Source organism: Lycium ferocissimum, chromosome 4 (genome assembly GCF_029784015.1).
Source record: "Lycium ferocissimum isolate CSIRO_LF1 chromosome 4, AGI_CSIRO_Lferr_CH_V1, whole genome shotgun sequence".
Classification (NCBI taxonomy): domain Eukaryota; kingdom Viridiplantae; phylum Streptophyta; class Magnoliopsida; order Solanales; family Solanaceae; genus Lycium; species Lycium ferocissimum.
The window spans coordinates 24,364,218-24,435,484 of NC_081345.1; the positions used below are offsets into that span (position 1 = coordinate 24,364,218).

General features: G+C 35.6%; 5 protein-coding genes across 12 annotated transcripts in view; 3 read left to right on the top strand and 2 right to left on the bottom strand.

Moving 5' to 3' along the window:
• Positions 1-7,452: 7,452 nt before the first annotated feature.
• On the top strand, positions 7,453-38,302 carry LOC132051893 (sister chromatid cohesion protein PDS5 homolog B). Of its 6 annotated transcripts, none has more exons than XM_059443150.1 (30): positions 7,454-7,755; positions 10,393-10,590; positions 10,721-10,902; positions 17,237-17,408; positions 19,757-19,978; positions 20,191-20,407; positions 20,517-20,662; positions 20,788-20,945; positions 21,032-21,181; positions 21,267-21,315; positions 21,705-21,893; positions 23,243-23,422; positions 24,310-24,452; positions 25,622-25,748; positions 27,129-27,278; positions 27,448-27,516; positions 28,212-28,348; positions 29,553-29,670; positions 31,526-31,660; positions 31,743-31,936; positions 32,004-32,151; positions 32,242-32,379; positions 32,462-32,545; positions 32,640-33,095; positions 33,158-33,225; positions 33,299-33,347; positions 35,746-35,774; positions 36,471-36,601; positions 37,216-37,286; positions 37,787-38,302. In XM_059443150.1, the coding sequence occupies exons 1-30, from the start codon at positions 7,648-7,650 to the stop codon at positions 37,817-37,819; spliced, it is 4,251 nt and encodes a 1,416-aa protein (XP_059299133.1). In that variant the 5' UTR covers positions 7,454-7,647; the 3' UTR covers positions 37,820-38,302. The 6 variants fall into 6 exon arrangements, 4 of the variants coding, with proteins under 4 accessions (XP_059299132.1, XP_059299133.1, XP_059299134.1 ...); XM_059443152.1 differs by having other exon boundaries at positions 7,455-7,755; positions 36,501-36,601; XM_059443149.1 differs by lacking the exon at positions 37,216-37,286 and having other exon boundaries at positions 7,453-7,755.
• A 3,018-nt stretch (positions 38,303-41,320) lies between these two features.
• LOC132051895 (histone-lysine N-methyltransferase ASHR1) lies at positions 41,321-49,525 on the top strand. Its single transcript, XM_059443153.1, has 14 exons — positions 41,321-41,517; positions 41,645-41,781; positions 42,180-42,314; positions 44,084-44,138; positions 44,255-44,373; positions 44,666-44,754; positions 44,826-44,907; positions 45,664-45,768; positions 45,847-45,937; positions 46,023-46,142; positions 46,472-46,578; positions 46,755-46,824; positions 47,620-47,683; positions 48,908-49,525. Exons 1-14 carry the CDS (start codon positions 41,418-41,420, stop codon positions 49,077-49,079), a joined length of 1,446 nt encoding a protein of 481 aa, XP_059299136.1. The 5' UTR covers positions 41,321-41,417; the 3' UTR covers positions 49,080-49,525.
• Positions 49,526-55,714: 6,189 nt separating this feature from the next.
• LOC132051896 (large ribosomal subunit protein eL15-like) lies at positions 55,715-58,243 on the bottom strand. Its single transcript, XM_059443154.1, has 4 exons — positions 58,196-58,243; positions 57,343-57,509; positions 56,267-56,464; positions 55,715-56,146 (listed from the first exon to the last, which is right to left on the bottom strand). Exons 1-4 carry the CDS (start codon positions 58,197-58,199, stop codon positions 55,901-55,903), a joined length of 615 nt encoding a protein of 204 aa, XP_059299137.1. The 5' UTR covers positions 58,200-58,243; the 3' UTR covers positions 55,715-55,900.
• A 2,003-nt stretch (positions 58,244-60,246) lies between these two features.
• On the top strand, positions 60,247-63,087 carry LOC132051897 (uncharacterized). Its single transcript, XM_059443155.1, has 3 exons — positions 60,247-61,206; positions 62,094-62,322; positions 62,721-63,087. Exons 1-3 carry the CDS (start codon positions 60,437-60,439, stop codon positions 62,883-62,885), a joined length of 1,164 nt encoding a protein of 387 aa, XP_059299138.1. The 5' UTR covers positions 60,247-60,436; the 3' UTR covers positions 62,886-63,087.
• A 7,586-nt stretch (positions 63,088-70,673) lies between these two features.
• Positions 70,674-71,267, bottom strand: part of LOC132051898 (uncharacterized) — a 7,760-nt gene continuing 7,166 nt past the window's right edge. For all 3 annotated transcript variants that reach the window (XM_059443158.1, XM_059443156.1, XM_059443157.1), the window contains one exon: positions 70,674-71,150. In XM_059443158.1, the coding sequence (XP_059299141.1) occupies positions 71,079-71,150 (72 nt within the window). In that variant the 3' untranslated portion in view covers positions 70,674-71,078. The remainder of the gene's footprint in view (positions 71,151-71,267) is intronic.

Genomic DNA, 71,267 nt, shown 5'->3' on the forward strand with positions numbered 1-71,267 from the left:
AATAAGAAAATCGAGAAGAAGAGAAAGACAAACATTCAGCCCAGAGACCAAACCGACATAATGTTGGTCCATATTAATAAATTCTAGGCATGATATACCTTGGGTATAGAATATACTCACCTCCGTTCACTGTGAGGGTATAGCGATGAATATACTGTATACCTTGGTATATCGAAAGCGAGAAAATCGGCAGATTGAGAGAGTTTATATGACAACGTGCTGAGGTTCCTTGTTGTTCAAAACAAGACGAATCAGCAAAGTCCAAAAGGGGCTAGATATTTTCAAAATCAGTTAGATATTGTTTTAGGGTATTTCCTAATCAACCTCTCGGGTAGTACAATAACAGGACATTGGGTTCACTTTGGGACGACAAACAAAATCAAAACATGGTTTTCAATATAGAAACATATGACTTCCACTTTCATTTAACTGGAAAGAGATAAAAGAATCATGATCGATTTTAATAGAACATGTCGTCACGTAAAAACAGACTGTCTAACACACTTGAGGCATTCGCGGAGACTCCCGATTAGGCAGGGATGAAGAAAAGCAAAATAAATAAGGCTTGAGGCTACCGAACAAACAGTTTATGTTTAACAAAACTATCGTTACAACTTTGATTTTTAAGACTTAGTATCAGATTGCTAATCAATACTAGAAGCAAAAGAAACAACTACAGAAAGAACCTACCTAATCATGATTTGAGTTTAAGGAAAGACAACCACAAAACATCAACAAAACAAATAAAGTACATAAGGGCAGAATCTGAAAAAAAATGAACAGAAGGGGGGGAAATTACTCAACACCAAATACAAACAGCAACCTAAGTACAACACCAACCAAAACAAAAAAAAACTACGACCTATAAGCAGAACTAAGTACTAAAAGCCATAGCGATGGAGAGCGAAAATGCTACAAGCTATATCAACACAAGAGCGAAACTGAAAAAAAATGAACAGAAGGGGGGGAAATTACTCAACACCAAATACAAACAGCAACCTAAGTACAACACCAACCAAAACAAAAAAAAACTACGACCTATAAGCAGAACTAAGTACTAAAAGCCATAGCAGGGAAGCGAAAATGCTACAAGCTATATCAACACAAGAGCTTAGAAAAGAGAAAGGAGGGAGAATAGGTGAACATCACGTAACAAGATAAAACAGTCACTGATCGAAAAGAGGGGTCAACCACTGCACACTATCATAAATTTTCTTAATAGCATGTTAATGGTATAGAGTATAAGGTTCAGATTTCAACCCTAAGATATACTTTCAGTCCCAAAGAGAAGCAATTTAAAATATTCTAAAGGAAAAAAACATATTTGAAAGGTAGTCTTTCAATTAAACTTCAACAAAATCAGCTTATCAAAATGGCATGCCAAATACAAACCGATTCTCAACATGTGGATACAAACACACTTGTTGGTATTTTGTTTACTATGCTACAGATCACTATACCAAACTAATACTTCGATGGACATTTAAACACAACAGAAGGGGTTGAATTGAATTTTCAGTGGTTTAATACTATCTGTTTTAATCACATACACAACATACCTAAGATATACGTCGAATGTATATCTTCTTCTTACCTTGATAACCCACTGTATATCCTACGTATATTCAACTTTAAGTAGGTTCTAAGTCCAGAAAATTTAGTCTAAGCATCCAAACTACAGTATACGTTCCAAATTCATTCTAGCAATTATCAACCTATCCTAGCAGCCCCCAAACATCAAACGGATAATATGACGACAAAGAAACCTTATGGCTAAAAATGGCAGAATGAGCTAAAAGTTTAAACTAAGGCAGAAACTAAAGACTAAAGCAATAAATGCATCGAGGTTTACCTTGTTTGTGTGCAATGAACTGGGCGTCGAGGCCTCGGATCTACACTCGATTACGACGAATGATTCGAACCTCGGATTGAAACGAACCAGAAAGATTTCTTGGTCGGAAGTATTTAAGAGTAAGCTAAAGTGGCTTATCAAATCTTATGAATTTTTTGAGTGAGCTATCTACCCGAAAAAATCCCCAATCCGTCTCTTTCCCTCCAAATTCCCCCTTCGGCTGAGCACTTAGAGATGTATTTATAGGTGTCGAAAACTAGGGTTTCTCGGATTCGAAGTCCCCTTTTGTTTGGGCGGGATTCAATTTGAATCCTCTTCAAATCAGACCATTCGTGAATCGATCGAAAACAAAAGAAGAAAGAGACAAAGCCCGTTGAAAGCTTGTACTCGAAAAAGCCACGCATGGTGCGTAAGAACGAAAAGGACTTCTGTGATTTTCGTTTTTTCGATTGAAGGAGAGAGGGAGGAGAGAAGATGACAACGGGGCAGAGGGTATTGCACGAAAACGAGCCTGTTTGACTCTGCCATGGTTGAAAGTGGGCTCAGCTCTTTGCTGATAATGGAAGAGACGAGAGAGAGGAGCTGCGGCTGAGAGAGAAAATGAGGGATTAGGTTTTTTTTTTTTTTATTTTTTTTGTTCCAAAAGGTTTAGAAGATGAAAATGTATGGGCCGGGTCGGGTAAAAGGTGTGGGCTGGAGCGTTTGGGCCATTTATTTGGTCATGAAATTTCGGATAATGGGCTGGTTGTAGGGACTGGTCCGAAAATAATCAAATATGGACTGGTGGAATTGTGTTTGTGTTTTGGGCCATTAATTTGGCTGAAAAATATTGGTCCCTCTTCCTTTATTTTATTATTTTTTCGGGCTTCTGATTTAATGACTAGTACAATATATACTATGTAAAGGCGATTAATAATTAGTATGTAGAAAGTAAAGAATTTAATAAAGTAAAATTAATTTAACAAGTACACATCCTAAAATGAGATGCCGACGAACCATTTTTGAAAGTTATGATAAAGTAATGCTAATAATGTTAATAGTAGAATAGTAAAAAATTAATAATAGTGAAAATAAAGTGTTTAGCTCGTCAATAAATTTAGAAGCTCGAAGAGACAAATTGGAATAAAGAAGAGACGAAATTGAGTGTCAACAGTAGATAATTGAAATCGCGGGACGGACGGTGCCTGACGGGTCGCTGGCTTAGCCCCGTGCGTGCAGCTCGCCCCGGGAGCCGGTCCCAAGGGCCAGCGCCTAGAACTCGCCGCACGACACGAAGGCACCACCTTGTCCCGTCATTGGCCGACAGCCCCCCACGAACTGTACCTTTCCAACGGTATATTGTGGAGATCAAACGGACATCCGTACAAAGAGTTATAGCCATTTTACTGAAGGGTGGCAGAGCTGAATCTTCACTGGAAATTTCACTCAATGTACGCCCCGGGTATTGGACGTACTTTGAAGTACGGGCGTACATCCTAGGACGTACATTGCCCGTTTTTGGCAGAAAAATCATTTAGAATGGGTAGGGTCTTGTTTTGTTCCCATTTTTCATTCTCCCAAACCCTAAGGACGAAATTCTTCTCTCCCAAACTTAAAATACTCTAAGGTAAGCCATTCTAAGTCATTCCAAGTTAGTTCTAACATGTACCCATGATTACTAATCAAGAATTCATCATTCCTAACCTAGGGTTTTCAAGAAAACCCACATAAAGATCAAGATTCTAGCTTTTGGAGTTCTTCTTCAAAATTCAAGTATTTAATTCAAGTTTTGGAGCGATTAAGGTATGTAGAACTTCTATTCACGTGTGGGAATCTCTACGTTCTTCCCGACACTCCATTTCTTGATATCCATGAAGTTCAAATCCTAGGGCATTAAACCCAACATATTGGTAGCCCGTATTTATGTATTTATGAACATGAATTTTGTATCTATATTCGTTATTGTATTCTAATCTTCTTATTACGGTTATTAGGAACCCTATCTTAATCCATGAATCGTGAATTCTTCCTCATGTGTTCTCATTATGTTTATATGAAGCTTTATGATTTTATCTAGCAAGTTACAAGCATGTTTTCAAGTTAATTATATAAGTATTTATGATTATTATTATTATGATTATTATTTATGAATCAAGAACATGTTTGCAAGACTATGAGAAGTATCTCATGAAACCATGATCTCACAAGCTGTCATGATAATTCACATGTTTTGGGATTTGCTTAGTTAACCGAGAAGGCTCAGTAAAGCTTGAAACTACGTAGCCATCGTAGGATAAGGGTTGTCAGCAAGGAGGCAACACCTTCTTTATGCAGTTTGGATCCTTACATGCTTATTATTATTATTTAAATTTCATATTCCTGGCAAGGTGTGAGTATTCTGCAGGTAGGACGCAAGTACCAGATCATGTTGTCGGTTATACTATAGCATTCCCCACGTTACAAGCAGTCATATATACATGTATTTCCATTGGTTTGCTGTTTTCAAACTTTACTCATGCTCATGTTCAGGTTATATTTAGTTTCAGTTCATGTCCTATGCCTATATTGTGCCATGTTCTTCATTTTGAGGTTTTACATACTAGTACTATTCACCATGTACTAACGTCCCTTTTTGCTCGGGGCCTGCACTTCACGGTGCGAATACCGATTTTCGAGCATACGCGCAACGCGGATGGGATCACCTCGATTATCGAACGTGTGGTGAGCCCCGAACCTCTCGGGGTTGACATGGAGTCCGCGCTAGTATTCAGTTTATGGTAGTCCAGGGCCATGTCTTGGCAGTTAGTATTCAGACATGTTTTAGAGGTTTCATAAACAGATGTTAGTACACGGAGTCAATTGTGCTTTTATGTTTGCAACCTATTACGTTTTCATGATATGTCATCTTGTATGCAGATTCTTGAGAGACTTTATTCGCAATTATGTTTTCATGATTCATTAAATTGCATCATATAGATTATGTTGTTTTGATGCCCATGTTGACAAGCAAGCCATGAGGTTCGCTCGGACACATGCAAGCAAGGCCCGAGTGCCATGTTGCGCCCAGACCATAGTTCGGGGCGTGACAAACCACCTACCCCCACCCCCACCACTATCAGCACTTACCCCTACCCCAACCCCTACCTCTCACCTCCTTATCACCACCACACACCCCCTACCTTCCGATCTCTCAACTTTGCAAAACTAGGCACTATGTGAAAGTAGTCACTTTCAAAAATAGTAACTTTACAAAACTACCCTTTTTTAAAATAGCCTCTTTGTAAAAAGTATTAAAATAGCCACTTTTGCAATGGGACCTTTTATAAGATAGTAGCCATTTATGTAAACTAGCCATTTTTAAAAAGCGACACAAAAATGACTACTTTTGCAAATCTGCATTTTCGGCCATTTATATGTCACTTTTACGAATAGCCATTTTTATGTCACTTTAAAAAAATGACCAATTGACAAAACTAACTGTTTGTGTTACTTTAAAAAAATGGCTAGTTTACAAACATATAGTCACTTTTTTTGAGTTGTCTTTCAAAGTGCAAAGTAGTCACTTTTTTGGTTGTCTTAGAAAAGGCCACTTGCAAAGTTATGGGCATATTTGGTTATCTTCTAAAAATAGTCACTCTGTGAAAGTAGCGTATCTTTCAAAATGCGAGGTGGGGGTAGTAGGGAAGGCTGGATTGGGGGTAGGAGGTGAGGGCGATGAGTTGAGGGGTTGGAGGTGGGTGTGGTTAGGGGGGTGGATTTGTATTTCCGTCAAACCGAACACTAATTTTTATTTTTCCGGAAAATATTTTCCACATCCAATCAAACACAAGAAAATAAGGAGGAAAATCACATGTTTTTCAAGAAATCATTTTCCATCATACCAAACACACCCTAAGTGTTGTCGCTAATTTGGTTAACATTAATAATTCCTTTAACATAAAACTTTCGAAATTATTTATTTAGGCATAAATCAGTTATTTTTGGTGAAAATACAAGTACAATCTTAAAATATTAGGAAAAAATAAATTTTAAGTTGAATTGTAAATATATAGTATCAATATATTTTAAGGAAATTTAAGTTCAATATAGTAGAATCTGTACTAGCTCAACTAATATTCTTGTCTTGTCTTATCTAGGATATAACAGTCTGATGTAGTCAATCCTAACAAACGACATAATATTTGTTGAGTCAAAAGCTCCACTACAAGAAATAAATTCGGCGAACAAGTAATACTTCATTCTTTTATAGTGAATACTTTGAAAAATTAGAGTTTTTTCCTTTTCACGATTCTCTTCTATTATAACTATACATTACTTTTGATGCGATACAATATTTGTCTCACGAACAAATGCAAAGTAAAATGATTCCAATTACTTTTTATATGTTTATATAAATTACCCCAAATATAAATAAAATTGTGGTAAAATAGAGATTACAATATTGATGGATTTTATTTGAGCTTCAATGAGAGTATAGGTGGATATATTAGCTCACGATTTATGACACAGTGATTTGAACGAAATCATGATCAGTTTCTCATCTTTATAGCCATTAAAATGAAAACACATACAGCTTAATATTATTAATTTGATATTAAAATGTAACATCTCCAACAATTATGATATTTTAACCGCAATTTACTTTTGAAGAAATAAAAAAAATAGCATCATATCCGTGCACCCTCAGTGTCACATTCTTCTCATACATTTTCTTTTAATCTTTTCATAAATATCAATTCAATTTAATTATCTTTTTGCTTTTGGTTAACTGGATCCATCCTTAGCGGGCGTTTGACCATGATTTCATATTTTGATTTCAAATCAACATTTGTTTATGGAATTTGCACAAAATTTCAACTTCAACTTCATATCATGATTTCAATTATTTTTAAATGTAAAACTTGACCCATAAATTTATATTTTGTAAAAGAAGATCCATAAATTGATAGATATTTTTATCAACCAACCATTTATATCAAACGTTAAAAGATCTGCAAGTTGGTTGTATGTTAAGACATTGGCCATAACATATGGAAGGATTATATTAAAGAATAGTTACACTACAACTCATGTTAAATTTTCCTTTTTATTGAACTAAAGTTCGATTAATTGATGTTGTATTTTTTAAGAAAAACCTTCTAGTAACGTATTAATTTTGCTATGAACTATGATTTCTTTCATTTGGTAAGATAATATAAGAATTGAGAAAGTTTTGATGATTTTTACAACTTGTGGAGTTTTTATGTCTATGAGAAAAAATACAACTTAAGAAATTCAAATTGCATGTCCAAATAAAACTTCAACTTCATATCATCATGATTTCAAATCATGTCCAAACGGCTACTTAAATATGAACAAAACATGTTGTGTTTATAGGAAGTCTGCCCAAACATATTCAGAGGCAAACGTTGATGAATTATCAAAAATCTAAATTTTATCAAATAGTTTCAACTTTGGCCCCTCTTTAGTAAAAACTTGTCCGCAACTCTATTCTATACCCAATTGCTGTATTAACAACCTGCATTCAAAGATAATGTTATTTATAGGGCAAAGTGTCTATTAGTTAACATTTTAATAACCTGAGTGGAATCTCTTGCAATGTAAAAATGATAAAATAGAGGAAAACGGAAAACTTTTTCAAAAGTAATCCGTAACTGCTTTTGTCGTATAGCGCTGCTCAACAGAAAAGGGCATAAGGCGGGAAAAGTGAAAACTTGCACTGCAAACACTCACACTGTCAGTCTCTAACACACGCGCTTACACTCGCTTAAAAAATCTCTTCAGAAGGTTCTTAGGGTTTCTGATTCACTGCTGCAATGGCGGAGTCAGAGAAGGAAGCAGTAAAGGTGATATCCCGTATCGGAAAACAATTGGGCGGATACAAAACCTGTCCCAATAGAGATACTCTTGTCAACTTATTAAAAGTAAGACCTCAATATGTTCTCTCAATCTTCTTATTTGCCTGTTATTCCTAACACAACTGTATTTTCCTTTTTCTAAAAGTAATTTATCATTTGATGATATCACTTTTAGATATAGTTCACTCACTCCCCCCAAATAGGACATATTAATGAATTTTCTAACAGGACTTGCTACTGAAGATATTATAACTTTGGGTTCCATTTAGTAATTTTGAATGACTTTTTTCCCCCACTTATTTTGCTGCTTATTGTGTTGGCGATTCTTGCTCTTTTTCACTATGTCCTCTTCATTGTTGGAGCTTACTAAGTTTGTTAAGATTTTAATTGTTTTTTTTTTGACAGAAATCTATATTTAGTCAACTTGTTAAAAGTAAGACCTCACTCTCTACTACCTGAATATGTTTTCTGAATCGTCTTTGGCTGTTATTTGTAATACGCACGTCGTTTTTTTTTTTTTTTCAATTAAAAGGAATTTATCATATATCCCCAGGGGAGGATCTTGGAGCACCCTCACCCCCTCGGCAAAAAATTGTACTGTATATATAAGGTGATTTTTAATTGTTTATGTATATATATAGATTTTGAATACCCTGAACACAAGTGGCTAAGGGGTTCAAAATTTACCTTGAGGTTCCAAGCTCAAATCCTAGATACATTTTTATTTTCGAACTACCTTAGAGAAAATCCTGGATCTGCCACCGGTTATCACTTTTAGAAATAGTTCACTTAATGCTCCCCTAAATGGGATATATGAGTGTATAGGCTGGTGTTTCTCTGATTTTCTGACATGCCTTGAGACTGAAGATACTGTATGTTTGGGTTCCATTTGCTCCTTTGTTGTTTTTATCAATGACTCCCCAATTATGTTATTGCTTGTTGCGTTGGTGATTTTTGCTCATTTTTACTATGTCATCTTCATTGTTGGAGCTTAGTAGGCGTTTGGCCATAGAAACCAAATATTTTTCACTTTATTTGAAGTTGGAGTTGTGTTTCGTTATAGTTTTTGTAGAGAGTATTTGGTTGTTTGAATGTACTTAAAGTGAAAAAGTGAAAACAAGGTTTTAGGTGTTTTTCGAATTCCAAATACAACTTCAAGTTTTATTTGGAATTTTCATGGCCAAACGCTGATTTTCAAATAAAGTGAAAAAAAAAAGTGAATAATTCTCATGGCCAAACAGGTCCTTAAGTTTCTGATATGCCTTGCGACTGAAGATATTGTAAGTTTGGGTTCCATTTGCTCCGTTTTAGTATTTATCAATCACCTTTTTTTTTTGGTTTCAATTATCTTATTGCTTGTTGTGTTGGTGATTTTTGCTCTTTTTCACTATGTCATCTTCATTGTTGGAGCTAAGTACGTTTGTTAAGATTTTTTTTTATTTTTTTATTTTTTTTTACAGAAATCTATATCTAGTCAACTTGTTAAAAGTAAGACCTCACCCTCAATCACCTGAATATGTTTTCTTAATCGTCCTTGGCTGTTATTCGTATTACGAATGCCTTTTTTTTTTAATTAAAAGGAATTTATCATTTGAGGATATTACTTTTAGAAATAGTTCACTCAATACTCCCCTAAATGGGACATATCAGTGTATAGGCTGATGTTTTTCTAATTTACTGATTTGCCTTGCGACTGAAGATATTGTAAGTTTGGGTTCCATTTGCTTCTTTGTTGTTTTTATCAATGACTTTTTCCCCCCAGTTATGTTGTTGCTTGTTGCGTTGGCGATTTTCTGCTCTTTTTTACCATGTCATCTTCATTGTTGGAGCTTAGTAGGCGTTTGGCCATAGAAACCAAATATTTTTCACTTTATTTTGAATTTTTGAAGTTGGAGTTGTGTTTCGTTATAGTGTTTGTAAAGAATATTTAGTTGTTTGAATGCATTGAAAATGAAAAAAGTGAAAACAAGGTTTTAGGTGTTTTCCAAATTGTGTTTGGAATTTTCATGGCCAAACATTGATTTTCAAATAAAGTGAAAAATTTCTGGAAAAAAGAGAATAACTCTCATGGCCAAACGGGTCCTTAGTAAGTTTGTTAAGATTCTTTTTGGACAGAAATCTATCATCTGAATTAACTTCCAGTTGTTTCATCTTCTTGCTATTTAGTCCTTATCTAATTATTAAAAGACACTAAGTGGTATATAGTAACTAGTGAGCGTTCACATTCTTTTGTGAGATCAAGGTGATCTGTAAATGGACTGGAGAGACTGATGATTTTTTTGGGCTATTTTAGAAATGTACGTATATTTTTGGTGAAGAAAATGTAACACCTTCTTCATGCATTTGTATGTAAAATACTTTTTAAGGAAAAAAAAAGTATCAATACCCTCAGCTTTGTTTTTGTGGTAAGGGCGCAATGTGGAATGTATGGGTAAGGAACAAGTCACAAATTCGAGCCCAGCTGCTAACTGAATCCTTGTGATTTTTAAGTGGTACCAGGGTCGAGGGGCCATACTTCCCCAAGTTTCAAACCTGTTGGCAACTGGGTTGAACCCACAAGGGATTTCTCGGTTATAAAAAAAATTATGGTTATCAACATCTAGGGTGACGTTATCTTGATCTTTAAGAATCACTGTGCTTCGTGTTCTCAGATGCCATATTACTTTCTAGTTCTTTGCATGACAAGAGCTGTTTCTGCTGCAGCAAGCGACTCGTGCTTTTGAAGGGTTAAAGCAGTCAGAAACACTGAAGCCTGTCATTAAACCCTTGAGCAGTTCTCTTGTTAAGCATAGTTTGCTTGTTCACAAGGACAAAGATATCAGACTTCTGGTTGGCATCTGCTTCTGCGAAATTGTCCGTGTGCTGGCACCAAATCCGGGATTTACTGATGCAGTGTCTAGGGTAAAGTTTGACTTTATGCAGTTGTTTCTGTTATATGGTCCCCTCCGTGCTATCTCTTCTTTACCCTCTCCCTGCTGGTAATAGCCATAATAGTGTCAATGCAATTGCTGATATTCTAAATTTGTAACAGGATATATTTAAACTTCTTGTCAATATCTTCTCAGAGCTTGAAGATACCAAGAATCCATACTTCAGCATGAGGGTACAGCTGTTAGAAACTGTTGCAAAACTGAGGTTTTGTTTGCTAATGCTAGATATTGGCTGCGAAGATTTGGTTAAGAAAATGTTTAAAAACTTTTTCGCTGTTTTGAGGTGACATTCTCTATTCGTCATTCTTTTTCTTATTAGTCCTTTGTCCTGATTGACTATGAGGGATTTTATGAACACCCCCCTCTTTTTTCCCCTCTGAATTTGCGTCCTTTAAACTCCATTTCCAATCGTTGAAATGCATTGAGAAAAGCTGGATGAAGAAAACCGTTCATAATAAACACAGACAATAAGGGAAGGCTAGAGTAGGGGTAAACAAGGGGTACCTATGTGGTATTTCATATAGAAGAAAAGCCCGTATACTGCTGATATGTCTTACATTTGGCTTCTTGTGCTTAGGTTTATCTTTTGGAATTTGTTTGATTTTTTCTTGATAACCCACGAAGTTCTTGGGGAAAATGAAGGTGAAACGCGTTTCACTTTTTCAAGTTGGCACTTTTCAAGCTGGAAACTGAAAAATGGTATTATAGATAAATGTTTCACTTTTTCAAAAACTGAAAAATACCTGTTTCTCTCAAAGCTGGATATCTTTTTCAGGAAAAATTTAAACTTTTTTTGGAACAAGCTCCACATAAGTGTATGTTTGATCCACATGAGAAAACAAACCCTGGAAACCTGTTACCAAGCTTACTAATATTCTGCAAGAGAAGTGGTGATGATGCTTCTTGAATCACTAAAACATTGCTAAGCTTAGATGAAGGCTGATGTAGCAAAGGATTCTGTTGGACAAGACCTAGGTGGCTAGGTGAATGGAAAGGGCAAAGTCAGTAGTAAACGATAAGTATGTTAGGCTAGAGAAATCTAGTAGACCACGGTCTAACTTTAATTCGATCCCAGCCCATCTGCAACACTTCCAAAGGAGATTGTGAAGTCTTAGATGTGGATAAAGAGAAAGAAGTATTGTAACATGAGAATCTGGCTGTGCATGCTAAAAGTGGCCAATGGCAATCTAGCATCCTGTTGCACAATTTTGTTTCCGAGAGAACATTCTATTCGTTGTTTTGGTTGAAGTGGGAATTCTGATGCTCAACAATTGTGTAAATGAATGTAAGCATTTGTTAACCGCGCTAAAAGCTCAATATAAGGTCTTTCATTGCTAAAAAAAGAAAAAAATAGAGGAAAAAAGGAGTGGAAGTGAAAAGGGAGGGGGGGTGGGGTGAACTAACTAAACCCATTTTGATTTTCTTAATATTCAAATGAACATCTAACAACAGCATAACCAGTGTAGTCCTACAAGTGGGGTCTAGGGAGGGTAGAGTGTATGCAGATCTTACCCCTACTTTGGGAGGTAGAGATCGTTTTCGATAGACCCTCGGCTCAAGGAAAACAACAACAACAACAAAAACAACAACCCAGTGAAATCCCACATCGTAAGAATGCAGGAGGAGTAGAGTGTCGTGAGACGACTCTACTAAGGTAGGACGCCGTTTCCGAAAGACACGTCGGCTCGATAGAAAGCATAAAAGAGGTCGGATAAGGCCAAGAAAATTCAAAGCGATATGGAAATGAAAATAACGAAAGCGACTAAGCCATGATAATCAAAACACGTTGCAAAGGCGGATGGCTATCACAAATAAAATAAGATAATCAAAGTACAGAATAACAGATAGTAGCGGAAATCAAAGCATAAGAACTTATATCGCGATGATGTGAGTACTAATGTGAAAGGATAAACGATACTATCTACTAGCCTTCTACCCTAATCTAAGTCCTCCATACCCTCCTATCTAAGGTCATGTCCTCGGTAGTCAGAATCGCTGCGTCATCGTCTAATCACCTTCTCCCTCAATACTTCTTCGCCTACCCCTACCCTCTCTCTTCCGAAACCATCCATGGCCAACCTCTCACACCTCCGCACCGGGACATCCGTGTCTCTCTCTTCACATGTCTAAACCATCTCGCCCTCCTTCCCGCATCTTGTCTTCCACCGAGGCCACTCCCACCTTGTCCCGGATAGCCTCATTCCTAATCCTGTCACTCCTGGTGTGCCCACACATCCATCTCAACATTCTCATCTCGGCAACTTTCATCTTTTGAACGTGAGAGATCTTAATTGGCCAACATTCTGCCCCATACAACATAGTCGGTCTAACCACCACTTTGTAGAACTTTTCCTTAAGTTGTGGTGGCACCTTCTTATCACATAGCACTCCGGAAGCCTCCATTTCATCCACCCTGCCCCAATACGATGTGTGACATCATCGTCAATCTCCCCACTGCCTTGCATAATAGATCCAAGATACTTGAAATTACTTTTCTTTTGGATGACCTGGGTACCAAGCCTCACTTCCACGCCAGCCTCTTGAGGTGCTTCACTGAACTTGCACTCCAAGTACTCGCTTGGTCCTACTCGACCAACCCTTTGGACTCAGTACGTCGCCAATCCTCCGGCTTAGCGTTAACTCGCTACGAGTCTTGTCGATCGGACTATGTCATCCGCGAAAGCATACACCATGGCACCTCACCTCGAATATGCGCGTCGCTCATCCATCACCAAGACAAATAAAAACGGACTAAGAGCCGATCTTGACGCAACCCCATCAACCGGGAAGTGCTCAGTCTCCTCTCTTGTCCTTACCCCTGGTCTTGGCTCCCCATACATGTCCTCGATCACGCTAATGTACGCCACAGTACACCTTTAGCCTCCAAGCATCTCCATGATCTCCTCGGGACTTTGTCGTAAGCACTTTTCTTGGGGTCGATGAATGCCACGCGTAAGTCCCTCTTCCTCTCCCTATACCGGCCCACCGCCCCGCGCACGGACGTGCTTCGTAGCCGAGCGGCCCGGAATCCAAACCGGTTCTCTAAAATAGATACGCCCTCCTCACCCTCATCTCCACCACCCTTTCCCACACTTTCATAGTATGGCTTAGCGAACGATACCTCTATAGTTGTTCGCAACTCGATATCGCCCTTGTTCTTGTATAGTAGGATCATTACACTCGACCTCCATTCTTCGGCATCATTGCCGTCTTAAAGATGACATTAAACAACCTAGTCGCCCACTCCAAACCTCGCCGAGCCCGCAATCTTCCAAAAACTCTCCAGAATCTTGTCACGTCCGCCGCTCTTCCTTGCGCATCCTACGAACAGCACCCTTAACCTCCTCAACCTTAATACTCCTGCAATACCCAAAATTGCGACGCCTCCCTGTATGTTCTAAATCTCCCAACATAATGTCCCTGTCCCCTTCTTCATTCAAGAGTTTGTGGAAATATGACTGCCATCTCCGTCTAATGTAAGCCTCTTCCACCAATACTTTGCCATGCTCGTCCTTGATGCACTTCACTTGATCCACATCACGTGCCCTCATCTCCCTCGCCTTGGCTAGCCTGAAAAATTTCTTATCCCCGCCTTTTTCCTCTAGTTCAGCATAAAGGCGTTCAAAAGCTGCCGTTTTTGCCATCGAAACCGCCAACTTCGCCTCCTTCCTCGCCATCTTATAAAGTTCCCTATTCGTCCACTTCTCTACCTCATCCTCGCTTTCTATCAACTTCGCATACGCCACTTTCTTAGCTTCCACCTTCCTTTGCACTTCTCCATTCCACCACCAATTCCCTAGGCTCAAGGAAAAGCATATTATTATATCAAAGCAGATCAGAAAAAAAAATAACAACAGTGAAGCAATCATGGCAAAGAAGTATAGAAAACAAGACAAAACATTGAGGAAAAGGAACAGTAACTACAACAAATAATACGGTCATCGAAGAACAAGAAACAACTGATAGTAACTGCAACCAAAGGACAATAAGCTGCAGGGAAATACTACGACCCCTAGTATAGATAGACAAACTAAAGAACGCTCTAATACCTATTAACCTTCCACCCTAATCCGTGTCCTCTACAACCTCCTATCTAAGGTCATGTCTTCTCGGTCAGCTGCAACTGCGTCGTGTCCTGTCGAATCACCTCTTTCCAATACTTCTTCGGCCTATCTCTACCTTTTCTGAAACCATCCAAAGCTAACCTCTCACACCTCCGCACTGGTGCATCCGTGCATCTTCTCTTCAAATGCCCGAACCATCCTAACATCGCTTCCCTCATCTTGTCCTCCACCGAGGCCATCCCCACTTCGTCCCGGATCTCTTCATTTCTAATGCTATATCTCCTCGTATGCCCACACATCCATTGCCACATCCTCATCTCCGCAACTCTCATCTTCTGAACATGAAATTCTTGACTGCCCAGCACTCCGCCCCATATAACATAGTAGGTCTGACCACCTCTCTGTAGAACTTGCCTTTAAGTTTTGGTGGAACCTTCTTATCACACAAGACTCTGGATTCGAGCCTCAATTTCATCTACCCCGCACTAATATGATGTGTGACATCATCGTCAATCTCCTTACTCCCTTGGATAATAGACCCAAGATACTTGAAACTTTCTCTCTTTTGGATGACCTGCGCATCTAACCTCACTTCCACACAGTGTTTAGGAAGGCGTTCCCCTTACGCCTTTTGGCGTGAGACGTGGCAAGGCGAGCCTTCATTGCCAGGAACAGCCAAGGCTTGGCGTTTTCTAAAGGGCGAGATGATGGCGAGAATGGCAAGCTGTGGCGAAGCCTTTTAATCTAAAAAAAACGTGGCTGACTTAAAATAAAACAGAATAAAGGGAACAAAACAGAGCTGCATTTCACTTTCACTTTCACTTTCAGAAAACAGAGCTGCGTTTCCATCTTCCACTTTCAGGTAAGCTGCGTTTTTTTTTTTTTCCGGCATCTGGTGTAGCAGATTAGCCTTTTTCAGGCAAATTTGACTTTTCGCGCAGTTGGCCGGTGACCCAATTCCGACTATCTTTTTTTCCATTTCAATATTGTTATTTATTTAAGTTATATGAATTTTTGTTGAGTATTTGAGTTTTTTGGTATTTATATATGCATATTTAATTTTTAACTTTTTGTGTTATTTATCGCCTCGCTTCTAAAAGGCGCTCGCCACGCCACACCATGAGGAGTGAGGCAAGCCCTTGTCGTCATGCCTCGCCTCTCGCCATCGTAAACACTGTAGTTACACGCCAGCCTTCTGCGTTATGTCACTGAACTTGCATTCTAAATATATGTCTTGGTCTTGCTCAACCTTAAACCCTTTAGCCTCCAGGGTCTGTCTCCAAACCTCCAGTTTAGCGTTAACTCCGCCGTGGGTCTCGTTAATCAGAACTAAGTCATCCGTACATAACACCCACCATGGCACCTCAGCTTGGATTTTTCGCGTCAATTCATCCATTACCAAGGCAAATAAAAAGGGGCTAAGATCTATCCCTGGTGCAACCCCATCATAAGTGGGAAATGCTCCTAGTCTCCTCTCACTGTCCTTACACGGGTTTTGGCCCCATTGTACATGTCCTTGATCGCCCTAATATACACCTCATGTACACCTTTAGCCTCCAAGCATCTTTATAGAACCTCTCTCTGGAGTTTGTCGTATGCCTTCCCTAGGTCGATGAACACCATGTGAAGGTCCTTCCTTTCCCTATACTGCTCCATCAGTCTCCTGACAAGATGAATGACTTCTGTAGTTGAGCGACCGACATGAATCTGAACTGGTTCTCTGAAATAGACACGCCCTTCCTCACCCTCAGCTCCACTACTCTCTCCTAAACTTTCATAGTATGGCTTAGTAGCTTGAAACCCCTATACTTGTTGCACTCTGAATATCACCCTTGTTTTTGTACAATAGAACCATTGTAATTCCTTGGGCATCTTCGCTGTCTTGACATTAAACAGCCTAGTCAGCCACTTATACCTGCCCTGCCTATGCTTTTCCAAAATTTCACCGGGATCTCATTTTGGTCCGGTCGTTCTTTCCCTGCGCATCCTACGAATAGCACCTTTAATCTCGTCAACCTTTATACACCTACAATATCCAAAACGTGACGCCTCTCTGAGAACTCCAAATCCCCCAGCACAATGTCTCTATCCCCCTCTTCGTTCAAGATATGAAAGTAAGACTGCCATCTCCGTTTAATGGGTGCCTCCTTCACCAGTACTTTGCCGTCCTCATCCTTGATGCACTTCACTTGGTCCAGGTCATGGGCCCTCCTTTCGCTCGCCTTGGCTAGCTTGTACGTTCAAATGAACATCTGATATTGGAAAAATGGTCTTGTCTTGGGTTCACAGAATTCTTCTCAACCCTCTTATATAAATTGAATGAACCTTTTTTTTGTGATTTTGCAGAGAAATGAATAAGTTAGGGGGTATATTTTTCTGATATTAGGAACTTCACCCAAGCTAGGAAATCCCGGGACGCTAAATTGAATAGATGTAATTGTTCCATGTGGTGTTTCATGCTTAATCTTACATTCAATTTTATCCTGCAGTTTACATGTGGCACCTCTTTTGAAGATTGTTTTTACTATCTGATGGTGCTAACTTTCCTTGTAGGGAACATCATCCTCCAAGTATGGTTTCTGCAATTGTATCAATAATGTCACAAATTTTGGAGGAGAAGATGCAAGAGAAAGAGAAGAGCAGTTCCGAGATGCTTGCTTCTGAAAAAAAAGTATCTGAGCCCCTTTTAGATGTGATTTTGCAGAACCTTTTGAAAGAAGCAAAGGTAGATATTGTGATCTATATGACATAATAAGAATTGAAGCTAAAAGTAGTTACTACGTTAGCAGTTGCAGGAGTACTTTAAACTTTGTTTTGAGAGAGATGTAGTACTTTCATCCCTTTATCCATGTAAGACAGCAATTTTGGTCTTCTTTTGTCCCTTCTCCTAGATGAAATTAGCAGTGCTGTCTTGAAGCCATAAAATGGAGTTCTTTTTTGTGTCGAGTTCTCTTTGCTGTCACCTTTCTCACTGGAGAACAGTAGGAGGTTAAGATTTGCAGAGGATGTTTTTTTTTTTCTTTTGTCATCCTTTCTGCACTTATAAAGCTTTAAGGTAATCCATATAGACTTCCCTGTTTCAAATTAAATGGTACTGTTTCTGATGGTTTGTCCTAACACATTGTAAACTTTTTCTGATGATCAAATTTTCCTTAAGCAATGTAAACTTTGTAAAGCTGAACGTCTTGTGCCTCTACATAAGTTCATGGGTCAACTGTTACACTCTTCTTATCGAAAAAAACCTAAAAAGTAATCTCTTACCCCAAATCCCTTTAAACTTCCAAGATAGTCTTTTAGATTTTGTCAGCTCCCTAAACCTTTTGTTTTACTCTCTCTATGGGGCTGATTTATATTTCTTAGCACTTTGTACTTTCCAATTTCTGCATCTACTGGATGCCATCAATGAAACTAATTACTTCAGTAAAAAAAGAGTAATCCCTTACCCTAAATTGGCACATGTGCATGTGTATATATATATGTTTGTGGATATATTATATGTATGTATGTATATAAATTAGCTGTTCACATATTAAATTCCAGTTCAAAATTATTTTAAGTCATGTCTTTGTAGTCAAACTAACATTCAAATTGCAAAGATGGTGTAAGAAAAATGAAAACAAAATTTATGTGCACATCATGTGTTTTGATTGCTCATTTTTTTTACATCTGACCTGAGTATCTGTGACCTAACTCCGCGTTTGTGAGCTTGCTCACATTGCTTGTCCCAAGCCTAGATAAGGAGGAGGCTTGCGTAAATAGGGCAACAATGGAAGAAAGAGATTTATACTAGCAATATCAATTAGTTGGGATTAAGTTTTAGTCACGTTTGTGCATTTACTCTAGGTCTAATGTTCACTAAGAGTGTTAGTTTTGTTATAGATTGTTATGCTAGTAGAAAGTAGAGAATTCTAGCACCCTAGTACCTGCATCTTAAAATTTTGGTTTGAGATTTTAACGGAGGGATATGGATAGGGAGGATATATATAGATGGCAACAACTAGCTTGTTATTGAGATAAATGTTATTGTGCTTGTTGTTTGAGTATCTGTCACCTGCACTGGTTCCATATCCATGATGGTTAAAGCCTGCACCGTTATCCTGTTTTAGATGTCTGGAAATTACTGTCCACCCTTTTTTTTTTTTTTTTTTTTATAATAAGGGCCCGCAGCCGCTACCCTTCGGGTACGCACAGGATAAACCCCGCTCCTGTGCAATAGCCCAATACTGTCCACCCTGTTACGAGTTTATAGTTGCAGTTCCCATCTCTTCTTAGATTCACCTCCTGTGAGATATATTTGTTTGTAGATAAATTTGCTGCATAATGTTGTTGCTGCCGTCTCTGAAGTTTTAGCTTTTAATGTCTTTATTTTATTTTTGTTGGTTGCATAAATGATGGTATGGATCCTGCTATGCTTTAGATTAGGGTATATTTGCTCAACTGGTTTCTCTGGGTGTCTGGGGAAAGGTGAGAAAGCCATCTTTTTTTGTCCTAAAATACCCATTAATTTAAATATTAAAAAGTGATAATAGATGTTTTGGCTATGGAGCAGACTAGCGTGTTTTGTTCAGTAGAAATGGTGCAGAGGATGAGAGAATACTTGGAGGAGGATTCATCAACTTGAGAACATTAGTAATGCCCCCAAATATATCAGTTGTTCTTTAATCTTGCTTCCTGTTATGGCTTTGAGAGATTGCCTTCTTCCACGTCATGCTAAGTGTTCTTGTCTTTAATGGAGGACACTGTAATAGTTTGTGTCAAGTTTACGAAGATGTGCAACATAGATATTTCTAGACATTTACCAAGTAGTTCTCGTTTGGCTTAGATGAAATTAATTGACATTGCTCTCTTAGTTTTGCAATTCATCTTTTCAACGACAACAACAACAACAACACGCCCAGTGTAATCCCACAAGTGGGGTCTAGGCCTCTAGGGAGGGTAGAGTGTACGCAGACCTTACCCCTACCTTGGGAGGTAGGGAGGCTGTTTCCGAAAGATTGCAATTCATCTTTTCCTGGTATGGAAATTCTGCCTAATTGTCTTTAAAATTGGAATTGTTTTTGAATTTTGTTCCAGGGTGCATCTCGTGCGTCTCATCAGCTTGCTGTCTCTGTCATTCAAAATTGCAGTGAAAAGATCGAAGATACCGTTTCAAGGTTTTTAAGGTCTTGCATACTTAACAGAGACGCTGTGCAGAGTGAGATCAAGGAATATTACCATGATATTATATATGAAATCTTTCAGTGTGCTCCTCAAATACTTCTTTCTGTCATACCTAGCCTGATCCATGAATTATTGGTGCGTCATTCTTCTGCCTTTTTGTCTATTGTTGTATGACAATGTAATCTGTTAATTGTCTGGTCCGATGAATACTAAATAAATTTTGATTATCTATGTTATTGTTGTTTTTTCTCATCGTCTCACTATTGCTATTGTTAAAGTTCTTCCATTGAAGTAGAGTTATATTTCCCACTTTATTGCTCAAACTGTAAATGTAACTTCCTTCACAGACAGATCAAGTGGATGTCCGGATAAAAGCTCTTGGCTTGATGAAAAAGGTCTTTTCATTGCCTGGAAACCATTTTGCGCAGGATTATCACCAGCTTTTTGTAGAATTCTTAAACAGAACCTGTGATAAATCTGCTGAAGTGAGACTAATTACACTTTCATGTGCTCAAGCGTTCTACATGACCAATCCATCAGGAAAAGAATCACTTGAAGTTGTTTGTAAGATGTCAAACTCGAAAGCTTTTTCTTTTGTCTCCAGAATGCCTTCATTTGTTGGTCTCCTGATTCAGCATTTTATCTCACGATTTAACTCCTGTGAACCGAGCAGCTGCTCTTCAAGGTCGGCTTTTGGATTCTGATGACAAAGTGAGATCCGAGGCAGTTACTGTGGTGTGTGACTTGGCAAGATATAAGCTAAAATCTATTGCCCCTGAACTAATCACACGTGTTGCAGAACGACTGAGAGATAAAAAGGTTTTGGTGGTTGAACAGATTTCATAAGATAGTATTGCTTTTTGTGCATTTCTTTGAAAAAGCTTCTCTGTTTGTACTTTATGAAATATGCTTTCTTATGCCTCGTTTTCATCTTAAATATGTAGGTGTCTGTCAGAAAGAAAGCATTGAAGAAGTTGTTAGAACTGTATCAGGAATATTGCACACAATGTGCTGCTGCCATCATGACTTTCAGTGATCATTTTGAACAGATCCCCTGTAAAATTTTGATGCTATGCTATGACAGAGATTGTAAGGAGTTCAAGTATGCCCATTTTCACGATGTGACAGTTCGAAATGGATGCATTTTCTAGTTGATGGCGATCTAATTATGATTCACCTGATGCACAGGCCTCAGCGGATGGAGATTGTGCTTGCTGACTCTCTGTTTCCTGCTTCTCTTTCAATTGAGGATAGAACCAGGCATTGGGTCGTCATATTTTCACTTTTTACGCCTTGTCATCTAAAGGCTTTAAAAGCAATTTTGTCTCAAAAGCTGAGGTACTTTAGTGAAATCTGGATTTCTTTAACCTTTAAGTTCTGCTTTGCTTCTTTTGCTTGAATTCATGGGGTAGTATGCTTCCAGGTTGCGAAATGAAATGCAAGTGTACTTAACTCTCCTCAACAAAGACAAGGTATCTCAAAAATTTCCAATTATGAAATGTTTTGATAATTCTCTTTGTTCACCACTGTATAGGAGAAAATTGAATTCATTAAAGCTGAGTATGGAAGCTTTAAGTTTTATGTTAGAATTTTGGATTGTTCAAAATTCCAATTTCCTGCAACATTACGTCTTGAACTTTGGAATACTTTTTTTCTTTTAGGCTGAAACCTTTCTGGTTTAGTCTAGAGTGCCTTTTTGATGGCATTAACTACCATTCTTGTTTCTAATCTCTTATTGGCTGATGTTGGCAAGACAGGTTTGCTGTGTTTTATGAAGAAATTCTAATTTACAAAGAATTGTGATCCCTACATATTTTTGTCAAGTCATTTTGTGTAGTTATTTTCTATCTTTCTTGTCCAGGAGGAAGTCTCGGAAGAAATAGAAAAGAAAATGAAAATGTCCATTGCGAAAATGTCAGCATCTTTTGATGATACTGCCAAAGCAGCAGACTGCTTCCGCAAACTGGATATGGTGAAAGACAGTCAAATCTTTGATCTGTTGGAGAAGTTGTTAAATGAACAGAACACTGAAGAAGCCCAAACCACCAGGGTGAGCTTGTTTCACTTTCTAACAGTAGGTCTTCTTTATTTCACTTTCAACCTGAATATAGAGTGGGTTTCTTTTCATTGAAATTCTACCATGGAGCAAGATGCCTTTAGAGTTTCTAATGAACTCTTGCTTGAGTAATCTCAGGATAATTTCTTATAACCTTCTTGTGTCCTTTGTGTTTTCTTGGATTCATTCCTCAATAATTTGCATTAAAGTTTTGTGGATGGTCATGGTCTAGAAAGAGAATAACCAGGAAGCTGGACTAGCGGTTGGACCTCTAAGTGGGGTATTTTTTAAATGGGCTTGATTTTAAAGGAAGCGCTAAGTGGCCCAACAAACTGAAAATTGTGATTTAATCAGAGGAGGAAAGCTAAACATGTTAAGGAGTGTGCCACTGTGCCTAGACTATAGATAGTAGACTCAATAGATTAAAATGTAGCTTGGAGGTGAGGGAGAAGGATCAACAAGTTAAGGTGTGTGGCTGGAGTAGAGTTATTGTATTTGGTTTTGGTCAGTATAAAGGAAGGAGTTTTTCTGGAATTGCTAAATGCTTGCAATTGCGTGGATCATTTGGAAAGAAACAAGCTTGAAAACATTTCCTGATAGGTGTATGCCTAAGCTTATGTGTGAGAAAGACCAACTTTTTGGCTTCCTTGATTTCAGACTATAAGCTTGTATCATGTCAACAAGCTTACTAGAACTTCAAAGCGATTTGTTTTTGACGAGTGACCACTGCTTATATAATTGGAACATCTTGTTCTCCTCATAATACACTTCTCTATTCTGATAAAATTCTCCTGCCTTGGAAACTAAGTGAAGAACACACTTCACATTCCTTTCTTTGGGGGGACCTGGTGGTGGGTGCTGGTATGCAGACACTCAAAAAGAGTATATTTTACAGCATAATGCTAGAAGGGAGATCTAGTTAGCTAGAGTTAAATGATGCGGTCGGTCGCGTTTCATGATTTATGTTATACACATTACTGGTTGCATAGATTCTTTATGCATTTGAATTAGTCAGACTTCTAAAGCGTTGAAGAGGACTTTCTATTGGCTTGGAGAGAAGAGTTTCATGATCACTGTAAGATGCAGAGTGTTCGGGTGGTCATTTCCCATTGTATTTGTGGCTGTGATAATTCTTTGATTTCATCTGGTCTATATGCACGCTTAATTTGGGGAAAGACATGTTTTTGGATCATGCAAGTTCTTGATAATATGGTAGTGCACTTTTTGTGGATTAAACTAATATCCTTTTATCTTGTTTTTATCTTTAGATTTGAGTTATTTGCACCATTATCAATTTCTTGACAAATTCAATGAATATTTTGTCGTGCCACTGCATTATCCAGGATAACCTTTTGAGAAAGATTGGGGACAAGAATCTGCATACTGAGTTTGTGCAATTGCTCTCCATGAAATGTTCGTTTAATCTATTTGGTTCAGAGCATGTGCGCTGTATTGTAGATCATCTTTCGGGCGACAGATTTGGAAATAAGCATTTGGAGGATTCTTCCGTGCAACTGCTCTTGGTAAGATAAATCAATTTGAAAGAGTAATCCTGAAACTGGTGAACTTTGGCAACCTTTCTTTTAGTCTCATCTTTATTGGTCTTCAACACCCAGTATTTAGGAACTCTGTAGATTCTGTTAATAATAGTCTAAATTCACATTCCTGTCTTTTCTTCCTCTCTTCCTTTTTGGCGTTCAATCGAAGTACTGACATTAATTAGGTGCACTAAACTATGAGAAAGTTACCGCTTCAGTTCCATTTCTGGTGATTTCTAGAAAGTTAAACCTAGGTAGTTAATAGTGTACTCTGTCACCATGTTAATGAAAAAGGAGATCATAGAAGGCTTCAGATCTTTCTGCTGTTTGATCACACAAGTGTGGAAGTCGTCATGCTTAAAAAGCTAACCTCTTGTTACAGAGTTATTTTTCATTGTTGCTTCTCATAGCCGTCTGTTGAGTGTTAGTGGGTTTAATCACTTATTTGGCATGAAGTTCTCCAGTTTGGAAAAAGGCTACTACCTGTTGTTTCTTGTACTTCGATTGTCGTATTATTTTGTGGTAGTTACGGCTTCTTTTTTAGACAGCTTTATCATGCTTTTTACAGTATTTTGCCATGTCTTTTATACTGCTTTGAATTGCTTGTCCTTGTGCCAAGGGTCTACCGGAAACAGCCTCTCTACCTCCCAAGGTAGGGGTAAGGTCTGCGTACACTCTACCCTCTCCAGACCCCACTTTGTGGGATTTCACTGGGTATGTTGTTGTTGTTGTTTTGAGAGGCATAAAGGAAACTTAAGCTTTATTCATTCTCATTCACCTTGTGTGTTAGATTTTGTTCACATAGTATTCGCAGCCATATTAATTGCATGCTATAATTTTGGCTTTCATCATCGTCTCTTTTTTCTCGCTAGACTATTCTTAGTGCATTTCCTTCACTCTTGAGAGGGTCGGAGATAGAATTCGAGCACTTGTTGTTGGAGAAGGTTATCCCATTCAACGAACAGCTGATCCAGATTCTTGCAAAAGAAGGATCCCATATGTCAATCAACCTTGGGTAATTTTTTCGAATTCTAGGCTGTGGCATTGTACCTTTTTTTCTTTCTTTTCTATAGTGACCGCAGAGTACAGAAGATTGAGTCTGATAGATAGTAATGAGCTTTCACTAATTATTCTGTTAAATGAATTTGTGGCATACTATCTGACAAAAAAGTTTACATTGTTGGGTTGCGAGTAGCTTGCTCTTTGGTTCAAGCACTATGTAGTATTTACTCTATGATGTCGTACATATAACAATTTTCCTTTCGGATATCGCGTAATCGTGATATCTGTGTATGTTTCATTTATGAGATTGAGCATTACGTCCCTCTGCATTTGTTTTAGAAATTAGCATCTCTCGGCATAAGTATTTCATTTGGTGATTTAGTGAGAGTGTGAACTTAAATAAAATTTTACAGGCCACTACTTTATATTGTAGTGTCATATTCAAGTCAATATAGGTCGTAAGTTAATCATCTGATTCTTTTTAAAGTCTGCCCTTTGTTTCTATTGTATTTACCTAAATCCAAGGACTGGTCCAGGGTTTTCACCATGTTAGCATCCCTCCTACTCCTGAAGAAATGGAGTCTTTTCTGCTATTAAATTCAACCTGGGTGGATCTCTAATACCATCAGCTTAGCTTCTCTTTTCTTCTTTTCTCCTATTTGATAAGACAAGATTGCAGCTTCTTTAATTTGTACAAACATTCTTTACCTTTCAAATAGGATAATGTGGGTTTTACCTATCAAAAAAAAAAGAAAAAGAAATAACAGAAATAACCACAATGTGGTATCAAGAAATAACACCCAATATGGGTGCGTTTGCCATGAATTTTGTCATCAAAAAAGAAAAAGAAAAAGGACAATGTGTGTTTTCTTCTTTCTTGGTTGAAAGATTATATTAGACATTCCGTGCTTGTTTTTACATAAATTTGTGGATGGGTTGGCTTCTTGTAGAACTCTACCCACAAAACTTCATACTTTTACTTCCCATTTCTCCACTTGTTTTCTTTCTTTTTCATGTAGAATGTTTTTTTAGCTTTTACTTTTCCAGAATACTTGAATATGTTCTAAATGTTACCTGTTTCAAAAAAAAGTTGAATATGTTCTTCCTTGTTGTGTATGTTATTCTAAGTTACTGTTCTCTTTTTTGTTCTGAGTTAGAGCGGTTGTATTTACTTTGTTGCAGTGACATATACCCGTTCTTGGAGAAGGTTTGCTTGGAGGGAAGTCGTACTGAATCTAAATTGGCTGTCTCTGCAATTGCTGCGTTAATGAGCCCTTCAGAGCAGTCCATTTTCTTAAAATTATGCAAGGTGGCAAACTTTTATCTTCTTGGCATAGTGATGTAAAATGTCTGTTCATTTGCAGCCCTTTTTGGAGTATGCATGATTTCTTTTACGTTTTAATGATTGCAATCCAATGGGATCTGACTATAAGCTCCTACTAACTGCTATTAGCAAGCAAGTCAAATTGAATATTTTAATACTTACACTTAATTGTTTGCCTTTTTGCTTCCTGTCCAACAGTTCAGCTGAGCAGGTACTGCTCCTACTACTAGCTATTGCTACTACTGTTACTACTATTACTACTACCACTACAACTGATGATAACAATTAAAAAAAAAAAATATTGTATTACAACTGATAATATCAATAATAAAAGTTATATTTGTATTGTCACAATAATCATCAGAACTCAAAATCATAATGATAATCATAAGCAGGATCATCCTCCTCGTCATGATCATCATTACCACCATCACCACCAACACCATCATTATCACAATCACATACTTCTTGATCTAAGACCCCTTGTTGTCATTGTTGTTAGAGGTACGATATGGAGAGCCTTCAGATGCACATTATGGTGGGGGATCCATAAAATGCCTCGCATTGCATGTAGAATGACGGGTTTGCTAGGATACACATGAAACCAATTGTTTTAAGCCCAAAGCTTCGAGCAATTGGTCACTCATACCCTGGGTTTTCTTGTGATTGAGTTCAACTTGTCAATAATGTTGTAGAGCTGAAGTAAGTGAAAAGTCAAACGTCACTCTGAAACCTAGAAGGTGTGAAGTTTCTGATGGAGGAGGAATTGTTGACTTGATGGTAGTGAAGGAGATAACTTTTTGTAAGATGCTTTTTGAATTGAATCTAATTATACCTCATGATTTTTTTTTTTTGGTGGTGGTGGCATGAGTGAATTATAGTTGAACTTTTTGAGAGAAATTGATATTTCATTTTCTTTTTGCATCTGGTGTCTAGGGTTTTTTGTTTAATGTTTTAACCTCAACAGTTTACAGATTGATACTTTCTTAAAAAGATGCATTTTGCTATAACTGACTTGAACTTTTGCTCATTTAGCAAAATGGGCCCTGTTATGCTACGATGTGCTTTCGTATTGATTGATCCATTATTTTCTCACTGTTTTATTTTCTCCTTTTGTCATTTTAAATATATTATCTACTTTTCCATTTTTACTGGCATATAATTTATTTATACTTTACGTTTGTGCTAAAGGGAACACCATAAACTTAAAAATTGTGGTGCTTACACCCCATGCCTTGAGGTTTATGCTTCTGTGCGCGATTTACTTGTCAGTTTTTTTGTTTTGTGTCATTAGTCTGTCGTTTTAAGCTCCATTTATGAATTGATTCTAAGGTTCTCTCTCTTCTGCATCTATTATAATTCTAGGCACTTGTGGATTCTCTGCGTCTGGGAAAGCAGCTTCCAACAGTTTTGCAGTCTTTGGGCTGTCTGGCACAACATTCTGTTCTAGCATTTCAAGCACATGAAGAGGTGGTGACCCATTATATCATTGAGGAAATATTTCAGCTAACTGATGTGAGTTCGACTGTTCTGATACTGACTGGTGACTACCTGTTCCCCTAAAAAATAGAAAAAAAAATAAAAAATGAACTGATAACTGATAAGTGCTCTTTTGGCCTGTCCACCTTGGTATCTGTAATTGTTCTGTTTCTGCCTTACTGATGTAGATAAAATTTCTTCCTAGGGGGCCATGTTGGAGGATCTAGATTTGTTAGAGAAGACTTCTGAATGTAGTGGTTCTTGCCAATTAAAGGTGAGTCTCATCCATCTCCGTTCCCTTATTTTCTTTTGGTGTAAAAAGATAGTCCTTGTTGTATAAATGATTGGGCGGAGTTTGTAGAGAATCATATTTCGTAGATTCTACACTTTTTGGTATACCCTTTATACGGCCAGTTTGGCCATGTATATGAATGAAAGTATATTTACTTGATAAAATAAAAAAAAAAAAATTGAAGGCGTGTAATAAGCTGCTCACAAAGAATAGGTGTGTAAAAGGGATAATGGTGGAAGTAGAGGAGGAAAGTATGTATTAAGCCTATTTCTTTAGTTATCTTACCCTGGAAAATATTGTCTACATAATTATCTGAAACTTGCTTCAAAGGGGGTGACCTAGCTGTCGAAGAGCTGGAGCATCAACCTCAGGTCTTCCCATCTTAAGCTTTGTGGGTAGACTTACCCAGTATTTGTGCTAGTGGGAGGTGACAAGTACTCGGTGGGTTAGTCGAAGTGCCCAAGTTGCCATAGACACCGTCGTCATAAAAGAAAAAGACATAATTATCTGAAAATTATCCTGCGTGGCGCTGACTGTGAGTTCATTGATTGGTTTATGTACTAATAATTTTCAAATTAGTTCTGAACTTCAAGGACCTAAAAGATGTTAATGTAAAATGGTTTAACTTTCTAGTTAGGACCTTTTCTGTGGCTTCAGTTGACTGTTCATTTATGCAGATTTTTGGGCTCAAGACGCTAGTTCGGAGCTTTTTACCCCATCAAAGTTCGGCTGATAGTCGTCCAATTAACTTTTTACTGGATATTATACTGGAAATGCTTCAGAAGGGCAGTCTTTGTGATGGTATTATCTCAAGGTATGCATGATTTTTTTAGAATTTCTAATTAGATGTTATCAGCATATATGCTTGTTTGAGCATATTAGAGGGCCCTCACTAGTTGGACATTGCAAGGTTCCTGATGACTTGTGAATGAAATCATTGTTAATGGCTTGTATGTTAGCCTGAAGAATTTAAGGACTTAAGCAGCACCCAATACAAATACAGAAACTGAAAGATAAGTAGTGGTCTTACAGATGTCTCCACTTAATGATGTGGAAGAGGGTCAATCTCCATGCTCACACACTAATGTCTTTGCAAGGCTCTTGTGTGCTCTGACTTAAATATAACGTAGTTTAGATTCATGGTTTACCTCCTAGCATATGTAATGACTCGGGTTGAAAGCAATTCTAACAGTGTCACATTCTATTAAGCACTGCACAAAATTTAAGACTGCATGGCACTGTACAGATTATTTATTCACCTCTTTTTTAATTTTATTTTCTTGGACGTCTTTGTCGCCTAAAATGGACTTGAGTATCCTATTTTGGGACACCAGAATCCAAATTTATCAAAACGGCGAGTCATTTTGGGCTTAGCCTGATAAAATATTACTTCTAGAAATAAAAAGGATAGTGGCAGAATATCGCGTAAACTCCAGCCTAAGCCTCCATTCTTCTTCTTTTCTCTTTCACGTCTTTTCCCCCTAATATTTGAATTTTGTTTGTGTCCAACTTTATCCTCTTGTCTATGTTCTTGCTACTTAGCTTACACTTCCCTAGGGCTTAGCCTGTGCATAAGTGCTCCTTGGCTAGTGCGGGCTAGGGGGAGAGTGGGTGTATACTGTATGCAGTCTTCTCCTTGTTTTCTGCCATGAGGCTATTTCCATACCCAGAACCTGTGACCTATAGGAAGCTCTACCGTTGTGCAAAAGCTTGCTCCTTTAGCTTACACTTGCCTACTATCAGAAAAATGTGTGAACCTACTTTACCAATTAGTAGATGCTATGCTGCTTATACTTCGTACAAGCAGAAGGTATTGCAGGTCAATTGTGTATTTCCTATAGATAATATGCTTGCAATATTGTAACTTGTAAGAAAATCTAACCAGAACAAATGAAAGCTGGAAAGTAAAGGGTATTCTCAGTAAGCTCGAAGGAACATTGTTGGTGCAGGTTATATCTGCTTTGTTGCGTTTGTCACACTTGCAATGACTTATTCACCAGTAACCATTTTTTTGGCAGTGATTCTGACAAGGCTCATATTAGATTAGCTGCTGCAAAGTCTGTGCTTCAGCTTTCAAGAAGGTGGGATTCACTCATTTCGCCACAAATTTTCCGCTGCACAGTTTTGACGGCCAAGGTTAGAAGAGCTCCAGTCTAAAGTAATCTTTTAGTAACTGCTGACTAATTCTAGCAATCCACTGGCCAAAATGATGCTAAGTTTGAATTTCAAGATGTTTAATATTCGTGAAAGTCTTCTTGCTGCCCATAATTGACTAATAGCAGTTGGTTTCTATATTATAGAATTGTTTCTCTTGTACATTACTTGCTGTTATCGCATTTAGGTTCTAGAAAGACATTATTCATTTAAAGTATATTACCTTGTCACTGTTAAAATCAGCAGAACTGTAGTCATTTCCTAATGTTGTTTGTCGTCTCATATGATATTCGGGGAGCGTTATATATGTTATAGTAAAGTAATGGTTAGATCTGCAAATAGAACTCTTGTAATTTATTTTTTCTGGTAAGAGGACTTCTGATATCAGATAGCCTTGGTTCATAAGAGATAAAGTAGCGCTTTCTTCCACAGTAACTTTTGCAATGCGAAACAGAAAATTAATGCTCCGCCATCCCTGAGTCCCATATTTTTGACATATTTTGATTACAAAAAGTAACTAAGAAGTTAGTTGACTTTTGAAAGAATAGAACTAAGTTGATTTCTCTCCCTCACAATTTAAGCTCTAATATGGAGCTCTGAAATTCAATATTGTATTTGATCAGACAATATTAGATGGATCTTCTTGCAATCCACCCCAAACTGTTTCAGTAATTTAAAGGTGTATTCAGAGCTTGTGGATGGCAACATATTATCAACACTTATTCGAAGTGCGATTTCTAAAGATGGAAGTGTTTTATTCTAACCAATACCCCACTTATATGGACAACGAAGATGGCTGTAAAGCTAACGTCCTTCCTTTTACTAATTCAGCGAGCCATGAAACATGGGGGCAAAGAATACATTGATTTGGATTTAACATTCAAGAGCCAACTCTAACTTGAATGAATCATCAGTTCTCTTCCGTGCCTCTTTAGGCCCATTCTGAAACCCACCTACCTTTCTTTTGATGGTCATGGGATTTTCGTACCCAGTCTAGTGTTTACTTGTTTATATTTTTCTCTCTGCCATCTGAAATAACCATTGCCGGGGGCTTTTCTTCTTCTGAATGACAGCATTTCCTGCATAATGTAAGACTGGGAATAAGTGGCAGGAGCCCCGTTTGCCTCATTCCCTCCTAAACTCCTATCAGTTGAGAAATTAATTAACCTCCTGCCTGTTAAATCAGCGGTCCTGTGCAGTTTGTTACTGCACACAGAATGAAGAAAGAGTGAATGTGAAAGATGAGAGAGAAGAAAATGTTAGAAAAGAGGAATGAGATAACGAATGACAAAAAAAAGTAATTAAATTTTCAAACAGGAATGAAAGAAATTAAGAATTAGAACGTTGATAGTTTTTTAAGTTGACGGGAGCTCCTACACTGGTCGTTTTGGACTGTTATATGGCTTAAGTTGGGTTTCTTACTTTGAAAGTATAGCTTCTGAAAATTAGTTGATTAATGTTGAATATTTTATGCATCGTGTTTTGTTATACGGCCATGTATAAAGAAGCCAATCTGGACAATGCTTTTGATACAAACTTTGCTAAATGGTGGACTAATTCTTTCTTTTCCCCATTTTGATATATAGTTTCCCGCTTCACTTGTTTCATTTATTTTTCTGCCATGCTTGATAGAGTAAATTTTAGCTAAGGTTGAAACATCATTAATTTCCTGATATTCACTGTAGCAAGAATTTGAATAGTTGAATTGAAAGCCTATGTGTTTATCCTAGCTAAAAAAGGAAGTCTGGGTAAGTTAACATTGATAACAGCTTGCATTTGAGTTTAACTTTTGTTATTCTTGAAGTTTCTGATCATGGATTCCTATAACCTGTGATAGGATGACTCTCCTCAAGTACAGAGATTGTTTGTTAAGAAAGTGCAAAAGCTTTTAAAGGAACATAAGATCCCTAGTAGATATGCATGTGCATTTCCATTTGCGGCCACAGACTCTCCAAAAGATCTCCAACAAATAGTAGGTTCTTATTAATCTTAATTTCTTAATACTTTGTCAGTTTATTTTTCTTCTCCTGACTCTTCCCTTTTTTCCTTTTAAGTCTTTGAAATACATGGAAGACTTTATACAGGAATATGGAAATGCAGCAAGAATAAATCGAATGTCTACAGTGCCTGGACATGTGACTGGTTTTCCTGTTTACATAGTGGTTTTCTTGATCCATATCCTAGCTCATGATCCGAACTTTCCCGCTGATGATCACCATGATGCCAACTTCTGTGCTCAGTTTTTCAGGTTAGTGTTTACTCATCAGTTGTGTCTTTAAACGCCTGATCTTTTTCTTACCATCCTTTTGGGCCAGTCCACTCGTTTTCAGCTTGCGGGCATTGGTTGATTGTAATTGCTCTGATGGCACTGTGGACCTCATTGGTAAAGCTATTTCATACTTGAGAAGTATCTTCCATGCAATAAAAAAGGCAGAGGATGCTGTTGATGCACAAATTACTCCTGTCAGTGTCTTCCTTGGTTTTGAAATCGATTCTAGTTCCTTTATTCTTAAATGTATTAATGTTGAACCATGAGAGTTGGTCATACTGCAGAAGCTGCATATTTTGTCAGATATTGGGATTTCTTTGTTGGATGCAATAAGCAACAAAAGCGTCTCTCATTCGCATTTCTCCGGACTTATTTTGCTGCCATCTTCACTCTATAAAGTTGGTCAAGAACATAATAGTCAGGCAAGTTCTTTTCGTTTGATTGGCATATTGCATTTTGTTTGATTCTTTTGTGTTTTATTCACACTTCTCTTTTCTTTTGCAGGGAAAAAGTGATCTGTTAATTCGTTATCAGCTAGATGAAGATTTCATTGGGAGGTTACTTGATGGTTCGAAAAAGAAAGCTGAAGTACATGCCTTACCCCTGCTTTGATTTTTATCAGTTGTCACTGGAAAGTGCGTAACCGATTTTGTTCTTCATTGTCCTTACTGTTATATCTCAGACTGCTGCCATGACGCGGTCAAGTAACAGCGGGGGCAGCAAATTGGAAATGCAATTATGCAAAAAGGGCCCTCTCCCGTTGAGCATGACAAAAGAGAACTGCAGTCATTCATATTCAGATAAGGAGGAGATAAGTGAAGCTAATCAGGAGCTCACTACTAGAGAAATACAAAAAACATCTAAACCATTTTCAGCTTCTCCATCATTTGAATTACATAAGGAGTTTTCGATTGATGACGAACATGAAGATGAAGCACACGGAACCAGTGAAGCAGTGATCAGAACTGAGCAGCAACCATATTGTTCAAGAACTCTCAGGTCACAAACCTTGTCTGATCAGAAGGATAAACATCCACGTTCTTTGAAAGAAAAAGACGCAATCTCAAGATGTAAAACCGTAATGCGTGAGCCTTCTAAATCCATGAAAGGCAACAGCCCAGATATCTCCATCTCAAAGGTATATTCTATCATATCTTTCAGTTTTTCAATCAGAACTTGCTCTGACTCTTGAATATGTAGGGAAGCAAAAATACTGGTGAAAAGTTAATCAGGCAGCAAAAAGAACTGTGCTCTTCCGAGGATAAACGGTGAGAACTACTTTGATATTGGTATATTTAACAACATTCACTTTTACATGACATGTCTGTTTTGATAATGCAGTTGTTCTGGAAGCACCGAGGCTTCTGATTCTAGCAACAACTCTCTCAAGGTCAGTCAGAAGATTGCTGAATATAAGAGACATGCTCAATAATGTGTAGGAAATGTTCCATCTGTCTGTTGTTTGTTGCCCTGTAACAGAAATAGTGAAAAAAGGAGAATCATTGCTGGGTATATTAGACAAGTTTCGTGGTTTCGTTCTGCATTCTTAGTTAGTGTCACTTCTAGTTCTGATCTGATTCGTTTAAGTAGGGCCTGGCAGACCTGAGCTTTGCAAGTTTGCTGTTACAATTGTTCAATTAAACATGTAGGTGGACTGAACACCAAGCAAAAAACTTAAAAGGATTTGTCTAAGTTTCTTAGCTTTATATAAGGTCTGGTACGAGGAACTTGATTATTGGTATTGGGGGGACCTGTACTTTAGGATGAATTTATAGATTGCAACATGATGGTTTCGAGCAGATATTCACAAAGAAGACAATTAGCTAGACAAAAATGATACGTGAAAGCTGTTGGTGAAACGGATTCTGAATTTTATTTAAGGTGAGGTGTGCTGTGGGTTGTATGCAATTGTTGGGGTTGCTAGGTTTGTTAGAGTTAGAAGATTGATATAATCAAGGTTTAGATTCTTCTCAGAAAGTATAATTGGCTTCGGAGGCCTTCCAACTGGAAAAATAAGAGAAAATCAGTTCTTGACATGTTCAAGTGTAAGTACTTCTGCATTCTCATAGATTTCTTTTTGAAAGGGGACCACAGTGTCACCTGGAAAGTGTCATGTAGATCAATCGGTATGTTCTCCTCAGTCCTCACCTCTCCCCATTCTCTTATCATGGGAGAAGTCACCATCTTCTAGCCTCTTGGACCCCTAAAAAATGAAAACTGAAATAATAAAGAAAGAAGAGAATTTGGGCCATCTTTCATGAGAGAGGCTGCCTTCTCTCTTGCTGGCATTCTTGTAACAACACTGGTTAGCTTCAGATGAATATGAAAGTGCCCTGTCTAGCAAGCACATTGCCAACAAAAAAGCTAGACTTTACTAAGCAAGCGAAGAGAAAAACTCTCATTAGTCAAGCGCTAACAAGCAAGAAAACAGATGCGCTACTGCGTGTAACTGGAAAATAAGTATAATCTACTTCATTACTCTTTCTGTATGCAAGAATTGATTTATTCAAAGTCAGAAGAAGGCTTTGGCTTATTAATTTAGTAACTTGACATCCTTAGTGCTTTAGCATTTTTTGCTGACACCGGAAATTTGCTGACACCCAGATATAGTAACAAAGAATTTATTTACTGTTGGTTAACATGGAAATTTGCACATGTGAATCACCTGCGAAAGCAGGGAAGCTGAGGTTCTCAGTTTGGATAGTGAGATTTGGGGGACTTTAGGAGTTTAGGTAACCATTCCTTGCTTGACCCGGTAATGTAACATCATTAAATACTCAACTTATTTAGTCAGTAGAATTAGGTTCACGTTTCTGTTTTTAAGAAGCAAACCTTCAATAGAAGATCTAAGACAACCATCTATTTGATCCTTTCCTAACTTTGAGCAAGTAGGTTAATACACATGATTCATGACTTCCATGCATATGTATCACGTTCCATCATATGCATATACTCCAGCTGTATTGAATATAGTAAAAATGTTGTCAGAGTTCATGTAAGGTAGACTTGCAAAGTGGTGAATTGACATGATATTTAAGAATAGAATCTCTATTGTGAAACTAACCTCCAAGAATGTTAACGACCTCAAGTTTCATTTAAGGCTTGATGACTTTCTAATCTGCTAAATACAATACACAGTGCTGCTCATAAAAATAAATACACTAGACAATGCTGGTGATTTTGTTTCCGAATGTTTCCTATGGATTTGGCTATAATCTTCTGCCCATAACTCATTTGCTCTTAAGCTCCAACCTCCTAATTGAAGTTTTCCTGCTTAAGAGTGTTCTGAAATTAATTGATTTATTCTTGTGAAAATTTTAAATACTTTGTCTTGCCTAACTCAAAAGAGTCTCTGTTTAACACTCAGAGATGAAGTAGAACCTTTACTTTTTTGTTGGCCTTGCTTCAAGTCTCACAACATGAATCTTTCTTGACATACACCTATCTTAAAGGCACCAAATTTCAACTTGTATCGCTGTCAACAAGACTAACTGTTGATTGAGCTGTTTATACTTTATGCCAAAGTAGTTTGCTTATTTTTGTCTTTAGAAAGTAAACCTTATATTTGCCACTGCATAATTATCTTTGGAAAAATATTTCCCCTTAAATCCATAACTGAATTAGGATTTTTTTGACTTTTTCAGTTCAATATTTCTTTTTTCTCCAATCACAGTAATCACATTGTCATTTCGAGTTTGTTCTCCATTCTCTGCACTTTATTATTTTTAAAGTATTAAGATCTGGTCGAATATGGTGTGGATTTACCGTAACACTGGGTCAATATGCAGGATCCGTGTGGTCTTCAATCACGGTGCAGGTGAGCTGTTGCTTTTTTCTGATTATTTTATAGGGAGAAGGATTATATGAGGGATTGCATTTTTCAGAAAAAAAAAGTCACTTAACATGTTATTTGACCTCAGCATAAGTCAGGAACCTAATTGCTTGTATTCTTCCTTTTCCTAACATACAGGCTATTTCATAAATCAAGCAATATTTATTTAGGATTTTGAACATAATAATTTCATAGAAACGTCATATAATACATACCTGATGCAGAAGACGTGGTCATAACATAGCCAAGTAGGAAAACTTTTTTGATGAACTCCAATTTTTTTCAATTCGCTGCAAAATTCTTCAAGATTGTAATAAGGAATTTCTCTGTTGCACTCCTTTTACTTCTTGATAGTCACTTTAACTTGTCAACTTGAATGTAAGAGGCAATACTGCCACTTGGGTCCATGAGAATAGGTCCCAGCATTTGGGATTGTATGCTGGCTGTCAAACATAATGTTACGTTGAAGGGGTAAAAAAAAAGCATAGACATTCTTCTGTCCTCAGCTTTTCACGTCTCTCCTATGAGAAATGATATGAGTTCATGATGTAAAATATGTTCATCAGTATTGCTATCTGTGTATGTGGCCTGACAGCATACATTGTTCTGATCATTTGCTTGTATTCCACTTTTTGTTCTGCCGTGGATGCTATAACGTGACCTGTAAAAGCTTTACTGTAGTGACCATGACAAGTGCTCTTCATTTGATAGACCAAGGAAAAATAGCGACATGATTGGATCTGTCTCTCAACAAGAAGATGGCTTGTCAGAGGATAAATCTAAGTGTGGTAGTAAAAGGACTGCCTTAGCTGGTAAGAATCTTACCTTTGTTTGTTTCGATATTTCTTTCCTTTAACTTTGCTGATTTGTCCACAGTGAAAACTAAGTAGATCTAATTAGAAGAAGTATTACTAGCTCTTCTGTTAAACTTGGGTTTCTCTTTATGATCCGAAAGTTTTATTATTAATTCTTCAGTTTATTTCCTCTAATCAATTTTTATTATTTATGTTGTTTTTTTTTTTCTTTCTTTCTTCGTCTTTTTTTAAGATGTTTTCGCTTGAGTTATGCGCCTTTTTGTGTGGGTTTGCACCAGCTTTCAGATGTGTTATGGTTTCCTATTTATCAGTTCAGTTCTATTTGCATGTTCCATCTTCTTTCTTTCATCTCTGGTTTATTTTCCTACAATTTTAAAGCTGTTTTACTTTGTTCCTTAAATGAAACTGGACAAGAAGTCATGAGGTGCCCGTACAGAGGAGGCATCATGTTTAATATAGAGTCGCGATCAAAAGCGTTATGAATCAGTTCACATTTACTCTTGCTATGGACCCGAGCTGTAATTAGTCGCACCTTCTATTAATCTATAAATTATGGTGGATGAGCAAGTCTAAATTAACTATTCTACGATTGTTGTCATTTTATGCCGCAGAGTCAAAGAAACAGGAGAGTGTTTTTGTCGACTCATCAGGTTCTGAAGTCATTGATGTGAATGAGGATCCTGTAAGATTCACCTGTTCTTCTCCTCCGTGTACTTTCAGTTCGCTATTGTTTTGTTTCCTTTTAGCTCAGATGCTTGTCGTTATTTCTGAATGAAAAAACTAGTAAATCAAATTCTTGTTGCCTGTAGTGGGGTTGTATGGTATTTGCTCTGCTTTAACAAAATCATTTTTTACCAACACTTATAGAAGAGCCACCCGGTCTCACACACCCACCAGCTTTTTATATTTTTCTTTTCGCCCCTGTTTTTGTTGAAGCTTTATGGACATGCTTATCAGGAAAAAAAAAAAAGTAGCTTTAGAGCTAGGTCCTTTCTCAAATAGTTGACAGAGGTACGGAGAGATGGCTTGCAGAAGGCATGCTAGAACGTTCTTATTCTAATAAATTACAGTTCAGGCATTGTGGCTAATAAATTATTCTGTTTAATCTAGGAAGTTTTTAGACAAGCTAATAGCTTTTTCAGTTTATCTGTTGGCTAAAGTTGTCTTTTGGTTGCACTACAGATTGCCCGAAGAACTCGAAGTCGAAGAGTTTGAATATATTTTACAGAGATAAACGAAAGGCTAGCTTGTTGAGTAATTTTATTTTGGGCATTCTCCATCTCAGAGAAGGAGCATAATGTTTGACTGATTACGTCAAAATTTTCAGCAATCCTCTAGCAAATAGCTGAGTCTTTGGGCAGGAGTTAACGATTGGCTGTTGTGAATAGTTAAATGAGATGCTTTTATTAACCTAATGTTTAGATGGTGAAACTACGACCCCTGTATGGTTTCTGTAAATAGTGAATATGTCGCTGTTGATGGATTTTCATACAAGTGAGGAAACTCTCTGAACCCAACTATTACAGTATATATTTACCAAAAGCTATATCAATGTATGTCATTAAAAAGATTTCGAGAAGACTAAATGTTATTGTAGTCTGTAGATCTGTGATCTTGATTGAACTACTTTTCACTAGTTCATGAAAAGATAGAAACCCTATTGAAGGGAATACGTTTGTTTATTTCACAAAATTGGAATGAATTGCGTCCTGATAGATTGGAATGGATCAGAGTTGTCTCTAGATTTGTTTGGATGAAACATAGTTGATTGATTGAGTTGATTCTGCACATGCAAATCATATCTCAATTTTGGATTCAAAATAGTTTGGATTAGTACTAATGAGACAGTTCAAAAATGTTTTATGTTTATTTGGAATGACAACTTAGAACTCATGTCATGTATTGCACCAGTGCGCCCCCCTCCTTCCCCGACCTTGCATTTTAACGGGGACAACTTATGCACTATCAGCCGTTGTGACTGAGAAAATATAAGTTGATTAGAAGCACCTATGATGAGGAAAAAGGGAAATAGTAGAGAAATTAAGAGGTTACTTAAAAAAGTATACCAACTTGGATGACCTGTTTTCTTGGAGGCCTTGTCAATCACTTGAATTGTAGGTGGTAAAAACCAATTAAAAAGCATGATCATCTTCAACGGAGATTACACACTCGGAAAATCTCACCTTGATCTGAATTTCAAACTCGAAGGATGCACCCGGTATTAGATTGTTTTTACTCCTACTCCCTCCGGTTCAAAAAGTGTCTACTTCGTTTCTTTTTTCTTTTTGTTGGTTTAAAATAAAAGTCCACTTAACTTTTTTTTGATTTAAAATGAATGTCCACTTACATAATCAAGAAGTAATTAATTTTATATTTTCAAATTAGTCCTTATTTACTTAAGGTAACAAATAAGCAAGAGTTTTATTAATTAAGTGCAGTTTAATGAGAATAACTGAAAAAAATTCTAAGAATTAATGTTTTCTTGAGGGATGTGAAAAAGATTGCTTTATTTTTATGGTTTCTACTAGGGGTGGGCGTTCGATTCTTCGGTTCGGTTTTATCAAAACTTCGGTTTGGCTATTTCGGTTTCGATTTTTTGAAGGTGGACACCGAACACCGAACCAAACTAGTTCGGTTCTTTCGGTTTCGGTTTTTTGAAGTTTGGTTCGGTTCGGTTTCGATTTTTTCAATTCGGTTTTTTCTGATATGATATTAGAAGCAATTTCATTTACACTAATTCATATTCTCAAAAGCAACAAAACATAAAACTAGCAAATTAAAATCAAAATCAAACAAATAGGATACACAAGAACAGAAAACCATAACCATAATATAGGATTGTTAGGTGTTATATACATACAGTAAGAATAATTAAGAAAAAACATAAAGGACATATATTAATCCTAAAGACACATCCTAGTCACCTTTCTTTGTTAAGGATATTTGATTTTCTCAACTGAAGTGAAAAATTAGGGATATAAAAGCAAAAGAGAGCTTATTACAATTGGGTTTTTTTTGGTACTTAAACTTAATGGGTCTGGACTATTTTAATTTTTTTGGGTAATTTATAAATTTCGGTTCTTCAGTTCGGTTTCATCAAAGTTCGGTTCGGCTATTTCAGTTTCGATTTTTTGAAGGTGAACACCAAACACCGAACCAAACTAGTTCAGTTCGGTTCTTTCGGCTTCGGTTTCTTGAAGTTCAGTTTGGTTCGATCCGATTTTTCGTTTTTCGGTATTTATGCCCAGCCCTAGTTTCTACTTCAATTAGACAAAAATGTACATTTTAATCCAATCATTCATTGAAGCTAATATCTGTATGCTTATACCTATGCCAAGTTTGTCTGCTATTTGAAATTGAGCAACTTTACTGTTTTTGTACTAATTTGAAATTATAGTAAATAATTTAGAGGGTAAACTTGAACTCTAATGGGAAGGTTTCCTATATGACGATCATTTTTTTGCGCGGAGTGCCCTTCTTTTGCGGTGGTCTTTAAATTTTGCCCCTCATATTTGTGGTCTTTAAATTATGCCCCTCATATTCTTTGGTCTTTAATTTTTGCCCTTCGCATTCAACTTTGAGCTTTGCGCCGAAATAATGAGGTTCGAGTTCGAACCCCCGCTCGAAGCATAAATTAAAAAAAAAAAATCGCAAGACAAGGTTTGGGTCGCGTGTATGCGGACCGCATACTTTTGTTAAGGAATTACACATTTTATCTTTGGACCGACATCTCGTACCTTGTCGGCAAGACTTAGCATAAGTATGCGGATCCGCATAACTTTGATAATTCCTTCACAAAGTTATCGGTGGGGGCATACTTTTAATGGGCAAACTTTTATGGGACCGGCATAACTTTGTGAAGGAATTATCAAAGTTATGCGGACCGGCATACTTTTATGCCAAGTCGCCCATAAGGCATAAGTATGCGGTCCGGCATAACTTTGGTAATTCCTTCACAAAGTTATGCGGTGGGGCATACTTTTAATGGGCAAACTTTTATACGGATCCGGATAAACTTTTGAATGAATTATCAAAGTTATCGGACCGGCATACTTATGCCAAGTCGCCCATAAGGCATAAGTATGCGGTCCGCATAACTTTGGTAATTCCTTCACAAGTGTATCTCGGGGGGCATAGCGAAATTTAAACTTGCCTTGCGATTTTTTTTTTAAAATTTTGACTGCGCGTGGGTTCGAACCTGGAACCTATGAGTTTATGCGAAGGGCAAAATTTAAAGATTTCAAATATGAGGGGCAAAATTTAAAGACCACCCCAAACGAAGGGCAATTCTGCGAATTGCCCTATGACGATTGACGCCTATGTGAATATTATTTCTCTCAATTTAAAATTAGTTAAATTAAACCCAATCGAAAATTAAATGCTAAGAATAAGTAGGCATTTGGCCATGAAAACCAAATATTTTTCACTTTCTTTGGTATTTTGGAGTTGGAGTTGTGTTTGGTTATAGTTTTTGCAAAGAATATTTGGTTGTTTGAATATATTGAAAGTAAAAAATAAGTTTTGGTTATTTTTCAAATTTTAAATACAACTTTAAGTTGTATTTGAAATTTTTATGGCTAAATACCATAAGGTGAAAAAAGTTGAAAAATATTTCGGAAAAAAGTGTATAATTTTCATGGACAAATGGCCCTAATTTTATCAAAAAGTAAACATAATTTTCTTTTAAAGCGTATGTGACCCATTTTGGGTTTAAATTATGGTAAAAATTTAGAGGGTAAAACTTGGACATATACTTCCACTGTAAACATTCTAAAGCTCTCAAGTCTCAACTCTGCAGAAAATTTAGCGGTTGATGGAGAAATTAGAGGAAGCGTTGAGTAATAAAGGGCTAACCGTGTCTTCTCTGCCCCAAAAGGGTCGTTGCCTTTTTACCACTCGGGATTTCTCTCCAGGTCTTAAATGAAATTAGAGTAGCATACATTGTTTCTCCAATAAATTAATGTCATTTTGCAATTTTTTTGTTTGCTAAAAATTAGGAACACATCTAAGGTTTACTTAGATGGGATTTTTGGATAACAGGGGAAGTGATTATATCGGAAGAGCCATATGTTTCAGTTCCCAATAAATCAGCAAAATGTGAATGGTGTTTCACTTCAACTAACCTTAAGAAATGTTCTGCATGCCATCTTGTTTATTACTGTGGCAACACATGCCAGGTACACATTCTACTTCAACAAATTTAACTGAATACTGATGTTTAGATATTTCTTGAAGTATTTGGTTCCTGCATACATAAATGCTTATCAAGAACTAAGGAGTTTCAATTTGTTTGTCTTACTTTTCTTTTTAGTCCGTTTCAAAAAGAGTGTCTTCTCTTTTTTGGCTACTCTTTAGTTCCAATTTTCCACATGGCAGGTTTAAGACCACAAGATTAAAGGGCATTTTGATACATTCTACCTATCTTTAGTTTAAGACCACAAGATTCAAAAGCCTTCTTTACTTTCTTAAACTCCGTGCCAAGTCAAAACTAGACAAACAAATTGAAACGGAAGGAGTATTTGTCTTTTTTAATTTCCTTTTGGGTAATTTATAATTATAGCGAAGCTAACTGCAGAAGTCAGATTGGAAGTTGCATAGGGTTGAATGCAAGGTCTTGTCGAAGGTTGACAAGGAAAGGATAAAGTCCATTACGCCCAGTATAAGATTGATGGTTAAGCTTTATCTGCGGAGGAAACTGCAACATGAGAAGGTGAAGGTCCATCTACTTTCTTGTGTTTACAATTTAGCTTGGTGAATGTTTGCTAGTCTGATGCGAATTTGACTTAATTTTAGAGTTTAATATGGTACTTGAATTTGGTATCAGTGTCATGTTTGTTCTTCAAAATCTGATTCATTTGGGTGACTAAATGCATTAGAGTATAAGCAGTGAGAAAGACATGAAAGAGGTTTGGGGTTGGGGGGGGGGGGGGTGTATTTTACACCCTTACTGAGCAGTCTAAGAGTGAGCTCCCTTGATTACGTATTAGTGTAGCAAGTTGGAGAGCTGTAGATATTTCAAGAAATTGGAGCATATGTAACATGCATAATATTGCTATCACTAGATGTGATGTTTACACATATTTGTTTCCTCTTCTGAGCTGTATTTGTAAGTCAAAATTAGGTCTTTGCTTTATGGAATTATTTGGTCCTTTATCTTGTAAAGGGGGTGGAGTTGAAGGGCTTTCTGGATGATATGAAATGCAATAAGTCAACTGGAAGGGCTATCTAATTCCTTGGATCCTTTCAATTCTTTATGAAAGTCTGTGCCAGCTCAGACGCGTCTCTGATTTGAGCAATTATACCAAGATAACCAGCTATACTTTTATTCCTCATGTATACTGTTTGAATTTGGGTTCATAGGTGGAGTGGTTTTAGTTTCTTACAACCAAATGTGGTCTGCCAATGGATCTGATACATTCTTTATGGATACAGTGATGAGGCAAAGGATCAGATTCAAACAGAACACTTCTTTAGCCCATCTGCTGAAAATCTGAAGGCTACTCAACAATGATTATGTTTTCATTGACCATAAGAGTGAATTGCTGAGGAGATGTCTACTCTCTCCGTCCCAATTTATGTGGTGGTGTTTGACTAGGAGCGGAGTTTAAGAAAGAATGAAAGAAAGACTTTTGAAACTTGATCTAAGACAAGCCACATACTTGTGTGTGGCTAGAAATCAGCTTTTTCAAGGGTAAAGTGAGAAGTTTAAAGCTAAATTATTTCTAAATAAGGAAGTATGACATTCTTTTTTGGGACAGACTAAAAAAGAAAGCATGACACGTAAATTGGAACAGAGGGAGTACATGAAAGAAAAGGGGAAATCGGACATCCTTAACATTTAGAAAGTGAAAAGATTGACAGTAACCCTTTGCTTGGAAACGGGAAGGAAGGGAATGGAGGTTGACTAAGTTACCCATTTCCTGGTTTGGTTTAACAAAAGAAAATTGAAGTCGGAAGAATATATTGCTCCTCGGTCTGCTAATATCTCTCTTTTAGGAGGGAGAACTAAAGAAAATTATGCAAGGAGAATTAGTTTATGTCATCTCTTATATTTTACCGTCCAATACTTAGTTTCCGACTAAGTGTAAGATCTTTATATGTGCATTGAAGTGCCTAAACTTCCATCATCAAATTGTTTGGAACAATTGATGGCTAGAAAACTCAAATAATTGCTTCAGAACCATGGAAACATCAATATTTGCTATATAAAGGTAGTTAAGGTTCCAAAGTAGCTGCAATATATGTGCGAGCAGGTTTAATCGTGTCAGACATTGTTTGCTTCTTTCTTTTTCTTCTGTTTATCAGATGTCAGAGTTTCACGTAATTACTTCTTGTCTTCTCCTAATCAATTTTGATTTATCTTCTTACCCTTGTTGGAGTTGTCATTCTCGACTTTCAACCTTGTCATGTAAAATATTCTTGCTATTGATAGTATATATGGGTTTTCCATGAAGCTCATAACTACTCTTTCACTGCCAGGTTATTCCAATTACAGTCATGGACAATTGCAATCTGGTGGAATCCTTGGTGTCTCGTATCCTTGTGTAGCTTATACTTATGATTTTCTGATATAATTTTAAATGCTGTATTAAGGTCTATACTTGCTACATCTTTGACTTTGTGTTGTTCTCAACAAGTTTGTTTGCCTAGATATGACTGATATTGATGAGAAGCAACTAGTTTTGTATGCTCAGATGGCAAACCTTGTCAATCTTATTCTTCAATGGCCCGAGATCAATGTAAAGGAGATTGCAGAAAACTTTTCTAGGGTATGGATGGTGGATCATATTTTCGCTTAGATGTGTCTAAAAACTATACAACCTTCCTCGTCCTGGAAACAAAAACTGTGCGACTGTATCCATGTTGCATAGGCCTGTTTCGGCTCTATTGCCTCCAAATGTTTAACTCATTCGTGTAACTCACTGTTATTTCATGAAAACTAGAGGACGGCGTGGCTGAAGTCTTCCCTTATTCACTTGTCTGGAAGCATATAATCCTTTCTCTTATAAAATTCATTCTCTAACCTGGTGTTTCTCTATTGTCTTTTCTGAGGATGTGTAGTTTTCATGTAATGCACATACAATTTGTGATGCTGAACTGAAACCCCTGGGGACAGGCCTTTATCCGGTGGTTTCTATAATCAACCACAGGTAATTATTATTGTAATAAATTTCTGTCAGCTAGCATATGCATTTCTCTAAATGGCATTTTCGTGTTATAGTTGTTTGCCGAATTCGGTTCTAATATTTGAGGGACGAATGGCTGTTGTTCGAGCGATGCAGCATATACCCAAAGGTACTGAGGTAATACATTGTTTTCCAAATTATTTGGTCAATCTCGATTAGTTTAAATTTTCATTAATTGAAAATTATATTATCATTCTGAAAACTATGAATAAGATGCAAATCAACCAAGCAGAGGTTGATATCTGAAAATGCTTTCGTTTGACCACTAACTCCAATTTCGAGCAGGGATTTATGTTGACGAATTTAGGTAAGAAGGATAAGTGATAATGATATGCATGTAGTCATGATGATTTACATGATCATCAATCATTGAGATCTTTATCGCTCACTGTTGAATTTCCTTCTAGAAGTTAATTACTTTGGGATTCTTGTTTGCTCTTCTGAGCATTTAAACATCTGTATGGAGTTCAGAAAGAGACTGTAGAAAAAGTGGTGCACATCAGTGAATGGGGATATGTGGTTGCTGTGCTTCCAATGGTTCTGTTGATCTTGTATGTCAAAGCAAAAGGTTTCCACTGATTAATATTGGAAATTGACTCAAATTTGCTAATTTGGAGGTCTCTGTTTCAGATTACTGTAGAATGTTGTTAAATTTGACATTATGTTAGGAGATATCTCTCTACAACCTGCTTCTTCTCAGCCTGTGCGTGCTTGGGTGTGTTCACTCTTGGATGCACAATAAGTTGATGGATGATAATGAGTACATTTGGGATGTTATTTACTGATTTTTAAGCAGTAAATTAAAAAAACAAGTAAAGTTATCGACATCTAGCAATCACTAACTTTCTGATTTACTTGATTGGCTCTCAAAAGGTATCGATAAGTTATATAGAAATGGCTGGAAGCACTGCAACTCGACAAAAGGCTCTTAAAGAACAGTACCTTTTCTCCTGCAATTGCATTCGCTGCGTCAAGTTGGTATGTTCATTGCCTAGTCTAATTAGTCCTCAATAATAAGATTTCTGATCACAAACTTATTAAACTACTCATTATAAGGGCCAAAATGATGATATCCAAGAAAGTGCAGTTCTTGAGGGTTATAGATGCAAGGACAAGAGATGCAGTGGTTTCCTGCTTCGTGACTCTGGTATATGATCCCTGTCTCAACCTCGTCTTATCTGCAAGATTGATCTGGTCTACCAATGACTTCTCCTTTTCTTGTGTTTTTGCAGGTAATAAAGGATTCACATGTCAATTGTGTGGACTCTTTAGGGACAAGGAAGAAATAAAGAATATCGTTAATGAAATCCAATCACTGTCGGAGAAAGCTTCGTTTTCACTTTCATATGGACGTATCCTTTGAAGTTAGCACTAAGAATATCTGCTATAGATTTACCTTATCAAAAAAAAAAAAAAAAAAAAAAAAAACCTGCTATAGATGTTAAAGTAATTTGGAATAATCATGATGTTAATACTACTTCTAACAATGTCTTGAGCTAAGAATCTCCCCTCTAAGTCAGCAAGGGCTATCTTATGCCATAAGAGGACGCACTTTTGATCGGTCCACCTGAGTTGGTGGGGAATGAGGAAGCGAAATGTTCCATTAATTAAATTTAAACAGTATTTAGATTATATGTATTTCCTTTTTGTTTGGAAAAGAGAACTCTTTGACAGAACACAGACAAGAAAGATGCTAGTGTAATGTATAAGATGATTGAGAAACTTCAACTGAAGCTGTACCATCAATTCTCGATCAATCTGATGCGCACGCGGGAGAATCTTTTAAAGGTTTGATTACCTTAATGCAGTGTCTATCAGAAGAATATTCTCCAGCCATGTTGAATGTTGATTCCGTCAAGGAAACTTCTTTTTGCTTTCCTTATGAAGATTCTGACATCATTCTTATTCCAGCCTTTTCTAGTTGATATGTTTTTTAAATGATGAATGGATGTTTATTCATTTAGATATTGATGGAGCTGCAAGATTGGAAGGAGGCACTGAAGTACTGCAGATTCACTATCCCAGTTTATCAGAGTAAGTTGGCACTACCTAAAGGTTCAAGATATTTCTATTCAGCAGTCACCATTTCAATACTCTTTCTTGATCTAGCATAATATAATAGTATGCCAGGTTCAAGACTAAAAAACCACTTTTCCTGTCCCAAATTAACCTACCCACTTCCTATTTGAGTTGTCTTGAAGTTCGGTTCATTTTCCTGGACTCTATATTCTTCAATACTTCTTCATTGTTTTACTATAAGAAAGTACTATGAGATCTAGTTTTATATTAATTCTATAAGTTAATTATCTCTGCTTTTGGACACGAGTTTATACATGATAAGAATTTTGAAACTTATCATAATAATCACGAATGAACGAAGGAACCTAAATTTGAAAGGAGAGAGCAGGTTTTTTGTACATGCTTAAGCTATATCCCTTATTGGTTCCAGTTGTACGTCTCCGCATAATAAATCCTTATGACCATGCGTTATAGCTCATGCGCCCCGGACCCTGCTGTTTTCTCTCTGCGATGTTAAATCTAATTTAGTTGCATTTCTGTTATTTTTACATGAATGTGTTACCTGTAGTTTATTGGCGTTCCTTTTGAAGGACCATTTGATTTGGGAATTGTATGGATTTGAGTTGCTTTGCTTTGTAAAACCAATAAACATTCTTATGCTTCGTACACATCATATAAAGAAGTATGACTTTTTCTGAACTTATCCTGCACTAATTTCCATTCTCCAATAGTTTTGCTCAGCTTTCTGAACAGATACAGTTATTAGATGTACTTGCTTTCTCCATATTGTCATATTTCTTCTTTTGACAGGAGTTTATCCAGAATGTCATCCTTTGCTCGGACTGCAATATTACACTAGTGGAAAACTTGAATGGTTAGACCTTTTGGTTTTTTCAATCTATTGTGTTGTGTTTCTGCTTGGCCAGTCATCTTTTTTTAATTTCATGTTTCATTTATTTTGATTGTCGGACAGATATGTTTATATCTAGTATACCCTGTTGCAATATTGCACACGTGTCCTGCACATGCCAATCTCTGGTGAAATTGTGACCATATAGAGGCCCAGGAAGTTAGAGTATGGTTTGAAATATGTGCTCACGGTGGCATATAGTTGCTTCGACTGTGGTATTAGTAATTTCTATTTTTCGCACTTATGTTGCATGGAAGAAAACATCTTCATCGCTTAGAGACATAATAATTTCTGAGAAATGAGGATATGATAATTAAATACTCCAGTAAATAGCACATATGTTTAAGTAAATAAAGGATTACCAGGAAAAGAAACAACTTGGAAATAAATTTAATAATCACTCAAATTATGAAGTAAAATATATATGAAATCTTTACGGAAATGTATGTACTGATTGAAGAGCCTCAAAATGAAAGTATTAAATACCTAAGAAATTAGTTTATCTGAGGTTCAACAGGGTCTAGGACAAGCAGACTGTTGTACCACACAATCCAGGACACTGGCTTGGTAGCTTACACGAAATATCCATGCAAAATATACTAGTCCTACAACGTATGCATACGAAAGTGTAATGAAAATAACGGGGAAAAATGAATAGGTATATTTGGGTATTTGGTTGTGTGTTGGGTTTATATCATATATTTATAGTTATATGAAGTATGAGAATGCTTTACTATTACACGAGATATCTTATGAATAAAATATTAGGTGTTTATAAAGAACTAAATTTTATTAGTTTTAGTTCAAAAACTTTACATATATACTTTTATTTAAATATATACAATTATTGGCTGTATCTCAATTCTTCCATATATATATTTTAATGTTCTTTCACCAATACCCGCTACATCATAGCCATACCATTATCGCAGGATTCCATTGTATAAGGGTCTAGAACTGCTTAGAGATTTTTAAACATTTGATTTTTGTTTCTTTTTCCTTTTTGGTATGTGTTAAACATTTGTCTTTGTATACTAATTACTTGAAGCTACAAAATTATTTAGTTCATTAGACTTCAAAGATTTCGTTATCCGGAGATCAGTACCAGCTTTCTTTGAGAAATGAAAAAAGGTCAAGAAGTGGTGATTTCGTTAATGATCTTCCTGTGGTGCTGATATGTAATTACAGGTGGCTTGGAGAGACTGAGGAAGCGTACAGGTCACTAGCCAAGGCAGCAGAGATATTACGGATTACTCATGGGACAAACACTACTTTCATGAAGGAGCTTTTTGTGAAGTTAGAAGAAGCTCGTGCGGAGCTCTCTTACAAGATTTCATCCAAGGAAGCAGATGATTATTGAACTGCATCCACAGATGCACAAATTCTTGTAGGCGACATACACAAAATTCTGCTATACCTGTGTAACAAAGGGCGGCCCGATGCAGAAAATCTCGTAGACGACATATACAAAATTCTGTTATACCTGTTCAACCAAGGGCGGACCTTCTTTCCTGATTATTACAACGAATTTCTTGCGAGATCTCCCTTTCCTATTGTCTGCTTTGTTGGGAGTTGGATTACTATTGTGAGAGAACATAGGCTATCTGGCAGTTTCTTCTATTATAAGATACACTTGAGTATTGATACAAGGGGGCGCAAGGCATGTTTCGTAGGAAGGTGTAAATAGCAAAAATTGTGTATTGTTGGTTACATTCTGAGTTCTACATTGGGCCTGCATAATATTGCAGGATAAATTCTCTTCGTATAGTAATTTCTTGATCTTTTGAATAATTGTGTTCTTTCATAGCTTTGGGATTAAATTTATTAGTAGAACTATATGATCAAAACAAATGCAAAACTGTTATAAATATTATTTATTATTATGGATGTCTATCTCTAAGAGAAATATTAGGGTTAGTGACTTTGGGATCAAGTCACTTTTTCCCTATAAATATAGAGGTTCTTCTCTATTGTAAAAGAATCCCGAACAAGAGAAATAAGAACTCTCCCCTCTTCTCTCTTTCTCCACAATATTCTTCTTGCTTGCTTTATTATTTTATAACACGTTATCAGCACGAGACTCTACCTTGAGCACTTACTTTAAAGAAATCTTGAGATTTGGAGAAAGATAACCTATAGTTATCATCGGTCTAAGAAATTGGACGTTGAACAAACGCACCATTAGCCACTGTGAGTATTCACCTTGCCTTTGAAAAGGTACGGACTGTTTTATTTTAATCAATTTGGATCCATTGGACTATTATGTTTTCATATCATTGGGATCTATGAATAAGCATTACTTATGCATATCTAGTTTTTCCACAGTATAAATTTATCGTATTGAACATACATGTATTACCATTTGATTTTTAAGAGCATATACAAGCATTTGTTGGACTATTGCATCCGTGTGCTTTTAAATGTCTGTATTGCAATAAATATGTAGAAAAAAAATATATTTCCTATGACTATTGCAGATTTTAATGTGTGAAATAAAATTGCTCCTGAAGAGCAATATGTGTATATTATGATACTAACGCCACATTGGCTTGAACTTCGGCAGAGTTCATGTACCGCCACCAGAAGTGGTAAGTGGTAACATATTTCATGTCTTAGTTAATCACTTGAAGACTAGAAGTGATAATAATTTTACAGGCTTATAATATATGTATGCCTCGATTTGCTCCTGAAGTAGCAACATCATAAGAAGAAATTGTAAGTTACTGTAATTTTGATGTGGTTGAGGCAAGTCCATGTGATTTGGTTCCATTCCCACGAAGTGAGTGAAACAACTTACAAATACGATTCATTCTTTGAAGTGAATGTGACAATATTGTAAAGCCTATAAATACGAACATGTACTTGGTTGTGAAGATATCACGACTCACCTCGGAAGAGGTAGAATAATTGAGAAGAAATATTCTGAATTTCCTTACTCGTAGTAAATCTGAAGTTTACTCCCGAAGTAGTAAGACTCTAAAATTTACACTTGGAGTAGTAAATCTGAAGTTTACTCCCGAAGTAGTAAGACTTTGAAATTTGCTCCTGTAGTAGTGAACTCTTAAATTTACCCCCGAAGTTGGTAGAACTTCTAACTTTACTCTCGAGTGGTTAAACTTTGCATTGCTCCTTAAGAAGTAAAACTTTGAAATTTTCTCTGAAGAAAGTTGTAAGAAAGAAGTTGTAAGATACATGAGAGATAATTTGAAGCCTAAGTGACCAGGTTCATTCCCTGAAGTGAATGAAGAAATACCACAACACCTCCCGAAGAGATAAAATAATATAAATGTTATTTTGTGGTATAAAGTGATTGTTGCACGTAGAAACATCTTGGTCAATTTTATTTTAAGGCAAAAGATGGCAGATCTCGTTGAATGTTTTCTACTGTATGTTTTTAATTTTCCTGAAGGAAATAACAATTTATATATTTTTCCATCGAGGAAGTACACCAATATGTCATGTAGTGCATATTCTTAATAATATGTCAAAACCAAGTGCACAGCTAATATTTGTTTGTTGAATATTAAGGTACGTGTAAACCACGAGTAGTACGTACTGTTGTTTTGGATTGAGCCTAAACCACATAGGCACTAGATACATTAATAAGAACCATAATAATTTCTATGTTTTATGGTATAAGGAGATATGGGTCACTACCCAATTTCATGAAATTAATAGTATTATATTGTCTTCGATACATCATAAAAGGATTCTCTTTAAAAAGTACTACATGTATGCAAATCTTTTAAAATTAGAAAAGTGAATTATTGTATCCTAGTAGAATTTATTAATTAGTCATTATTTTTTATCATATTGATGAAAATTTATCAAGATGGATGTAATTCTATTTAATGAAAACAAGGACTTGAAACTTTAAGTATATGACGTGGAAGTGTCCATCACTTTGTTAATTAGACCATTATGAAATTATGGGAGGAAAGGTGTGAGATATATCTTAAACCATTTCTTTATAAGTTTTATAGTCTCTGTGCATTTTTATTTTATGGCTATCACTATGTGTTTATGGTGTACATCCACAGCCAAAGAATGTTTTGCATGTGTGCGTGTAAACTGTACTATATTCATTAGTCGATTTGATATCACATGTCTGTATTGGTTCTTATCAGAATATAACCATTGGTTTGTTATATTACTTAGTTTTTACTTTGTACTTTCTAATAGTACTAATATTTAATGTGTATTTATTTTACTTTGCGTACGTCATTTCATTTGAAGATATGGATAACTCTCAAACTAAGTTCAGATTAAAATTCAATTATGAATTTATTATTTCTAAATGTCCACTTGCTTACCGTTTTCTTTCATGACATCATAAATATCTAATCAAATTCTCTTTCTAGACACCTGCAGTGTCTAAGCAATATTTGGTAGTACAAAAGTAATAATCAAGGTCCAGAAGAACCTAATTGTTTATATACAAGAATCATGACACCAGTAGTGTCCAAAATATTTGATTATGAAAAATAAATTGAAAGCTCTGAAGAGTTTATTTATTATTATGGCATTCATCCTATCTCCAAAGTTGTTATGATCGAAATACAAGTAGTAAACCCGAAGTTTACTAAAGTAAATGACTATCATATTGTAGCTATTAATGATGGGATGATCAAATATCTACAAAATCATGGTGGGTAATAAATATCTATGTGAAAGTTTACACGCCTTATTTTCCAACATATACTACAGTATGACCATGATGAAATCACATGTTACGGTAAACCAGAAGTTTACTCGTACAAAAAAATAAAAATAAAAAAAAATCATGTCATAGTAAACCAGAAGTTTACTAAAACAAATAGCACATGGCATGGTAAACCTGAAGTTTACTAATATAGATAATTTTATCAGTTGGCATGAGCAATTTGGCCACCCGATTCAAATATGATGTGCAGATTGAATATTCGACATATATTGAAGAACCAGAAGATTCTTTAAGAATTTATCTTTGTTGCTTGTTCTCATGATAAGTGGATTATACTGGCTAATGTTGGGATTGAATTTCCCAAATTCTGAAAATATAGAAAAGGTGAATATGGGCCCGTTCTTGTTATGTGATGTCTTAAATAGATGCGTCGATAAGGCAGTCACATGTGCGTTTATTGTCAACTTTGCGGTTTGACATATGCAAAGTTACTTGCTCAAAAATGATTGAGTTGAGAGCGTAATTTTCGGATTATGTAATCAAGATAATTCATCTTGTGAATGCTAGTTTATATCCAAGTTGGTTTGGCATTGAATGCCTCCGATAAAAAGCTAAACCATTGCTTATGAGAACAATGCTTCATGTGCTAAATTATGATAAATTTTCCCCTCACAATTGGTTCAGGGTTAGGAACCAGATATTTTCATCTAACGAGTTTTTTACATGTGGTATACGATTAATTAATCTACCATGATGCATAAAGATGGATTCCCCAAAGAAAATGGGGTGTATGTTAGTTTTTCTAACATAAGGGGAGAGAATAACGGTGAGGAATATGTGATAAATTATATATCATTAGTATGATCCTCATTCAAAAGATAATTCTACTCAAATGCTAGAAGCATTTGCGACCTAAAATTAATTTCTAACTTCACCGCAAAATGCTCCTATTAAATTCATGCCCTGAAGGACAGAGTCTAAAGCATGCATGAAGCGTGGTAGACCAATCGGTTCCAAACGCAATAATCATTGAAAAGAAAGAGGAGCAAATGATTAATGATCATTATAAGGAGGCAATGTGCTCTTGAAGAGCCTGCGACATAACACTTCATGAAACCTCATGAGAGGTTAGGTACCTAAAAATAATGGAAGTGATGAGATCTCAATAAGTTATGTCACATTGCGAACCGATACAAATGATATATCGTCGACGATATCTTTGGTACAATATAGCGCAATATTGTAAAAGATTGTGAGGATCTAAATTCTACGTCTATTAAAGCATGCTAACGTAGAAATTATTATCAAGTGAAATGACGCACCTTGGTAAGCGTAAAGTTTATTGGACTGCTTTGTCAGGACACCGTAAGATGTCACATATTTAAATAGAAATAGATGTTGTCATATCCTATATGAATTACTTGACAAAATTATATGAAAATTCTGAAGAATTTTGAATGCCTGAAGCATATACAAGTTCTAGAAGTTTTGTTCGTTATTATGAATTAAATCAAGCAAGGTGAATGTGATTTAATCACCTTAATGAATGTTTAATGATTAAGGGTCTATTTATCCCTACGTTTTTGTGGAAATCAAAATCTGTCATATTGTTAGTGCAAGTTGATGACTTGAGAATTATTGAAACTCTTGAAGAGTTTTGAAAAGAAATAGATTATCTGCTGAAAGAAGTTGAAATGAGAAACTTGCAAGATTTTTTGGTCCTGAAGTACCATATCTTTATGCAATTGATGCATTTATATATTTTGCTATGACTTTGAGGGATTACAGTCATACGATGTTATTCTATATGACAGTTAAATCGTATAAAGATAACATTTATTTATAAAGCAATTCAGAAATGCACTTACAGTATTATCAACAATATTATATGTTGATGCAACTCTATCCAAAGACTGAAGATGTAGCAACATACATAGCCCAACTAGAGAGTGGATTCATAAAGGGATAAAGCTTATTTCACAAAAGTTGTTCTTCACACACAAGCTCTAGAAGAATGGTGATATCAACGTGCAAGAGATTTGTTCGAGCGATAATATGACCGATTTATTCACCAAGTCTCTACAAACTACAACTTTCAAGAAGATGGTGCACAAGATTGGAATGCGAAGATTCAAGTTTTGGAGTGATGTACCCATTAGGGGGAGTTAATACGCGTTGTACTCTTTTTCCCTTAGCCAAGGTTTTGTCCCAATTGGGTTTTCCTGGTAAGGTTTTTAATGAGGCAACCAAATAGCGTATTATTAGAAATGTGTACTCTTTTTCCTTCACTAGATTTTTTTCCACTGGGTTTTTTCTAGTAAGGTTTTAACGAGGCACATTATCTATCAAATAGACATCCAAGGGGGAGTGTTATAAATATTATTTATTATTATGGATGTCTATCTCTAAGAGAAATATTAGGGTTAGTGACTTTGGGATCAAGTCACTTTTTCCCTATAAATATAGAGGTTCTTCTCTATTGTAAAAGAATCCCGAACAAGAGAAATAAGAACTCTCCCCTCTTCTCTCTTTCTCCACAATATTCTTCTTGCTTGCTTTATTATTTTATAACAAACTTCTAAAATTAGAAAAGGTTTAAGGGAAAAGGTGTAAGTGTACCTCTCATTTTGCGATTTACCTTTATAAAAGTGGTGTAAGTATACTCTTGCCGTTATAAAATGATGTAAATATATCTTTTTTGCTAGCGGTTTTTTTTTAAAAAAAAAATCATTTAGTTTATTTTTTAATTAAAAAAATACCACGTGACTTTAAAAGAAAGTCTACCCATTTTTTTTAGTAACATATTTTTCCAAAGTCACATGATCATTTTTTTCCTTGGGAGTCGAGTCTGGTTCGTTTAAAAAAATGGCTAAACTTTTTTTTTTTTTTTAAAGCCACAGAGATTATTTTAAACGAAGCAAATCCGATCCACCAGAAAAAAATTACCATGTGGCGTTAGAAAAATATATTTTCCAAAAAAAAAAAAATGGCTAGACTTTTCTATTTTAAAGCCACACGACATTTTTTTAAATTAAAAAATAAACTAAATTATTTTTTTTTTTAAACCCCGTTAGCGGAAAGGGTATATTTGTACCATTTGTATAAGGACAGAGATATATTTGTACCATTTTGTAACAGCAAGTGTATATATACACCATTTTTAACAGGAGTATACCTACTCTATATACTCCTCTAAATCGCAAAGTTGAGAGGTATATTTGCACCTTTGCTTGAAATTTAATAACCCAGGTATAACGTATGGATAAAAAGAAAATGAACTACATCTAGCAGCATCTGAAATGACCATATAAAAGAAAATGGAATACATCTGGTAGAATCCAAAATGACCAAATAAATATAACATTATAACATAATAATCTATCATGATATTATCCAACAAAAACTCAAATTGAGCTGTTCTAAAAAGTCTCTGCAGAACTTGATACCTCCAAAAGAGGGATGAAAGGTCTACAACCGTGAAAGATGTAATAAGAAACTGTCGAGAAATTCTAAGCAGATCAACGATAACGGCGTAGAGACAAAGTCTGGTTCCTCTTCCAGGTTGCCCTTCTTGAAGGCCTTGCCTTGTGGTGCAAGTGTCCTCTTCCTCGGAGACCCCTGTATTTCTTCCCAGCTGAAGTCAGTCCACGAAGCTCTCTGTGCTTGTGCACTGGGTTGCATATCCAGTTGATTCTTGGGTCATTCCTTATAGCAGCATGGGCTGAATCAATCAGGATCACTTCAAAGTATTTATATGTTGAATCCTGCAATCCACAAGATCAATATGCACATTATTGAGGATTACTTTCATTGTATATTGGTCTGCAAGTCAAGAAGTTGCTTTCTATGAAATGAGTCCAGAGACTATGCACAGACAGATATACCTCATTAATCCAGTAAGAATTGAGGACCTTAAGACCACCCAATTTCCTACCAGCACGCTCCTCAGCAACAGAGCGCTTACTACGCTGAAACTTCAACTGGGTAACTCCCTGGTTGGTAGGCTTACCATACACAATACCCTTGGATACAGGCCTCTTCCTTCCACCACGCTTCACACGAACACGGTAAACCACATAGCCCTGCAAATAATATGCTACATGGTTATAACTCCAAAAGTAGGAAACAGAGTCACCAACTGTACTACTATGGAATTCAGAGAAGTCATAAAGCAATTGCATGCACTACAAATCTCACTAATCACAGCGCTCCATTTAAGCTAATCTCAGGTCAATGTTACAAGAAAATAAAAATAAAATAAGTACCAGAAGTTCTTTATATTTTATAGAGGTATAAAATCTTTGATACATCTAAAAGACTCCTAAGAAAGGCGAATGCCGTAAGGAAAATGTACTAATAAGACTAGGTAAATGTACTAATATGACTAAACATATTCTCAGCTAATTTGTATCGCATGAAGCACAAGGAAAAGAAAATATTTGCAACTCCTCTCAATCCATGGATTCATAAATTTCATATAGATGATAATGAGACAATACACTCTCATAGCAGCAACCCTTTTTCAGAAATTACAGACGCTATGCCACACTAGTATTACTTACAGGGCTAATAAGAAGAGGCAGCAGCTGGCTAAACCAATGTTACTTAATCAAACATTGAATCGAATATTTTGAACTGTAATAGCATCAAATTCAACAGAATTGGATCAAAAACATGATTTTAATTTAAGACTCAATCAGGTTTTACCAGACCAACTTCATTTTCACCTTGGTGCATCCAACAACAAACTGTTTAGCAATTGTGGTTTCAGAAAACTTAATGCATCATATGGACAAGTATTGATAAAATTTGCAATATGAACATGACTGAAACCTGAGAGTAACATTGTCAAATATCAAACAACTACTATACCTCAAACCCAAGCAAGGGTCGGCATGTGTCTCCATTTAAGCTCGTCACAGACAAATATTCCAAATATCATAATGAAAAGAAAAATTACCTGCTTGGCTTTGTAGCCCAATCGACGTGCCTTGTCAGGACGAGTAGGCCTAGTGACACGCACTATGGATGGGAGCTGGCGGTACTCCCAGCACCTCACTCTCTGTAAGAACCTCATCACATCCGACTGTTTCTTCCTCCATAGCTCTGACACATAAGTGTAGGCACCTATATATCCACCCGAAAACAAAGTAACAAACCACAATCATTGGACAGATTTCTGTATTAGCATGGTCATACCAGGAGTAGCAAACTAACAATTGAATTTCAAACACTAAATTCCCATCTATTGCATCATTCTTATTTAAACAACGAAATGAAAACAGCTAACCTGATGAACTATCACCTAAAGCAGATATCATTTTCTCACAGAAAAAGAAAATTCTCAACTCCATAATAGAGTCTAGAAAATTCATTTTAGTATATTTGATGCATATAGAAATAGAACACCTATCGGGGTTGTACAGAATGCTTGGGGAGTAGTACATTAGTGCAGCTGCTTTAGTTAAGAGGTAGTTATTTAGTTTTATGTATTACATTGTTATCTTTTTGCTGCTTAGTTTTCTTCTTTTTTTTTCAATTGTGTATCAATATTACCATAGAAGATTTTCACAGGAATAAGACATGTTATTAAAATGAAACTTCTCAAACTTCTTTAAAAAAAAAAAAAAAAAAAAAAAACATAGGAACTATACCACAGTAACCATAGTATTAAAGCAAAATGACATATTATCAAAAATCTAGAGATAAGTGGAAAACGATCATATCACATTAATAGAAGATAAAGTGGTCAATAATCAACTCAAACAAGAAGAAGAATGCAGAGATAAGTGAATTAAAATTGATTGACATACCCATATTGTAGTGCGGCAAAACTCTCAACTATTAACAGTGAAGTTTGGATTAGGGTTTTTGTGAGAGGTGGGGTTCTTATAATCTCTTGGGCTAGGCCATTCGGGTCATAGACCAAAATAGAGTGAAATTTGTAGGAATAGCCACTTTTGATTCTTCTTTTAAAATATAGCCATTATTTTGGAGTTTCAAATTTGACAAGTAAAACTCCAGTACTTTTTCACTTTTCAGTACAACGCACTAGAGTTGCACTCGTAAAATTTGAATCTCCAGGATAATGGTAATTTTTCAGTTACGGAGGTGAAAAAGTGATTATTAATGAATTTTATGGATAAAATCATGTGTTGTTTACATCGTGCGACGTGGAACTTGAGTGGATTTGGACTTAAAAGTTTGTGACTTTTTCACAATTAACCTGTAATTTTAATGTTTGATTTGAATTTTAAACTTCAGACCAAATCCATATTTCAAACTTGAATTGGCATTTGGACATGATTTGATTGAAGTTGAAAAAAGGGGCTATTTTGAAGTTGAAATTGAAAATGGACATTTGAAAGTTGATGGTCAATTATTTCTAGACACAAGATTATAAAAGCGACTATTTGTGCAAATTACCGTAACCTGAGAGTGAAGTGCATCAAACAGTCATTTTGAGGACCCCTATTTAAAGAACTATTGAGCTTACAATTTATTTTTAAAACTTAATCGCTTCAAAATCAAATTCAGACTCGCGAAAGGAAAATTAAAAATTGCAAGTTTGAAATTTTAAATTTCCGAAATACAAGTTTGAAGCTGTCTCTGTCAAAACCTCATTTTCAGACCTCTATGTCTTGTATTATACTTTAATTTTAATGAAATTCAAATTCATACTCGTAGTCTGAAATTACGTTTTGGAAGAGCCCAGCTCATGTCTTGCTTATAATTAGAGGGCAAAATTAAGCACATTGTGCTTGTTCGCTCGACAAATGCATGTTCATATCAATGCAGATAAAGCCTCAATATTTTAAGAGCAATTCAATACACATTTATATATCTGATACCATAGATAAAGCCTCAATATTTTAAGAGCAATTCAATACTCATTTATATATCTGATACCATAATGGAACACAAACTTAACAACTGTAATACGTACTATTTTGATTTGATTGAGCAACTAGAAATAACTCACAACACTTGCAACTACTAACTTGAACGCAGGTTTTCTTCGTAGATTTTCATGTGGTTTTGATGCAATACAACAATCCGGCTCCACCAACGTCATAGGTTTCATAAAAGAAACTATAAGGGTTCGTTTGGTATAGGGATAAATAATTTCGGGATTAAATTTGAAATGAGTTTATCCCACATTTGGTTGAGATAAAATCACGATATAACTAATCTCGAGATTATAGTGTTATTTTATCCCTATGGGCTGTGAGAGGGTGAATAACTAATCTCGGAATAAGTAATCCTGAGATAACTTGTTTCCCAGCCAAACGACCCCTAAGTCTAAGGGCTTTAGAAGCTAATTCTCAAGTTAAAAAGAAGTGCAAAAAAGTTCGAGAATTGTCGATGAAATAAAGTGAGAACTATATCTAAGAGAGATATTTCCTTGCCCACTAACAAATGTGAATTAGCAACGTGACAATCTGCGAAAGTATCTTTTAAGTGAGAAATTTTATTTTATGAATCATATAACTAACACTATTTATTTATGTGAGAAAAAAAGAAATAAGAATATATATCACATACACAACGAATGTAATAATCGTTACAAGTACAAATCGTGAGGATTAGAGGAAGGTCCAAAATTAGAAAACAAAAATATTTTACATCGTACTCTACTATTGTAGCGGCACGTACAAAAATAAAGCACGAAAACTTGATGCTGCGACGACCAAATCATTCCGTCAAAATGGGAAACTGCCCAAAGAAATAAAACTACGGGCGCTACAAAATTTCCCTCAAAATCCAACCATTGGAAAATATAGATCTAACGGCTCAAATTAAATCTAAGTGATTCCACAACTCACATAAAACCCGGTCCCACTCTCATCCCTCCCTCACTCTAAAATTACCCTCTCTCTCTATCTCTGTTTCTTGCTCTTTCTTATTACTTCAAAACTAGCTTAACCTGCGCACTTCAAACAGCCAAACCTGCGCCACCAACCTGAAATATGAAGCCGCCATATCAACATACATGATCAAACAGTGATCATCCAACGGTTGGGATTACACATACTGTTGGGACCCACTAACAAATGGACGGTCAGAAAAGCAAACCGAAACTTACAAGAACTCAATCTTCACTTCTCCGATCATCTCTAACTATCCGGTCAGCTGATCAAGAACCGGACATTGAAGAACAAAAACCCCATAAAAAAACCACCTCAATTCCGGTTCGACCGGTTATAGTGGTTTCCTTGCTTTCTATATACACACTACTGTTCTATTTCTTCAACATATCCACGTCAGAAAATCTGCTCTTAACACTAATTTTCATTGCAATTTTACTCTACTTAGCCGGAAAAAACAAGACTACAATTGAAAGGAGTTATAATAAGTTCAAGAGGAAACTTGGTTTAGTGTCAAATAAGAGTAATAAAGTAAAATGGTTCATTGGAGAGCAAAAAATAGACGTAAAAAAGAAGAATGAAACAGTGAAAGAAGGAGTAGAGGTTAACAGTAATGGAGATTTATATGAAGGTGAATTTCATAAAGGGAAGTGTAATGGAAGTGGGGTTTATACATTTTTTATGAAGGGTAGATATGAAGGTGATTGGATTAATGGAAAGTATGATGGGTATGGAATAGAGAATTGGGCTAGAGGTAGTAAATATAAAGGACAATATAGACAAGGAATGAGAAATGGTTATGGAGTGTATAAATTTTATACTGGAGATAGTTATGTTGGAGAATGGTGTAATGGACAGAGTCATGGAATTGGTGTACAGAGTTGCTCTGATGGGAGTTGTTATGTTGGGGGGTTTAAATGTGGTGTTAAACATGGCCTTGGTTGTTACCATTTCAGGTAAGAAAAAATTGGTTTCTTTAGTTGAACTTTGTTTGCTATGGAGTAACTTCTTCAGATCTGGGAATTAGAATCTTCAGGCCTGTTTGGCCATTGATAATTTTCACCTCTTTGCCGGAATCATGTTTGGAAACAAAATTGTTACAATTTTTTGCAAGTTAGAATTGTGGAATATTCGAAAATTCGAAAAACTCCATATAACTGATTTCACTCCAAATCACTCACAAAAATTCATCATTTTTCCAAAGTGTATTCATGTCCAACACAACTCCAACTTTCAAATACGGTTTTTTTTTTTATTTTTTATAAATTCTACACTTTTTTCAAATTTCACATCTTTTATGTCCAAAGGCCTATTTTATTTGTTTGTGAATCTTAGGTGCAAGTCATTTTTTGAGATTTACAGATACGATCAGTGATAATTCTTGTGATATGGGTCTCAATTTATGTGATATTGTTTGATTGAGCGTAGAGTTTAAGAAAGAAGGACCTTTGAAACTTGTGTTTTAAAATAAGCCACAGCTATTGTGTGGCTATAAATAGCTCATTGAGAGTAAATAGATACTAAATATAGAAGTGTCATATAAATTGAGATGGAGGAATATTAATTATCTTGTGGACTGTGTTTTGTTCTTGCATGATGATGGAATAAGTGACAGAGTTCTGAAGGAAATTGAATGTTTTTTCAGTTTACTGTCTTTTGGATTTTTGTGAATTTATTAGCATCAATCAAGTTAGAACTAATTATGTATATTTGGACTTTTCCTAAAAGTTCTTTCCATTTAGAGTGAAGTTCATGTCACTATCTGGTTCTTGATTGTTTTTAGTATTTATGAACATTGAGTGAGAGTATGTGATAAGCAACTTGGTGAATGGATTTGGTGCAGGAATGGTGATCGATATGCAGGGGAATATTTTGGAGACAAGATTCATGGTTTTGGTGTGTATCACTTTGCCAATGGGCATTGCTATGAAGGGTCATGGCATGAAGGTCGTAAGCAAGGTTATGGAATGTACACATTTAGAAATGGTGACACAAGGTGTGGTGAATGGGCCTCTGGCAATCTCAATACTCCTTTACCCCCACTTACTGATGCTGTCATTCGAGCCGTTCAGGTAAAATTTATTTTCTAGTTCAACATGATCAGTACCAGCCACAAGACGTGTAGTCATGATTTCTCATTTAATACTAAGGGGTTGTTTGATTTGCTGGTTATAGTTATGCATGTATTAGTTATGCAGATTACGTTACATGTATTAGTTATGTGAGATTGTAAGCTGGTAACCAAACACAGTACTTAGGTTTACTGAATTTTATATATAGCAACTAAGCTGCTACCAAACATGGTACACTAGTTATACTAATTTTAATGCATGAATAATCCACTGTCTAACCAGCAACCAAACAACCCCTTACCCTACACCTCCTTGCAGTTAAGTCTCTCTGGTTATAGAAACATATGCAACTGCTCAAGCATTGACTTGTCATAATCTTACTGATATTTTTTATGCAGGCTAGTAGAAAGGCAGCAGAGAATGCAATCAACATACGTAGGGTGGATGATCAAGTGAACAGGGCAGTAATGGCAGCAAACAGAGCTGCCACTGCTGCCAGAGTTGCTGCTATCAAAGCTGTACAAAACAGGATGCATGGAAAATTTTGTGACACGAACAATTAAAGTTCTTACAGGAGTATTAAAGTTTGGTCAATGTAAATTTACTACTACTAGTAGTATGCAAAAGTGTGAATGAATATTCCAAAACCACCCTGGCTGGCAGAATGCTTGCTGGAGGTTGAGTTTAATGATGTAACAATCAATTGACAGCAATTGTAACTTGTATATATACGCCTTTTCAATCTAACATGCACATCAACCAATATGAGCTTTTTTTCCAATTTTGCATTCACGTTTTCCTTGCAAGAGTAATGTGTATCATACAATTTAACCTTAGCATCCGGTACTTAAATCAAACAATTCAATTTGAACTTAGCAATTAAACATTAAAAAAGTCAAGTGATAAAATGTGGATATGAGAAACATGTATCTTGCATTTATTGATTTGGTGTAAACATCAGGAAAAAATTATACCATTGTTTGATTAATGGTCTCGCTTCTTTTAGTTTCTGTTTAAGAAAAGCTTTAAATTTATTTGTCCGCTTTTGGCAAAATAGAGAAGTTTCTCATAATCAGGAATGTAACAAAGCAATATAATAAAGTATGCCCTTTGGTTTCAAATTAAAACGAACAACTTATTGATGAACATTTAAGGAAAGGAAAAAGTGACAAATGCTACTATCCTTATGTGGTCTTCTCAATTACAGATTATTGGAACTCTGCGTTTCCAAAAATAAAAAAGGTGAAAAGTTTAACCTCCCTTAGTCCTTGATCACATTTTGTGTGTTACTTTTGGAATTCAGAAAAAACTTTCGTTGAGTATGTTCGTTCTCAAACAATTTGAATAAAAGTATTGATACATATGTGCAAATCAAGAAACAAGATTAAGAAGTGATCACTCCTAAATTGTTGTCATTTTAGGCAGTCCACCATTGCCTAGTAGGCTATCCTAAAGAAAATGAATTTGTACTTTGAACACTTTTCTCTTCTTAAATAATTGTAACCGTAATAACTTTGACTTTCTTTTATAGAATGTAAGAGGTTCAAAATAATGGTTGGAGAAGGTAAGAGTTAGGTAGAAATGTAACTACACAGTAGCAACTTTATTATTATTAAATAGCCACTTTTTGACTTTAATGGCATAATAATTCTTACAGACCATATGATTTAACACTTTCTTAATTTTATAGTTTGAATATCTTAAGGATTCAAAAGAGACTAGCAAAAAGAGTGTAAGCCCCGTGTTAGATCATTATACCTGTCCTTTGGTGTGGGTAAAAAGAATATGAAAGCTTCATTATTATAATTTGATATGCAATTATATAAACCTCGCTTGTTTTTCACGACTCATCATTACTGATAACTTACAATTGTTATTTAGTGAAAAATAATAAGTAATAATCTTTGTTTTGGATAATTAGTTTCAAGTCAACAAGACTAATTAATTAAAATGCCGTCAGATGAAGGAACTCATATTAATTAAACCTTATTATTCTACGTACTTAATCTCAACCGTCCGTTGAAAGAACACTAGGCTGATTTGTGAACACATGTACATGAAAATTTAATGTTTTTATATAAAATGTATAAAAAATGTAGCAACAAATATAATACATCTAAACAGAGTACAGCAGGATATAATCTCCTGCTATATTTATCATACTAATACAATATATCAGGATAATATTAATATAATAAATTTTAATGTTTCTATAATGTTTATTTTCTACAAGCGTTGCAAGATTGTTACACATTCCCATGTCTCACACATGTTAGAGATACAATTTGATATTCTACGTTGTATTAAAGTCATCCTTTTTCATTAACAATTTTGTATCTATAATTTGACCAATTATCAAAACAAGATTGAAACACGTAGGAGTGGTTTGGTTGGTGCGTAAAAAGGATAACAATTCCAGGATTAAATTATAGAATTACTTTATCTCACGTTTATTAGAATTTTTAAATTTCAAAATTAATAATTCCGAAATTCTTTATACTACAATTCTAGTAGCATCATTTTTATCCTACACTCTATGTGGGAAAATAATTCCGAAATTACAACTAATTCTGAGATAAAACAACAAAATGTCACAAAGCATTTCTCACAATGTCTTTAAAAGCCAAGGCAAAATTGGGCATAAGAGTTTACCTAGTTTAAATAAGATGCATATTTTCTATTATACTTCCTCTATATTTTTAATGCAATAAACCAAACATCTACCAACAAAAGTATATCCACTTAAGAATCCTATTATTGTTTAAGTGTAATGACCCTTGTCATTTGTTTTGTGAAATCCCCCTAACACGATATTGAGTCTTAATGAAAATATTAGCAGACAATCTTTAGTTCTAGACTTTATAGCGAATATGAGGATATAATGGATCAAAATTACACCTAAACTATGTGAAATTGGATAAATTTATCCCTTGCTAAAAGTTGGTGTCAAATCTGCTTCTATCTTTACCAAAATGGCTAAAATTATCCTTTTGGACTAATAAACCTCTTTTTTAATTGTTAATTAACATTTTTTACCTGTCCTAATTAAAATAAGTGGACCCCCTTACACTATACACGTGATTTAATTTTGCATCTATATTATATGTATAGTTCAATTTTGCCGCCTCCACCACCAACTCTCCACCGATTTGCCACCATATTTAATCTTATCTTGAATGAATCATTAGCTCGGAAATATGCATTTTTAAGATGTATTTTTCACCAAATTGATATGAGAAAAGTTGCAAATTATTAATACCTTTCATGTAGTTTTTAAATATTTAAATTTTAATCTTAAAATATGAAGTTAATCTAATCCAAGTTAGCTTCAAAGTTTAGTCAAATTGACTCTCGAAAAGTGAAAAATGCCACATAAATTACAAAATGATCTCCTTATAAGTGCAGTAGTTGTTAGATATGACCATTGCTTCTTGTAATTAGACATTTCCTAATTGCAGAGTTACTTATTGTACATGCCCTTGTGAAGGATAGCAAGTGCCTATTACTTGTTGTATCTCCCCTTGTGAAGGATAGCAGGTGCCTTAAATTAGTCGAGATACAAGCAAGCTGACCAAGCCATCAAAATTATATAAAAAAGTTAGCAAATATAACCACTATACATACATGTCTGAAACAAGCAACATACTAGCTATGTAGAAACTGTTAATACATATTCTCACCCCGCATTATAATATAGTTTCATGACGGAGTTACTTTTAAATTAAAGTACACCTCACACTAGTCTTTTATTTCCTATTTTATAACAACTATATCCTCATAAAACCTTTAAGTATATAATATGAGAGTCGTGGAGGAGAGGGAGGGTTAATTAGGAACACATGGTGGCAAGCCGGTGGAGAAGTGGTGATCGTAGTAGTCGAGAAGGCAAAATAGTAAAGGGATAAAATTGAATCATACATATAGTGTAAGGGTATATCTGGCTTACTTTCATTTAATTAGGACAGGTGGCAGATTATTTGAGATAAAAATGTTAATTAAATTTAAAATAAAAACTAAAGGACTTTTTTGAGCCACTTTAGTGACAATAGGAGTAGAGATTAGACTATAGACCCTTTTTTTAAATGAAAGGTCATGTTAGTGCCAGAATAGTTTTGGCCGTTTTTCGATGAGAATTATAATCTCTCCGTTCATTTTGGACTTTTCACGTTATTTAAGAAATAATAAATAAAGTGCATAATTTATCAATATATCCATATTAATTGGTGCATATTTTGATTGGATTTAAAAAAAAATTTAAAGTAAGTATTTAATACTATGAGTAAAAAAGGAGTTTTTTTTTTTTTTTTTAATATGCTAAAAGTGAGAGTCAATTTTTAGATGAGGAAGGTGAAGAGACCATAAACATTTATAACCATAAAGAAACTGTAATTAGACGTTACGATCCAGTGATAACTTAATTAATACGAGTCCTAGTTTGACGATTATGGTCATTCTGATTCATACCTTATTTCTATATAGTGTACTTCTGAGTTCTGACACTGTCACATTCACTGGTTGATAGTCATATACTCATATTTCGTTTCTGTACTTCCAATCTTCCATTACGAAACACAATTTAGAACAGGTCTACATTGTTAATTAGCTTTTGCAAAGTTCAAGTTCTTTTTGCGTCTTCTGTTTTACCTTTTCTAAATAGTAGTACAAAATAAAAAAGACATTCTTTAACAAGCTATAAATTATATACGTTTCGTTATTAAATGTGCATTAGCAATGTATTCAAGTAGTGTAGGGGAGAAATGGTATCGACTTGAGTCAAGTTAATAGTATTAATTGGATTAATTCTCAGGGAAGCACGTGCTTGGGCGGTAGGATGGTCGGTTTCTATAGTGAAAAATCTTTTAACTTTTTATGCGTGCTTGATTCACAATCTATTTTACTCCTATTTTTTTAAGACTAAAGAGTTTGAGAACTTTGTTGCTCTTTTTTAACTTTTAGCATTCTTCTCTATGTAGTATAGATTCTCCTTCTGCTTCAAATTAACAAACCATGGCACCTTGAAACTAACTTGATATTTATATCATATCAATATCAATTGTATACAAGATAAGTATATATATTCGAAATAGAAGTATATTTAAAATTTTGAGTTTATGAGATTTGAGTTTGAGAAAAAACAATTTATTAGAGTTAGAATACATTATTTATAGATATTAAGTAAATTTTATCGTACAAATATAATTTGGCCAAAGCTATTGTATTTTGCGGAACCCGTAATTAAAACCTAGTTCCAAAACTATTTTCATACGCATGTTTTTCACATAACTATGATAAAGTGATAAGTTAAATTATTTAAATTACTGTAAACACGAAATGCATGCAAGTATTTACCACATCTGTTCTCTCCCCCGCATTTTTACCCCCACTTTTCTAGACTTTTCAACCCAATAGTACCCTTTTTCCACATGCATCTCACTAAACTTTACTAGTTGGCCGACCACCCACTATCACAATTTTGCAGTAGGAAAGATGCCTACTTCTTATGCTCAAAGTAGGGGTGTACGAAAGAAACCGCATCAAACCGAGAAAAAAACTCGACTAGTGGTTTGATTTGACTTGGTTTGGTTTTAGAAAGAAAAACACTGCTGCCATTGGTTTGGTTTGGTTTTAACTAAAAAAAGTCAAACTGAACCAAATCAACCCGACATTACATATATAAAATTTCAAAAATATTTTATACACAAAAATGTTTATTTATAATGTAATTTATAAATATTTCTTAAACTTTTTCATAGTTTGTTGTTTTTTAATATATTATTTCAAGTTTGGATTTAGAATTCTGAATAGTCTAATAAGATTTATAGCTCATAGATGTTAGTAACTCAACAAAAATCAAATTCATACTAATGCTAAAATAAAAATACTAGGAATGACAAAAAAAAAAAAACTAACGCTAACAAAAGAAATCAATTCTAAAATAGTGAAAATACATAACTTTATGTTATTTCTTTGTTTAATATCTAGTCATGTAATTAATACTTATTAGCCTTACTTATTTTAGCATGACTTATTACTTTTAGATTATCATCATTTTCTATATGCCTTATAAATTAGTCATATTTATTATAGCATGACTTAATATTTTTAGATTATGATCATTTTATTTATTCGATTTTTTCGTTACTTTTGTGTTGTTGAATATTTTAGTACAATGTCATCTCTCATCTCACACTTTGTGTTATTTTGTTAAATAATATCTTAATTAGATAGTCTTATCTTAGTAGGACTAAAGAAGTATTTGAAGTAGAAGTTATATATTTTGTAGAAGACTTTGCCGAAAAAACCCCAAAAAACCCGAGTAACCCGAAAAAACCGAGAAAACCCGACTTTTGTTGGTTTGATTTAGTTTATAGAATTAAAAACCCAATACAAATGGTTTGGTTTGATATTTAAAATACCCGAACCAACCCCGTCCATGTACACCCCTAGCTGCAAGAACAACTTAATAAACCGGAAAAAATGGTCCAATTGCTAAAGAATGAAATAAAATGTTATCCGACCTAAAAGAAAAGGATGAAGTCAAATACATGAAAAGAAAATTTTGGTTTTTATTTAGTTAGCGCTCCATGACTTTGATTGATTAAGAGAAAAGTTGTGCTCATTTACGGATCAATTGTCTTTATATTAATTTAAGAATTACCTATATTAATATACATATGATTAATCTTTTTGTCAAAACTAGGAGTGTCAAATGGGCGAGTTGGGCTGAAATTGACCCAACTAAAATGGGATGAGATAATAAATGGGTTGAAATTTAACGTTGGTAAAAATTACTTGAAATTTGAAATGGGCTAAAAATGGGCTGGGACCTGCCCAACTTGACCCTTTTTTTGAACGGGTCTATTTTTTAGAAAAACATTTCTCATGAAAAATATTTTCGAGAAATATATTTTTCGCAAAACTATAGTCTATAAGCCTAGTTATATAAATTAGACATGCTATCTTCTCGCGGGACACTTGCTAAGAGGGTCAAAATTCAAATTGCGCCACTATAATTTCGGGCACAATTTAATTTAACAGTCATGCACTAAACTTGTATTCTTGTGCATGTTGTTGGTTTTATAGTGATTTCAATGTTAAATGTATCTATTACTTAAAAGACACAAATTTTTTTAATTTGCAATGTACATCCAAACCTTGTAAGATACATCTGTTTATTCATCGAAAAGATGTGTCCAATCTTTGTAAGAACTAAGAAGGATACATTTATGCATGAAAAGACATACTTCATTCTCAATAGTCAATAAGTACCTATTCGCAAGTCGAAAAATGATGATAACTTGAGTTTCTATAACTTCATCTTTTCACTCTTTTAAGAGCGCCCATTCTCTTCATTCACTCTAATTCCTGCTAAATTTAAGAGTTCTTCGAATGAAAATTAGAAGATTGTTGAGTGGTTCATTATCTTGTAAGTAGGTCGTTAATTTGTTATTTGCACTTGGGTGGCAATAGAAATCTACTTTGAAAATAGCACCTTTCATAGCGTGCCTCAAACCATTTTTCACATCCAATGATCTATCTTATCATTTGTTGTTAATTGTTGCAAGTTATTCATTCAGTAAGAGTTCGTGTGATTAGTATTTCTGTCTCTAATATTTTCCAACAATTTCAGAATAGATACGATATTTTTTTGTAGAATAAGGGATGGTTTAGTTCATGAAAAAAACAAAATTTCTATAAGCCGCAACATTTGATTATGATGGTTGATGAAGGAAGAAAAAGAATGGAATGCCCAGACATTCTGTTTTGGAAGGTTGACTTTAAGATAACAAAGTCTATTGAGGCTGCGTTTCTGAAACTGGTGACATAATGCAATCACAGAAAAGCCAAAGTGCTTTAGCAGAATGATCATTAAGGCAGCCATTTGACTTAAATGGGCAAAAAGCAACTTTAAAGCAGTGAATCAAGAAAAATTTGATAAAAAGAACGCGTAATTTTCATTCAGTCCAGCTTATATTAATGATAGACTAGATATTTCATAGTGATGATCGCCAAATATATATCATGTTACAATTAGGAATAATCTGTTTAAAGTTTAAAGTTAATTTTTTCTTCTAAAACAAATTACATAGGTTACAAGCATGACATCTTGTGAAGTTTACTTTTGCATGGAGTAATGATAAAGTACTCCATATCAATTCATACCTCTATGAAGATATGTCATTTGAAATCATGAAATAAAACGATGTTATTATTTAAATATTATTTAGACTTCAAATTTGATATCTTTCTTGTGAGGAACATAATTTATTGCAGATTACTGCTATTTTGTGCTCTTATGCTTTTACATACGTGACAAAGATGGATTAGATCATACCTTGAAACATAGAACGGGGGTATATACAACCCCAAAACTCTGTTACAACTAGAATACAATTGAACACATAAAATTACACGTCTCATCTGAGTGTATTTACGACATGCTTATATTCAGATAATGATTATGAGAAATCGTTTTTTGATATGTAATGTCGGTAAATAAATTCCTCCCAAGTAAATTTTCTTTTTGAAGAAAATATGCATTTTTTTGATCCCCTTATCAAAATATCAAATGATTAGCCCGCTATCTGATGGCATAACAGGTTGAATGGTTTGTGACTTACTAAAGAAACATGTTTCAACTTGCTCTAGTACAAGAAGAAAATTGCCCGTAACAATGTGGCCATCCCATCACTTGAATGGGATCATGGCATCCGTTTTTCATCGGATACAAGAAAATGGAAGGCAAATAGTGTGTTTTACTGTCGCTTTGCTTGACGGAGAGTACCGGCAGAAAAACCTTCGGCATACGCAGAGTTCTTGAACATTGTCTGCACAGACAAAAAAAGCTATGGTGAAACTAGCATCTACCTAGAGGAACTCAACTTTTTCCTTTTATTTTCTCCAGGAAAATAGGGGTGAGCGTGAATATATGTTTTTTTTTTAGA

What these genes read in the sequence shown, in the direction of transcription:
- LOC132051896 (XM_059443154.1), bottom strand. An exon ending in TGGGCTACAAAGCCAAGCAG is followed by an intron (nt 56,465 to 57,342) that starts GTAATTTTTCTT and finishes TATTATTTGCAG; the next exon opens with GGCTATGTGGTTTACCGTGT. An exon ending in ATTCTTACTGGATTAATGAG is followed by an intron (nt 56,147 to 56,266) that starts GTATATCTGTCT and finishes TGTGGATTGCAG; the next exon opens with GATTCAACATATAAATACTT.
- LOC132051893 (XM_059443149.1), top strand. Translation starts at nt 7,648, where the DNA reads ATGGCGGAGTCAGAGAAGGAAGCAGTAAAGGTGATATCCCGTATCGGA. An exon ending in GTGGTTCTTGCCAATTAAAG is followed by an intron (nt 27,517 to 28,211) that starts GTGAGTCTCATC and finishes TCATTTATGCAG; the next exon opens with ATTTTTGGGCTCAAGACGCT. An exon ending in TGTGATGGTATTATCTCAAG is followed by an intron (nt 28,349 to 29,552) that starts GTATGCATGATT and finishes TTTTTTTGGCAG; the next exon opens with TGATTCTGACAAGGCTCATA.
- LOC132051895 (XM_059443153.1), top strand. Translation starts at nt 41,418, where the DNA reads ATGGAGAAATTAGAGGAAGCGTTGAGTAATAAAGGGCTAACCGTGTCT. An exon ending in GGTGGAATCCTTGGTGTCTC is followed by an intron (nt 44,139 to 44,254) that starts GTATCCTTGTGT and finishes TTGTTTGCCTAG; the next exon opens with ATATGACTGATATTGATGAG. An exon ending in TTTCCTGCTTCGTGACTCTG is followed by an intron (nt 45,938 to 46,022) that starts GTATATGATCCC and finishes GTGTTTTTGCAG; the next exon opens with GTAATAAAGGATTCACATGT.
- LOC132051897 (XM_059443155.1), top strand. Translation starts at nt 60,437, where the DNA reads ATGGACGGTCAGAAAAGCAAACCGAAACTTACAAGAACTCAATCTTCA. An exon ending in CTTGGTTGTTACCATTTCAG is followed by an intron (nt 61,207 to 62,093) that starts GTAAGAAAAAAT and finishes GATTTGGTGCAG; the next exon opens with GAATGGTGATCGATATGCAG. An exon ending in CTGTCATTCGAGCCGTTCAG is followed by an intron (nt 62,323 to 62,720) that starts GTAAAATTTATT and finishes TTTTTTATGCAG; the next exon opens with GCTAGTAGAAAGGCAGCAGA.